This window comes from Pituophis catenifer, unplaced genomic scaffold (assembly GCF_029215685.1).
Source record: "Pituophis catenifer annectens isolate HBS135680 unplaced genomic scaffold, rPitCat1.0.hap2 SCAF_9, whole genome shotgun sequence".
Taxonomy (NCBI): Eukaryota; Metazoa; Chordata; class Lepidosauria; order Squamata; family Colubridae; genus Pituophis; species Pituophis catenifer.
The window spans coordinates 12,194,444-12,266,532 of NW_027256889.1; the positions used below are offsets into that span (position 1 = coordinate 12,194,444).

Consider the following 72,089-nt stretch of genomic DNA (forward strand, 5'->3'; position numbering starts at 1 on the left):
ACAGCGGGCAGAATTAGCCCCGCAATACTGCATTCTAACCACTGTGCCACCACGGATCACATTAGGAAAATGAGAACTCCATTAGTGAACCAGGCAAGCCGAGATTTGCTTCTGTATTTACAATAGACACTCATTATGCAAAAGGGTCATGTCTTATCAAACAAGTTAGAGGTCACAACTTAGTGGCCTTTTAGGTATTTAGGATTACAAGCCTTAACAGACCCCCCTGCTACTGGCCATGCAAGCTAGAGCTCATGGGAGCTGAAGCCCAAAAGCAACTGGACGACGTATAAACTATGCCATGCTAAGATCAAAGTGAGGCTGCTGGTAGAAATATCCGGGATCTAGGCAAACTAGGTTCTCAATCAGGAAATGAAAAGAAGGAATTCAAGTAGAGCCTGCTAAATTCGAGAACAGGTATCACAAAGTTACAATGCATTGCATAGTGTGTTGGGTCTTCTGCTATTCCGTCTATGCTAGGAGCATTGTGGGCCCAATAAGAGATCTCAGGATCCGCCTCCCCAAACTAAAACGCCCTCACAAGCAACATACCAATATATACAGTGGTTAACAACCAAGCCTCCTATCAGTGGATAAAAAATTCACTTCCATCTGCAGAGCGCTGAAGGAAGAGAGAACAGCATCAGAAGGAAAAATAACCACACCCTAATGATTAATGTTACCTCCGGGGATCTAGATTCCACCACAAATCATAGAATCCGTTGGCAAGGTAAAAAGAAATGCCCCTTCCGTTGTGTCTAAACGAAAAGGGAGGTGGAAACAGGGTGGGAAAAAAAGCTAAGAAAACAGAAAAACCCTGAGCGTTGTGGTGCATTTGATCTAGCCCACACACACCCCCAAACGAAACCAGGCACAGTTAAAGCAATGAATGGATCAAAGACGTGAGCATGTCCAATAATGGCTCGTGTACACTTAACAATACTGAAAACCATTTGGTCCATAAAGAGCTGCATGGAAAGCCAACTGGGGAAGGAGGAAGGAAAAGGAAGGACGCAGGAATTCAAAGCCTCGGTGGAGATGAAATACTGTTGTCCAGCAATTGCCACAAGAGATGATGATTGCTTCTTCAGTGCTGGACGGGATTAGCGGGGGGATCTTCTGAAGTCAATACAAGCTAGTGACACTTCCTGTTGGTTTGATCTATTCTAGTTAATCCAGTAGTTAGATGTTTGTACCCCGTGATCTGTCCCGGGAGAAAACCGAACGAGATACCCCCTGACCTCCTTCAAAGTCTTGCTATAGATGCTGGATTCCAGTGCAAAACACAACAGCACCATCAATGCTGGACTTCAGCCCCAAAAGAGGTATCGGAAGCAGAAGTAAACAAAAGGGGGAGAAAAAGGTTGAAGACTTCCCGTGGAGTTTTTCAGTGAACTCTGCAATTCCAGGGGTTGGTTTGGTCTCTTTCATATCCACAACGTCAATGTTACCTTGACTTTGACGCACACAAAACCAGCCAAAGAAACAAACAAACAAAAAAGGCCTTAAAACATCCCGTTTTCATAAATTCCTTAATACAATACAGAAAACGATATACCTCAGATTATTTAACCCATCCTGTGTTTGTCAGCTATGCAAAACCCAATAGAGTCCATGGCTTTATCAAGCCAGCTTAATCAAAGGAATTCATTCGGGATTTATTTATTTTTTTCCTTCTTCTTCTTTTCCTGTTTGGGGGGAAATGAGAGAAGCATGCACAGAGTAAATTCAGAACATCTCAGAGAGTTCTGAACTGGTCCACTGGATAAACATTTGTGGATCTGTTGCAAGGCTGGTGGATAGGGAGGAAGTAGGGGCTGGCTTCACTTTGAAAAGCATTTCTACAGACTCCATACAGACTCTTCAAATAAACGCTGAGCACAGGCTCTTATCGGAGTAAACACTTCTTTTTAACAGTTGCACTTTTAAAATTGGTACGAACAAGGCAGAATTGCATGACACTGGCATGATTTGTACGTGGCACCAGCTGGTTAGGCGGTTGGGCGGGCACTTCTTAAAACTGCTCTTTAAAAAAAAACTGGCTAAATATTCACCACTGCAAATCACGTAGATGTGAAATTTGGCCCTCCTACCTCACCAGGGGTTTGCATTGATTCAAAAAGTTGGGAAGATAAACTATGCAAAAAAAAAACAAAAACCCCAAATTCAAAGAACTTAAAATTTCCTGCTTTCTTCGTTTAGTCCGAATATTTTTCCTACTTTATAAGGACTTCAAGGAATGTCGTTTTCAGTTTTTATGGTCTTTCATCTTGCAGAACCCCTGCTGGTTTTGAGATTACAGCTAGTCCTCGACTTACAAACGGTTCATTTAGTGACCATTTGAAGTTAACAAACAGCAGCACTGAAAAAAGTGAGTTATGACCGTTTTTCACTCTCGTGAATGCTGCAGCATTCCCCCCCCCCAGTCACCTGATCAAAAGTGAGATGCTTGGCAACTGGCTCTCATTTATGACAGTTGCGGTGTCCCAAGTCAACGGAGAAACATGGAAACACCCATGTTAATAACTGCAGTGATTCACTTAACAAATGTGACAAGAAAGGTCATAAAATGGGGGGTGGGTGGGTGGGAGCCTCACTTAACAAATGTCTCACTGAGCCACAGAAATATTGGGCTCCATCATGGTCGTAAGTCGAGGACTATCTGTATCCAACCTCTTTGGAGAGCATCAAGTTAAGCAACACCGCCTTTCAGAAAGAGACTATCTAATTGGGACGAACCTAACATGAAATCAGAAACAGAACTATAGCAGGTGCAGATGTAAGCACTTAACCTGGGCTGCTGGGAAGATCCTTGCCAGTGGCTTGCACCATTGCTAACGTCCTGGTTCAATACCAGTAGTGAGTTTCAAATCCCGTTGCTACCGGTTTGCTTGCGGGCGCGCTTGTGCGACGCTTCTGCACATGCGCAGAGACGTCCGGGCGGGTGGGCAGATCCTCGCGCCACCAGTTTGCCCGATCTGGGGCGAACTGGTAGCAACCCACCAACACGCATCATGGGTCTCTTAGAGCTTGCTCGCCCACATGTGCACGGTGCAGAAGAGGCTCCAATGGAATCTAAATTGGAAATTAAAGATTTCTTTGTTCTCTGCACTAGTTTTCAGAAAACGGAAATTGGTCCGATCCGGATTTTATTAATTATTATTTTTTTGGTATAAGAAACTTGGGGCAATATATATATTTTTTTTTAAAAAAAGGAGAGACCTATTTCCAAATCTGAGGTTATGAGAGCCCATTTTCGAACCCCGAGATCCCAAGAGCAGAAGGAGAAAACAAAACAAAATGAAGATTCTTCGTCTAAGTTTACCAGCCAACATTTTGTTTAACCAGTCAACTTTTGTGGCGGGTTTAAAAAGCACCCTTTTTTTAAGGATTGTGTGCACATGGAATTTAAAAGCAGCAGCAGCGACATGGAATGTCAGCATTAAAGCAAGAATGGCTGCCAGAAAGAACAGATCCACACCATTCTCAGAATGTTTTTTTTTTTTTACATTCAATATATTTCTATTTCCTTCCAATTTATTTTATTTTAATTTTATTTTTTTCTCTTAAAAGGGGCTAACCCTTCATATGTCTATGTGTCCCTTTTTTAAAAAAAGTGCTTTTGTGGGTTGAATTTAGGGAGGCACCTGCTGAGATCGCCACTCTCTCTCCCTCCCCCTCCCCTCCCCTCCCCACCCTCCACCCCACTTTTTAGGGCAGGCAGAATTATTGTCACTGCCATGAATACCTCCCCAAAGTAAGTGCTAATTTCATCAACAATTCAAGGGTAAACACTTCTCCCCCCTCCCTACCCCCGAATCAGAACAGTCACAGCTGTCCTTAAAGCACATTTACAGGCAATCAGAATAATGCAAATAATAATAATAAAAATAAAAAAAACCATTATAAAATAACAAGCACTTCACCACATATTAAATAAAGCATGTAATAAATAGGGGTGGAGGGATTATAACTTCTGTACAGGGGGAGCGGATTTTTTTTTCTTCTTCCTTTTCTTTTTTCCTAATCAGTATGTATCTCTGAAAAGGCGTCGATTTTCCTAGAAGTTTTTCAGTGCATCCTTCGGGGAAAAAAAAGATTCTTGACTCTTTCCTGTCTGCATTTATCGGAGCCTGTTGGAACAGATGTGGTTATAATGGCAAATGAAGGGGGCATGGGTGATGGACTCCTTTTCAAGAGTAGTAAAACACTTGTAGCTTCAGTTTTGTATGTGTGTGTGTGCGTGTCAGGCAACCACAACAAAAAAGGGGGCATTGATAAAGGCACAAGTAAATGTGAAAGTAAAATGGAGGGCGGGAGGATGATTTCTCTACACCAGAGAGATTTTTTTTTTCCTTTAACGACCGATTATTCTAAAACCAACACAACAGCACTGGCCAAGGGTCTGTTGTTTCAACATCTGAAAAGTGGTTGACAGGACCCAGCCAAGGGCTTAAGTATCTCCTGTACGGTTCTCCACTCGGCTTTGAGCTAAGCCGAAGCCTGCAGCGTGTTCTAAGGATGGACTTCTTCTCCTATAGGCCCCTGCTTGTGGGGCCGGTTCTCCCGACAGGTTCCTTCTCCTGGTGGAGAGCCGGTGAGAGGACTGGCTGGATGAATGTTCCAACAAGCAGCCCATGCTGTTGCTTCGGTCCAGTGACTGCGTGGGGATGCTTGAAATAAAAGCGCAGGTGGATTTGAAAGTAGTGCACGAGCTGCCGCCGTATTTCTTCCCCTTCTCGGTGAAGGGTCCTTCTTCCCCATGAGCCAAAGGCTTTGGAGGACACTCCCCCTTTGAGCAGGAACTCATCATCGGGGAGGCCGTACAGCTCTCCTGCTCTCCTGAACTACACTTTTTTACCCTGTAACCCTTCTTGGAACGTGTTTGCTGAAGCTCGCTAGTCCTTGTTTTCTCTTCCATGCAGATGCCGCTCCGAAGCGGCGAGGCGGCTGATGAAGGAGGAGCTTCGTGTCTGTTTGGAGTTTCTTTGCCCCTGGCTTTCGTTGGGCTGAATTCAGAAGTGCTACCGCCGAGTTCAAAGTAGCTGGCCTGCAGGGACATCACTGATCCATGCCCCAAGCTGGGATGGGTGCTGGGTCTCGCCTGGACCATCTGGATGCCCCCAATGGGGATCATCGGGCAAGGGCTCCTGGGTAACTGCTGGGAGTGCAAAGGGAGGTGACTGAAAATATGGTCTTCCACTCGATCCGGAGCATGAATGGGTACTTGGTGGAGCGACTGCAAAGGTCGGAAATAGAGATGTTGAATGATGCCTGGTGACACTGTTGGGTTCCTGGACTCTGTCTTCTGCAATGACAAGAGGCATACAGAAAGTCAACTCTTTAAGTTTGGAACATACAGCTGTGGACACAAAACACTGCCTTACTTTAATAAGTTGTTCTTAATTTTTATGTTTTTTTTTTTTTTTAAAAAAAAGATGACTCAAAGGAGTCAAATTAAAAGAACATATTCCATTGCAACTGGTCCATTGCAGTGATGGAATTCACGTTTTTTTATTACCGGCGTGGCTTGGTGGGCGTGGCATGGTGTGGTGTGGCTTGGTGAGTGTGCCAGGGGAAGGAGACTGCAAAGTTTCCATTCCCATCCCACTCCAGGGGAAGAATACTGCAAAATCCCCATTCCCAACCCACTCTAGGGCCAGCCAGAGGTGGCATTTGCCGATTCTCAGAACTACTCAAAAGTTTTGCTACCAGTTCTCCAGAACCCATCAGAACCTGCTGAATAGTACCCCTGGTCCATTCCATCCTTCTCTCTTTCTTTGCTCTCTATTAAAACACAGCAAAACAAATATTTACACCTCAAAAGAACACATAATAATAATAATAATAATAATAATAATTTTATTTCTATACCGCCCTTCTCCCGAAGGACTCAGGGCGGTGTACAGCCTATTTAAAAACACAAACAAAACAATGATATAAAATTTAAAATAATTAAATAAATGGCTCAAATTTAAAACCCCAATAAATTTAAATACCCCAATTTAAAACTATTGTATTGATAGTCCGGCCTGGCGGAACAACAGGGTCTTCAATGCGCAGCGAAACACCCGGAGGTCAGATATCTTACGAATTTCCGGGGGCAGTTCATTCCACAGGGCTGGGGCTCCCACAGAGAAGGCCCTCCCCCTGGGCGTCGCCAGCCGACATAACTTGGCTGACGGCACCCTGAGGAGGCCCTCTCTGTGGGAACGAACTGGTCGGTGGGAGGCTATTGGTGGCAGAAGACGGTCTCGGAGGTACCCGGGTCCTATGCCATGGAGCGCTTTAAAGGTGGTAACCAACACCTTGAATCGCACCCGGAAGACCACCGGGAGCCAGTGCAGCTCGCGCAGGAGGGGTGTCACATGGGCATAACGGGTTGCGCCCATAACCACCCGCGCGGCCGCATTCTGGACCAGTTGGAGCTTCCGAGTGCTCTTCAAGGGGAGCCCCATGTAGAGAGCATTACAATAGTCCAACCGGGAAGTAACAAGGGCATGAGTGACCGTGCGCAGGGCGTCCCGATCCAGAAAGGGCTGCAACTGGCGAATCAGGCGAACCTGATAAAAGGCCCCCCTGGCCACGGCCGTCATATGCTCTTCTAAAGACAGCCGCGCATCCAGGAGGACACCCAGATTGCGAGCCCTCTCCGTGGGGGGCAAAGATTCACCCCCAATAGTCAGCGATGGCACCTGCTGACTATATCGGGGCGCCGGAAGCCACAGCCACTCGGTCTTGGAGGGGTTGAGTCTGAGCCTGTTCCTCCCCATCCAGGCCCGCACGGCCTCCAGGCAGCGGGACATCACATCAAGGGCATCGTTGGGGTGGTCTGGGGTGGAGATGTACAGCTGGGTATCGTCAGCGTACAGATGACACTTCACTCCAAAACCACGGATGATCTCACCCAGCGGCTTCACATAAATGTTGAACAGGAGGGGCGAGAGGACCGACCCCTGCGGCACTCCCCATGCGAGACGCCTCGAGGTCGACCTCTGCCCCCCTGCCAACACGAACTGCGAGCGGTCGGAGAGGAAGGAGGAGAACCACCGCAAAACGGTGCCCCCTATTCCTAACCCCCTCAACCGCTGCAGCATGATACCATGGTCGATGGTATCAAAAGCCGCTGAGAGATCTAATAGGACTAGGACAGAGGAACAACCCCTGTCCCGAGCCCTCCAGAGATCATCCACCAACGCGACCAATGCCGTTTCTGTGCTGTACCCCTGCCTGAAGCCCGACTGGTACGGGTCTAGATAGATAGCTTCATCCAGGTGCCGGGGAAGTTGTCGTGCCACCACGCTCTCAACAACCTTCGCCACAAAACGAAGGTTGGAGACTGGACGATAGTTGGCTAATTCAGCCGGGTCCAGGGAAGGCTTCTTGAGGAGGGGCCTCACTACCGCCTCTTTCAAGGCAGCAGGAAAGGCACCCTCACCCAAAGAAGCACCTATAATCCCCTGGAGCCAGCCTCGTGTAACCTCCCGGGAGGCCAGTACCAACCAGGAGGGACACGGGTCCAATAAACACGTGGCGGCACTAATCTTACCCAGAACCCTGTCCACATCCTCGGGAGTCACAGGATCAAACTCCTCCCAGATAACATTCTCAAGGCCTCCTCCCGTGGACTCATCCAATCGGAGTCCAAGCCATCCCGAATCCGAGCGACTTTATCGTGCAGGAATTGCACAAAATCCTCAGCACGACCCTGCAAGGGATCTTCCCGCACTCCCCCCCCGAAGAAGGGAGTGGGTCACCCTAAACAGGGCGGCTGGGCGGTTCTCTGCAGATGCGATAAGAGCGGAAAAATGGTTAGATTTTGCCGCTTTTATCGCCACTAGGTAGGTCTTGATATAGGACCTCACCTGTGTCCGGTCGGAATCGGATTGACTAGTCCTCCAAATGCTCTCTAGGCGTCTTTTCCGATGCTTCATCTCTCTCAGCTCCTCAGAGAACCAAGGAGCTAATTGAGATCGGCATCGGGTCAGAGGCCGCAAAGGCACGACGCGATCCAAAGCTCCGGCGGCCGCCCTTTCCCAGGCGGCCACCAGCTCTTCAGTCGAGTCATGTGTTAGAGTCTCAGGAAACGGCCCAAGCTCCGTCAGGAACCTTTCGGGATCCATCAGGCGCCTGGGACGGAACCATCTGGTCGGTTCCGTCTCCCTGCGGTGGGGGCAAGCGGTAGGAAAGTCTAGTTGAAGGAGTGAATGATCTGTCCATGACAAGGGTTTAATATCTAGGTCCCCTCTACCAAGATCATTCAACCACTGACCAGAGATAAAAATCAGGTCCAGAGTGTGTCCCCCTATGTGAGTGGGGCCTTGAACTAACTGGGTCAGGTCCAAGGCCGTCATGGAAGCCATGAACTCCCGAGCCACCTCTGACGCCTCACCTGCGGATGGGAGGTTGAAATCCCCCATGACAATAAGTCTGGGGGTATCAACCGCCACCCCGGCAATGACGTCGAGTAGCTCGGGCAGGGTCGCTGCCACATGGCAGGGAGCCAGGTACATAGTCAGCAAACCCATCTGCACCGCACGGCCCCACTTCACACAAAGGGACTCACATCCGGCTATCTGAGGAACAGTGGTCTCCCTCGGACAAAGACTCTCCCTAATGATCACCGCCACTCCCCCACCCCTCCCCTGGGCCCTTGGCTGATGAAATGCATGGAAACCTGGCGGGCACATCTCTATGAGGGGGACCCCCCCCTCTTGGCCCAACCAGGTCTCCGTAATACCTGCCAGGTCTGCACCCCCCTCCGAAATAAGATCACAGATGAGGGGGGCCTTATTAACCACCGACCTGGCATTACATAACATCAGCCGCGGACCCTGGGCCTGAGGCTCTACACAACCCAGGACACGAGTCACGCATTGGGGGCCGGAGTGCGCAATCGCTCGGAGACAGCGTGTGCGCACCCCCGACACTTGATATGACCCCCTGCACCCGTCGTACCTGCCCCTCCCACTCATGATTTCAATTACACAGCCCTTTCTATCGTCCCCCTGCCCCCCAGTTAAATTTCCTGTCACGACCCCTCTGCTGCAGCTAACCAACCCCTCATCCCGCACAGTCGCTATCTGGACCCCCCCAGGTCCACTTTTACAACTCCCACCCGTCCTCCCGGGTCCCCTTAAAATTTTCCTTAAAAATTTAGCTAAAAAACCCCTCAGCCCCCTCTTTGCTGCATGCCATCTCTCGGGGTCCCAAAGCCCGTCATCAAGATAGGCCCTCGATAACGTGGAGGGCCAGGCCTGTGAGAGGGGGGAGTCTCGCAGCGCAAGAAGGTCGGTTTTTTGGAGCATCAACCGAGCCAAAGATGGGAAAAGAAAAGCCAGTCCGGGAATCTATCATAGTCCAAGGGATAACTGAGCATAAAGGTCACAAAATATCCATTTATAGGGCTGGACTCCACTGTCCTCTCACGACAGGGAGAGGGTCCAATGTTCTTTTTCTCCAACAGAGGTTAATGGCCAACCATCCTCTCACGATGGCCGGTCCCGTTACAAAGTTGACGGGAGCAGTGTTCTATCCTCTCCGTTGGGATGTGGAAAATCCCTCAGCTCTCTCAAATGGTGCACAGTCTCTCCAACCAGCGAGGGTATGAGTGGAGCATAATAAAGGTCCAAAGTGTCCAAAGTGTAGATGTTAATAACGATGGTAATAATAAAAATATTAATAAGATGATAATAGACCCACGGGCACAAGATCTTCCTTGAGGTGAGAGTAGGAGTAGCGAGACAGGAAAGCCCAATCCAGGGGTGGTTGGCCATTAAGGTCAACACCCACCCTTACCTGGGGGGAAAGGGGGGGGGAGGAGAGACCACCCGAGGCGACCAAGCAACCAAACCATGGTCAGCCTCCTGTCTCTCCAGCCCAATTTCCACAACCCCCCAGTCACAGCTTTGTTCTAAAAACACCCCATCACAGTAATCACAGTCATCACAGATGGTAGTCTTAGGGGTGAGGCTGTCAGCTTCTCCTCCATCAACCTGCTGCCAGGCTGTTTCTCTGGCCGGCTGGTCCATGTCAGCCACTGCCACCGCCGCCGTCGCCGCCGTCGTCGCCAGCTCGCAACCAGGCACCCCAAGCTCCCAAGGCGCACCGGGGCCCCCGAAAACGCCGGAAAAGGGCGCCCCAGGGATCCAGAGGGCTATAGGGAGCGAGGGGGGGCCACTTCCAAGCCGCCGCCGCACAAACGCCGCCCGCCGCCGGATGCCTTGGCCTCCGCTTCCCTCCGACACCGGAAACAGCTGCCGCGGCCAGGCCCATCGCCCCATCTCCCGCGGTGCCGTCCAGCCCTGCCCTGACGTTCCGGAGGGCAAAAAAGCCCTCAACAGGCAGGGCGGATGCTCCCCTCACTGGGACTGGAGCCAGAGATGGACAGGAAGGCATGAGAATGCTAAGTTCTGGCAACCCAAGCAATACCCATTTCCAAGTTCTTGAACCCACCATTGGTAAAGCAAAGGTGTAAAAAAACAGGGATGGGCAATATAGGGATCTTCCGTATGGCCAATGATGTGAGACAACAGATGTTGCAGGGGAGAAACATCTAGAGCACCAAATTTCTACCCATCTCTGAGCACAGCTTACCAGTTTAGGGTCTTCGTGCAGCTCCGTATCTTTGTCAAAGGACCTGTGAGGTAGAGGCACTGAAGATGATATTCCATGCGGAGTTTTACGTAAGTTTTGTACTTTTTCATCTACTGCCACTTGGCTATGAGAAGGCCTATCCTCTCTTCCTGGGGATGGATACCGTGAAGGTGGCTCTGAATAGCTCTGGGACAGCATTTTCTTCAGAGATAAGTATCTAGATGATGACATTTCCCTGTTTGGAGAGATGGATCTCACCGGAGAAACCCCCCTTGCTGGCGGAAGGTATAAGGGGGACGAGAGCTCTCTCTTTGAAGAAAAGTATCTGCTAGGTGAGATCTCAAGTCTTGGTGATGAATTACAGAGGACAAATGACTCTCTCAGAGCTTGGTGACCGGAGGGCATTTCTCCCGTGTAGGACAAACTTTTTGGTGAAGTTTCATTTTTGGTTAACAGATGCTTTCGAGCCAAGGACCGGTTGTTTCCACCGCTGCTAAGCCCAGAGTCCTTGCTTGGGGAACATTTCCTTCTAGGCATGAGATCTTTGGAGATAGACAAATCCATTGCTAAGAGCATCTGCGGTCTTCTCACAGATTCCTTCTCAGCTGACGTTGAGAGCGCACTGGAGGACAGAGCTGGTCGGTGAAGTCTTAACAAGCTGTGGCACACAGCAACTTCACAGCTGTCAGCTGACCATTTCATTTCAGGCTCTAAGGAGGCAGTCTGGGAACACCGAACGGTACTTTCATTGCCAGAGGAAACATCTTCCACTGTGGACAAGATTGTCTTGGTGCCTTTCTCCTCAGAAGAGAAAGAACTTCTTGAAGAGTTCCCTGGAAGAGAAGTGTTCTTTGTTTCAGAAGGCTTTCCGAGTGATTCCTCTTGGTTTTCGTCTTCCTCCTCTTCCTCTTCCTCCTCCTCATCCTCTTCTTCCTCATTGTCATCATCATCATCAGACTCTTCCAAGTCTGAAAACTGGTGTTCGGGTAACTCAGATCCCTCCTGTCCTTCTGAATCTTGGAAGAGATCTTCAGTGGTTCCTAAAAGATGGAAGCAGAGCAAAACAATTTATCAGAAAAGGATACATAATACATGTACATATTCATATGCACACACTAGCTGGAGGCCCATGCTTCGCTACAAAACTATGTGCTCGGTCTTGATAAATTGACACTTAAAGCCTGAAACTTAATATAGAACATGTCTGCGTTAATGAGGAAGCACACTTCCAAGGAAATTAGAAATGTAAATTTCATTAAAAGTGCCGGTCCATCTCAGACTGTTTTCAGCACAATCTAAGGACTAAGATACTGCTTCTACCACTAATACAGATTTTACGTATAAAGGACACTTATTATTATGGGTTTTTCCCCATCTTCCCTTTCCCATTCATGTTAGGTGGAAGCAGAGAAAATAAACAGGTCTGGAGATAGTTCAAGGAGGATCAAATGAGGCTTTAATATACACAATTCAAAGCTTCCTACCTCCTGAAATATAATGGAAAATTGAGATAGAATTTTGTCAATTCTCAATCAATATGTAGCTTATAACAATGAAGTGTCTTGGCAGTTCACAACAAAAGGCCATTGAAGGCAATTAAAATGGTCATGATGAGAGGCTAATGAAGTAAAATATTTATATATTACAACGAACATTCAATTGGTTGTATAAATTCCAGGGTGGATAAAAATCAATGATTTTTTTAAAAGAATCAAAAAAATCAGATTTTTTTTATTTAAATTGGATTTTTTTGATTTAAATCGGATTTTTTTTATTTTTATTGAATTTATTTTAATAAAAAAATTTTGGGGTAAAAATCTGTCGTAAGATAGTTTTCTATTTAAGATACATAAATAATTTAGTTTATTTAGCATGAAATGGAGCTTAGTTATGTAGCATGAGGCTGTATATTCTGCAACACTGGGACTATCGGTGAGTCAACAGTGGGTCAAAGGAGTAGCAGAGATGACAGCTGCTCTTTAAAAATTATGATTTAAATCGAGTTGATTTAAATCAAGCCTTTTTACTAGTGATTTAAATCATGATTTAAATTGTGATTTAAATCAACTCGATTTAAATCAAATCCACCCTGATAAATTCCCATAAGCTATCTGAAACCGTTCCATTTTCAATAGTCTCTGGAAAACTAGTATTTTGGGGCCAAATATGTTCTCCAATGAAAGAGTTAGTGGTAAAAGGAAAGCATTAAAGGCCATCAAAGAATAGGGTGGATTAGGATTGAATCAGTATCCACCAAGAATTTTCAGATATTTTCTCTACTAGGAGTGTTATTCACTTCTTTTCATTCTTGGGTCATTTCACTTATTTATCTACATAACAGATGGATGATTTATGCAGGGGTGATACAGAAATATAATTTTCCGTTATTTTATTCTATTTTATGTATTAAATTATTGTATTTTTATCCCATAATTATTGTATTTTAACCTGTTCTTATTTTAAATAGTTTTTACAGGACTTTATTGGTAATACGTTGTGAGTTGTCATAGACCTTCCTGCTCCAGCCTTCCCTGTCCTGTAGTTCTCTACAGCACCAGCCAGAGTCACAATTTCCAGCAAACCCTCGAGTGAACAGATCTGTTCTTCATTCCCTTTCTCTCCTCCTTTGAAAACTTAGAATTTATATATATATATATCTGATGTCATGGTTTGGCCGGGGCCACCCAATGTCTCAAAATGCCCCTGAAAGCAACCCAAAGGTAATCCATCTAAAAGGCAAAGAACCATTCTGGGAAAGCTCCCTTGAAGCTCATCGGTTATTCTGAGTAAGTTAACAGACTCGAAAACTCCTCCGGCAATTTGATGCCAGAGCAGATGTCCATGGCTGACACATATGAGTGCACCTCCCTTGTGACTGACACAATACTGTTCCCTCGCCCTCCCTTGCCTGCATGTGCTTTCATCCCCAGGGGTGAAACTCTGGCAAGGCACCAATGCTTCCAAACACAGCTTTTGCCTGTTGCAAAGCAAAAAGAGGGAAAGACACACATCCACAGAGGTGGGGGGGAGAGGGAGAGAAGGGAGAGTGGGGGAGAGAGAGAGGGAGACAGAGAGAGGCAGAGAGTACATATATATTGTGTGTGTATATACACACAATCTCTCTCTCTCTCTCTCTCTCTCTCTCTCTCTCTCTCTCTCTCTCTCTCTCTCTCTCTCTCTCTTTCTACTCATGTTTCCCCGAAAATAAAACCCTGTCTTATATTTTTTGAACCCTGAAATAAGCGTTTGGCCTTATTTTCGGGGAGGTCTTATTATTTTGGGGGACGTGGAGGAAACCAGAGGAAATGGCAGGAACCGGCTGCACATGTGTTTAAATCTTTTCAGGGAGGGCTTATTTTCAGGGGGGGGCTTATTTTAGCGCATGCGCTCAAAAGCCCGATTGGGCTTATTATCTGGGGATGTCTTATTTTTGGGGAAACAGGGTATCTCTCTCTCTCCCTCCCTCCCTCCCTCCCTCCTTCGTTCTTCTCCCAAGCAGACAGAACTTGGGGAAATGATGGCCCAAATTGATCTCCTACAGATAACTGTTGAAATCTAGTTAAGAGCCCTATGCAGCTCAAAAGCCACATTTGCCCCCCATTCTGTCTCAAATCGGGGTCGACAACTCTAAAAATATAAAAACAAAACCAGTGCTGTGGAGACGGAAGCTCTCCTAACGATGGCGGTGGAGGTTGTGTTCCGCCAAGAGGCCATTTATCGAAGAAGAAGCCATGCAAGCAGAAGTTCCCACCTACTTGTTAGAACAAGGAGTCCAATGTCCCCCCGCAGATCTGTATCTCTACTTAGCATCAAGAATGGTGTCTGGCGGGGAGGAGCAACCAAGACCCTTGAGATGATTCCCATCACAACTGTCATAATCTCACAGCCGTGGTCGTGCTTGGTGACTCTGGGCATGCGTGGGCACTCAATCCCAGCCATGTGGAGAACATCGAGGTTCCATTCCCCCAAAAGTACAGTCCAGTGGTTGAATTCCAATTTTTTTTACTACCGGTTCTGTGGGCGTGGCTTCGTGGGTGTGGCTTGGTGGGCATGGCAGGGGAAGGATACTGTAAAATTTCCATTCCCACCCCCCACTCCAGGGGAAGGTTACTGCAAAATCCCCATTTCCTTCCAATTGGCTGGGACTTGGGAGGCAGAGAATAGATGGGGGCGGGGCCAGTCAGAATTTTTACTACCGGTTCTCCGAACTACTCAAAATTTCCACTACCGGTTCTCCAGAACTGGTTAGAACCTGCTGAAAATCACCTCTGATTCCCTCCCCACTCCAGGTGAAGGATACTGCAAAATCCCCATTCCCACTCTACTCCTGGGGGAAGGATACTGCAAAATCTCCATTCCCTCCTCACTCTGGGGCCAGCCAGAGGTGGTATTTGCCGATTCTCTGAACTACTCAAAATTTCCGCTACCAGTTCGCTGAACTGCTCAAAATTTCTGCTACCAGTTCTCCAGAACTGGTTAGAACCTGCTGAAACCCACCTCTGATTCCCTCCCCACTCCAGGGGAAGGATACTGCAAAATCCCCATTCCCACCCTACTCCTGGGGGAAGGATACTGCAAAATCTCCATTCCCTCCTCACTCTGGGGCCAGCCAGAGGTGGTATTTGCCGATTCTCTGAACTACTCAAAATTTCCACTACCGGTTCGCTGAACTGCTCAAAATTTCTGCTACCGGTTCTTCTGTCAGAACCTGCTGAATTTCACCCCTGGTCCAGTCCCAAATCTTTACCTTCCTCTGGTTCCAGCTCCCCCGGTGAAGACGCCAACACACCCATCTCCTGACATTTTTTGCTGTGGGCTTTTGACTTCATATGTTTAGTCAGATTCCCTGCAAATGAAAACAGAACAGGCACAAATGGTCAGCTGTTGTTTGCTAGCTACACTCAGCAACCGGTTAACGTTTATCGGCAAGCAATGCTTTACATTCCAAGGCCAGAAACAGAAGGCTGCTATACTCTTGACATCAAGCAGCTGCCCTGAGTGGCTAATTCATTCTCTGCTTCTCCCAGTTACTACAGAATTGCTTTTCACAACTGCTAGCTCTCATGCAAGGCAGGAAAAGCCAGCAGGCGCATGCTTTGCAAAAACAGGGAAAGCCCTACTCAAAACTCTTCCCTGCGACATGCAAAAGAGGCGGTAGGTACTGGATACTCATTGCCAGAGTGCATAAAGCAGAGATGGCCACATCATGCCTAGGGGGTGCCAGGTGGTGGCAATTCTTAAGGTGACGATGATGGAATTCCCCAAATCAAATATATCCAAAAGCTCACAGATTTATTTATTTAAAAAAAAAACAGAATTATTACCTTTGGTTGCCTTTTTTGTCTGAAAAAAAACTACTGACCTAGGACATTAACACAATCGTAAATTCTGCTCCAGAAATTAGCAAAGAGAGAGATGTCAAAGGAGATCTGGGAGTGGAGTAAAATGAAGAAGAAACCAAAGCTCTCCTAGGGTATGACTAAATTCTCATTTTTTAATTTAGGATAAGCTTTACGACGGCTCTTTCACCTCTTGCTTTATCCTTACAATTTTTTAAAAAATTTTTAAATGCACAGAGTTTGCATTCTGAAGTCTGTTTTTCCAAGATCTCTGCTACCACGCCAGTAAAACCTCAGCCAATTTTTATATTCTCCCAACTTCTGGAAATCACTACTCAGGTCATTTAACTCAACATCTTATTTATTTAGTTTTAAACAAGGAGTACTGTTGTCTTTTTTCAATTGCCAAGTCATGTCCAACTCTTCACGACTCCATAGTCCATAGCACGCAATCCTCCCCACCCTCCACTGTCTCCTGGAGTTTGCCCAAATTCATGTTTGTTGCATCAATAACCAGGGGTGGGCTGCTGGGGGTTCGCACTAAGATTCTGTGCAGTTCAGAGAACCCCCAAATCCCACTCCTGGCTGGCGCCACCCACCTTGACCCTCCCAGGAGTCCCCACGTGGCCTGTTGTGGATGCAGGTGCGTGCAGGGCGTGCAGGGAGGCTCTGGGAGGGCAAAAATGGGCCTACGAGAAGTTCGGGAAGGCCAGAAACGGGTCTGTTTCTAGTCTCCAGAACCTGGGGAGGCCATTTTCGCCCTCCCAGAAGCTCGAGGAAAGCCTCCGGAGCCTGGAGAGGGCAAAAATGCCCCCCCCTCCACCATGATGCAGGAGGCCAACTAGGCCACACCCACCATGGCCACGCTCCCCGGCAACTGGGCAGAGAACCCCTTGCTAAAATTTTTGAAGCCCACCCCTGTCAATGACTATCTAACATCTCATCCTCTGTTGTCCCCTTCTCCTTTTGCTTTCCATCTTTCCCAACATCATAGTCTTTTCCAATGAGTCCTCTCTTCTCCTTTGGTGGCCAAAATATTTGAGCTTCAGCTTCAGTCTTTCCAAAGAACAATCAAGAGTTGATTTCCTTTAGGGTCGACTAATTTGATCTCCTTACAGTTCAAGGGACTCTCAAGAGTCTTCTTCCAGCACAAAAAAAAAAAAAAAATGCCTGCATGTAAAGTTTGCTCATTTAACATTAAACCATGATCTGAACCCAACGGCAAGCAAATATGAAACAGAAAGAGGTTTTTATCTAGATAGAATTACCCTAGATGTCTTGCATTTGAAAGCAAAATAGATTTGCTACAGACACACGGACTGCTTCCAAATATAGGCTATGCTTTTGGAATAATGTCTACGTGTCCAATAATAAATCAAAACAGGTCACTGCTCAGCTTCCAGGTGATCAGGTAAATGTGACTTTTGGGGCCCAGACTGGGGAATGTTGCAATAAAGCAGCAGAAGAACATGATGAGGGGCTGACCTAATGAATCATTGGAAAACTTGATAAGAGCCACATGGCTCTACGCATTAAGGATCATTAAAAAAAACAACCAACCCCTTCAGTTTAAGTCTTTAAATTGCAGTTGTTGCTTAACCCAACCATGGAAGTTAGTTACAAGTCTCAGAGGATGAAAATTCAAAGGGATTGCATGATGTGCTTTTTGGAGATTGCAACAATGAGCGTTTACAATCCTACTAGTCTTCGGTGAATATTTTTGCACTTCAGAATGTTAAGGAAGGGAGAAATTCTGAAACATCCAAGCCGGAGAAACAGTTGGGAATCTAACAGTAGCTTTATTATGAATCCTAGGAACCTGTATCCAACAGCAGATTGAGGAAACCAACTTTAATCAAATCCTGAGTAACCAATTTCTCCACTGAAATCACCAGAAGTAAATGCCTATTCTCTCTTAAACAGCAAAATAGAAAAGGTACAACAGCGGGGAAGACAGGGCTATGAAAGAGATGTAATTGGACTGGCACTGAAATCAAGCAAAATCATGTTTAATTTTTTGTTTAATCTGATTCCACCCATTTTTTTTTGTCCTGATTCAATCCACATTAGGCAAGTACAGTGCACATAATCTTACTCAAAGGATTAGGGCAGCCTTTATCTTGAAAAATATTACGTATTCTTGAACTATAAGATTACAGAGACAAATAGCTATGAGGTCAATTGTTTCTTCTATGAGCTACCTTACCTAGAGAAAAAAACATGTTTTTGAGCAGTGAATTTGTAAAAAAACCATTGTTCCAATTATTTAATGTAAAAAGGCTTGAACTTTCTGAATTAGAATAACCACTGGATTATCTATTTCCAAAAATAGGATTTCTTCAAATCAAAGGGTTTGAACGAGTCCTAGATACAACCTCAAAAGTTCTTTTTCTCACCAACAGCAAGCACTCTAGCATATATCAGACTCCCAAATTCCCTTTTAGGATTAGATTTATATTCATCAGGCTGCTTAGTCTTGACATACTTTTCAAACTCTAGATTATTGAGGAATTCTGGAGAATTTGAAAGTTTGCACCTTATTTCATGACTCCAAATTAATATAAACCGTGTTTCCCTGAAAATAAGACCCTGTCTTATGGGGGGTTTTTTTGAACCCTGAAATGCTTGGCCTTATTTCCGGGGAGGTCTTCTTATTTTGGGGTACATGGAGCAAGACGGGGCTCCTCTTGCTGTCTTACCTGATTTCTAGCTCTGTCTCCCTAACCCTAACCAGAGGAAATGGCGGGGACCAGCTGAGCATGTGTTTAAATATTTTCAGGGGGGGCTTATTTTCAGGGGGCGGCTTATTTTGGCGCATGTGCTCAAAAGTGTGATTGGGCTTATTATCAGGGGATGTCTTATTTGCAGGGAAACAGGGTGTTACCCTAATATAGAGGTTAGAATTTATCCAGATTAGTCCAGACTGTTCAGAACATGGACATGTGATAGTAAAAAGTTCAGAGTTCCAAATTGGTTAATTAGTTTGGACAGTGATTCTAGCTTTTGCTTATGGATCAATGTAATGGCATCAGACAAAACTCCTTTTTATATTCCTCTCCTTGTTCCTAATATGAAAGTGGTAATGAATAGAAGTTATTTTTGCTATAGTTACAATTATCTAATCAAGAAGAACCATAAAATAGTTGGCATATTACACCATCTAAAGAAGAATGAATTCTTAATAATTAAAAAAAGCAACATGATACATTGAGGTTTATTCATTGTGGAGGTATGTTTTCAATGAATTGTTACACTTCAGTCCCCAGAGGAGATACCTTCACATATATCATAATGTCTAATTATATCAAAGTGGGAACAATGGAAGAGTTATTAAATAATCGATTATATTATTCCCAATGTGAGTTAAATATTGGTACAAGTTTTCTTGTTAGTGCCCAAGTTTGATTTTGTCTAGTCTCCATTTCTTTCTTTCTTTCTTTCTTTCTTTCTTTCTTTCTTTCTTTCTTTCTTTCTTTCTTTCTTTCTTTCTTTCTTTCTCTTTCTTTCTTTCTTTTTCTTTCTTTCTTTCCTTCCTTCCTTCTCTTTCTTTCTTCCTTTCCTTTCCTTCCTTCCTTCCTTCCTTTCTATCACAATCCTCTTTATAATATTTGCAACTAAGTCATAGGGTATTAATGCTATAAATAAAGGATTTTGTTATCCAGGGAGAAAAAATTAAGGACAGAAATGAGAAGGTGAAACCATACCAACTGATCACAGCCCCACATCTGCTCATACGTGACTAGAGATAGGAAGAAATGTCAGGTTTTCCATCTCTTCCAGTTACTCACTAAATGATAAATCAGTCCAGAAAGGGCTTTTCAGTTCTAAGGGATTTTTTTCCCCACCTTTATTACTTTATAAGTAACTCAAGGTGGTGAACACTCCTTCCTCTTCCTATTTTCCCTACAATAACTCTGTTAGGTGGGTTGGGCTGAGAGAGAGCGAGTGGCCTGAAGCCCCTTAACCAGCATTCATGCCTGAGACAGGACTAGAATTCACTGTCTCCTGGTTTCTAAGCCAGCACCTTCACTACTACCCCAATCAGTTTGACAACATTTATTCTTTTTGGGTAGCCACAGAATTTGGCCATCCAAATTGAGCATAGCGAAATTTATGCCAAGATCATTAAATGCAGCAGATCAAACAAAATAACATTGCGATGGCCTTCTTTACTACATATTTATGTATCTCTGTGTTTGCGTATCTGCATAATAGGCACTTTTAGGATCAAGCTCAGGTTTAATAATAAATTCTGTTTGCAACAAGCTACCAAAGCAGAAAGAAAAGGGAAAGGAAAAAAATGGGGAAAAGGCCCATTCACTATTTGTGAATAACACAACCCAAACAAAACGGACTTTCCATTCTCATTTCCTTCAGTTGGAGAATGAAGTGTTGTTTTTCCTCAGCCCTGTAATTGGATTCTAAGTGGCTTAGATGTGCTCAAATAATTCGATGGCAGAGGAAAGCCTTTTACTGGATCTTAAAACACACACGAATCGTATAGCTAATCTTTCCCCCACCTTTTAAGGTGAATATTTGAAATTGCTTAAATTCACTTCAAAGGCTACATCCCACTTATCCATTATAACAAGTGCACTGAAAAGTACCTCAGATTTGTTTGTGCAATAGAACTTGGTTTCTTTCTAGAAAACAAGCACACAAGCAAGAAAACTCTGGGAAGGAGGGTATAATTCAGAGAGGGAAAAGCTTTTCCCAACGAACTGACTGAAGATCAGACCTCTCCAGAAGCTGGGTTTCCTTTGCAGAAGGAATAAATGCTATTCTATCTTGTGATACAATGACTAATATTGTTTACACTATTGTGTAAACAATAAACAATATTGCTTACACTATTTGACCAGTTTCTGAGATTTCTGAAGGACACAAATCTGACTGCAAATTATTTCCCAACTATCTCATTTTCCAAAAGCATCATAGCATCAAGTTGAACATGTCAAGTCCCATAATGCTCTTATTTAGATATCTTATCTTATTTTAGCTTAGCTTAGCTTAGTTTAGCTTAGCTTATCATCTTATCTTATCTTATCTTGTCTTGTCTTGTCTTGTCTTAGAATAGAATAGAATAGAATAGAATAGAATAGAATAGAATAGAATAGAATAGAATAGAATAGAATAGAATAGAATAACAGAGTTGGGAGGGACCTTGGAGGTCTTCTAGTCCAACCCCCTGCCCAGGCAGGAAACCCTACACCACTTCAGACAAATGGTTATCCAATATCTTCTTAAAAATTTCCAGTGTTGGAGCATTCACAACTTCTGGAGGCAAGTTGTTCCACTGATTAATTGTTCTAACTGTCAGGAAATTTCTCCTTAGTTCTAGGTTGTTTCTCTCCTTGATTAGTTTCCACCCATTGCTTCTTGTCCTGCTCTCAGGTGCTTTGGAGAATAGCTTGACTCCCTTTTCTTTGTGGTAACCCTTGAGATATTGGAACACTGCTATCAAGCTATCGTCACTCAAAAACTTCTGATAATACTACAGATACTAGGAACATTTTGCTAGTTCAAGCTTCAGGATAAAATCCCAGAAAAATTGTCAACAATCTTTTCTCCCAAGCTTATTACTTTCTCCAAAGTTAAATTATAATAAGGTTTACAAATCAACAAAGTTGGAACAGAATAGAAACAATGTTCTATGTCTGCTTTGATAGACTTCTGTTATGCAGTCATTTTTTTTATGTGCAGAAATGAGGACCTACATTTTTATCATACAAGCATTATGATGTTCCTTGAACGGAGACTCAACCCAGAAAAGATTCAGGGGACAGGTGAGTTGCAAATCTCCATCTGATCAAGAGAAATCAGAGCTTTCCTCTATGCCCTCCTTATATGAAAATGCAATCCTCCCTTCCACTTCAAATTCTGATTACTACAGTATAACCCTAGGGGGTTTCTATTATTTTTCAGCTACACAAGCAGCATGAAACTACAGTAATTGCCTTGAATTGTTTTAAAGATTGCTGCCATCATCCCCCAGGAATTAAATAAATGACTAGGTTCTGTCTGCATTTTTAGACACTATATTCTCGGCTAGGACAACAGTTTTTCCTTATGAAGTTGTCCAAGGTCCTGAAAATGCTGTAATTATCTTTACTGTATATGTTCTGCACACTTGTGCTCTGTGAGGTTTAGACTTCTGGGCAGAGCCACAATAGATATTCAGGGACTTATACGAGCAGCTTCCAAGAAAAGCTTGCCAAATTTTAAGAGCTGATTTTTTTTTCCTGTCTCAGATTAAAACCCTAGAGAAGTGGGGGAGGGGGGGGATGGCTGACTTTCTGTATAACCTTGTATCTCCCCACATAGGACACACAAGCACATTGATGTATGATGTACAAGAGGAAAAAGAATAAGGATGGAATCAGAAAAGATATTTTATTCCTCCTGTATGCTATCTGTATTCTTGCCAAGAGTTGTGGAAGGTATTCGAAAGGAATGGATGCTGGGGATTGAGAGGATTGAGAGCAAGACATTTGAGATCATAGGTAGGTAGGTAGGTAGCAATGGTGGGATTCAAATATTTTTACTACCGGTTCTGGGGCTTGGTGGGCGTGGCAAGGGAAGGTTACTGCAAAATCCCCATTCCTTCTGGATCAGCTGGGACTCGGGAGGTAGAGAATAAATGGGGGCGGGGCCAGTCAGAGGTGGTATTCACCAGTTCTCCGAACTACTCAAAATTTCCACTACCGGTTCTCCAGAACTGGTCAGAACCTGCCGAATACCACCTCTAGTAGGTAGGTAGGTAGGTAGGTAGGTAAAGAGGAAGTGGAGGAGGGGAGGAAGGAGGGAGAACCAAATTCTAAACATCTAATTACTTTGGAAAATAAGTTCAATTCTTTCTGATTTTCTTCAGGAAAAATACTTTTAAACTAAAGAGGCACATTCCCCCACGCCTATGTTTCATTGAACTGAACAACAAACTCTATATACAGTAGTGGGCAAAATTGTGGAAAACCTTTTGGGAAAAGTGTATTTTTGAGGTTTGATGGCTAAGAACACCACTTTTTTTGGAGGGGGGGAGGTTCAAAGATAATCCTATTCCGCTGCTTGAATGGCCTGGGAATAGCCCAGACCTTAACCCAAGAGAACATCTATGGAACCGACTAAAGAAACTTGTTAGTCAGAAGCAGTGGTGAAATCCAATTTTTTTTTTACTACCGATTCTGTGGGCGTGGCTTGGTGGGTGTGGCTGGGGAAAGATACTACAAAATCTCCATACCCACCCTACTCCAGGGGAAGGATACTGCAAAATCTCCATTCCCACCCTACTCCAGGGGAAGGATATTGCAAAAGCCTCATTCCCTCCCCACTCCTGGGAGAAAGATATTGCAAAATCTCCATTCCCACCTCACTCTGGGGCCAGCCAGAGGTGGTATTTGCTGGGTCTTCAAACTACTCAAAATTTCCGCTACCAGTTCTCCGGACTGCTCAGAATTTCTGCTACCGGTTCTCTGGACTGCTCAACATTTTCCTATTGGTTCTCCAGAACCTGCCAGAACCTGCTGGATTTCACCCCTGGTCAGAAGCAACTCAGCAATAAAACCCAGTTAATAGAAGCAATGATTCAATCTTGGTTTCACATTATAACAGCTGCAGAACTAAAAGGCTTGGTTCACTCCATGGGAAGACATTGTAAGGCCATAATTCATGCTAAAAGTTACCCAACTATTAACTGACATGGTGATCATTTTTGTATATCTCGTTTTTTCTGTGTTTCACTTTTCTTCTTTATACTGTAACTGCTATTCTAATAGCAAATCCTTCATAAAAGTTATTGCATTACATTCTTGATTAAATTATCTTTCTATTGATATATAATTTTATGGTACTATTGCAAAAAAAAAAAGTGGTGTTATTAGCTAGTTTTAGAAAATACACTTTCCCCAAAAGATTTCCAAAATTTTGGCCACTACTGTATGTACCTCTCAGAATTCAGATGATGAACTCTAGACCAGAACTTACATTGTCTCACAATCATTCCATCCCACTTTTCAATTATATCAAAGAAGAGTTCCAAATACTTTTTCCATACCCATTCACTTGATCCTTCTGGGCAAGCATTGTATGCCAACTGAATATCTCTTTTCAAAGTCTTGGGAAGAGGCGGTTACCAGTTTGCAACCTGTCACCTGTCAAACTAAGGCACTATGTGAATTCAAACACGGAGCTAATGCTTTGATGACGACCCAACTGCGACTTTTGGTTCTAGAAATCAGAAATGAGAATCACCCAAGAGAGGCATTCGGAACCCTTGAATTTACACTTCAAATGGAAGCTGATTTCTCTTAAGCAAAATATGCATATTTCTCATAGCAGTTTCTGATATCCTAGGTAGAGGTTTCTATACTTGATCAAGGTTAGTACAGGCTAATAGGCTACAGAAATCTTTGGCAAAGCTACAGATCCCATGTAACACTGATGATTTTTGTGAATATTATCACTATGACTTGCAAAAACATCCATACCAGTTTAAGTTAAGGTGCCACTTCTCCAAATCTGACCACATGTTACCTTCTGCAAATTTCTCAACAACATAATGGCTGGTAGCTAAGTTCCCGTATGCCTGTAATTGATTCAAAGTAATTGATTCATGCAGCAAACGGGAACCTCATGAGCTATTTCCACTGAAAAAAAAGGGGATATTTTGCTCTTAAGAATATTGCACAGATATACTTCCAATTTACCCATACTAAAAGGTAAAGGTTCCCCTCGTACATATGTGCTAGTTGTTCCCGACTCTAGGGGGCGGTGCTCATTTCTGTTTCAAAGCTGAAGAGCCAGCGCTGTCTGAAGACGTCTCCGTGGTCATGTGGCCGGCATGACTCAATGCCAAAGGCACACGGAACGCTGTTACCTTCCCACCAAAGGTGGTCCCTATTTTTCTACTTGCATTTTTTACCTGCTTTCGAACTGCTAGGATAACAGAAGCTGGGACAAGTAACGGGAGCTCACCCCATTACATGGCACTAGGGATTCGAACCGCTGAACTGCCGACCTTTCGATCGACAAGCTCAGCGTCTTAGCCGCTGAGCGACCGCGTCCCTCATACTACTATGTTCTTAAAAATAATTGTATATTTTACTTTAAGCCATCCCTCTTCCCATCACATTCAGCAATTTAAAAAAGCTGCAGCTTGCTCAGATTTCACATTCTCTTGGTTTATAAACCTTCCGTCTCCAATTCAGTCATGCTTTCAGCATTATCTTTATTTCAAGAATTGAAACTATCTCTTATCTATCAATAAACCAAAAATGGGAAGCAATAAAGCTAACAGATCCAAAAGCTTAAAGAGATGCAGGGCAGGGGATAAGCGTTTTCAAGAACTGACAAACCCACAGATTTGTATGGAAGTACGATCCTTTGGGAGAATACAGGTAAGTTCTTGACTTACGACCAATAATTGAGCCCAAAATTTCTGTGGCTAAGTGAGACAGTTGTTAAGTGAGTTTTGCTCTATTTGTAACCTTTTTTTTTTTTTTTGCCACAGTTGTTAAGTAAATCACCAGAACTGTTAGTAACACAGTTGTTAAGTGAATCTGGCTTCCCCATTGACTTTGCTTATCAGACGGTCGCAAAAGGGGATCACATGACAGTGCCAGGACACAGCAAAGGTCATAAGTATGAACCAGTTGCCAAGCATCTGAATTTTGACCACATGACCATGGGGATACCATAACAGTCATAAGTGTGAAAAATGTCCGTAAGTCACTGTTTTCAGTGCCATTGTAACTTCGAACGGTCACTAAATGAAAGGTTGTAAGTTAAGGACTCCCGGTATGTTTCTTTGATGTAAAATTGCCAATAAGAGTAGGTCAAGGATAAAAATGGATAGCATATGTTAGGTTTGAGAATGCAAGCACATAATGCTTAACGGACCTATAGAAATATGGCTCTGGATGGCTTTTGCTCTGTAACAAGATACTATTTGATTGCCTGTTCAATTAATGAATACATGACATAGATGCTCATTATTCACACATGCTTTCAGTGAAGGAACAAGGGTGATTTACAGTCGTGGCCAAAATTGTGGAAACCTTTTGGGAAAAGTGTATTTTTGGGGTTTGATGGCTAATAACACCACTTTTTGGGGGGAGTTTCAAGATAATCCTATTCCACTGCTGGAATGGCCTGGGAATAGCCCAGACCTTGACCCAATTGAAAATCTATGGAGCCGACTAAAGAAACTTGTTAAGTCAGAAGCGACCCAGCAATAAAACCCAGTTAATAGAAGCCATCATTCAATCTTGGCTTCACATTATAACAGCTGCAGAACTAAAAGACTTGGTTCACTCCATGGGAAGACCTTGTAAGGCCATAATTCATGCTAAAGGCTACCTAACTAAAGATTAATTGACATGGTGATAGTTTTTGTATATCTTGGTTTTTTCTACGTTTCACTTTTCTTCTTTATACTGTAACTGCTATTCTGATAGCAAGTCCTTCACAAAAGTTATTGCATTACATACTTGATTAAATTATTTTTCCATTGATATATAATTTTATGGTACAACTCCAAAAAAAAAAGTGGTGTTATTAGCTAGTTTTAGAAAATACACTTTCCCCAAAAGGTTTCCACAATTTTGGCCACTACTGTATGTCAAAATAGCTTCCTCTAGCTTGGCAGCCATTGGTTCTGATCTCCCTGGCCTCAAACGTTATACAGGTAGTTCTCAGCTTACAACAGTTCATTTAGTGGCCATTTTTCAGCACTGAAAAATGTGATTCATGACCGTTTTTCACAGTTCCGACCTTTGCAACATCCCCATGATCGTGTGGTCAAAATCCAGGAGCTTCGTCCCTGGTTCCTATTTATGACTGTTGCCGTATCCCAAGGTCCCTTTGGCGATCTTCCCACAAGCAAAGTCGATGGGGAAGAAGCCAGATTATTAGTAACAACCGGGTTTATTAATTTATTGACTGCAGTGATTCACCGAGCCGCGGTGGCACAGTGGTTAGAGTGCAGTACTGCAGGCTACTTCTGCTGATCACCGGCTGCCAGCAGTTTGGCAGATCGAATCTCACCAAGGCTCAAGGTTGACTCAGCCTTCCATCCTTCCGAGGTCAGTAAAATGAGGACCCAGATTGTTGGGGGCAATAGGCTGACTCTGTAAACTGCTTAGAGAGAGCTGTAAAGCACTGTGAAGCGGTATATAAGTCTAAGTCTATATAAATCTAACTCCTATTGCTATTTTCCTTCCTTCCTTCCTTCCTTCCTTCCTTCCTTCCTTCCTTCCTTCCTTCCTTCCTTCCTTCCTTCCCTCCCTCCCTCCCTCCTTCCTTCCTTCCTTCCTTCCTTCCTTCCCTCCCTCCCTCCTTCCTTCCCTCCTTCCTTCCTTCCTTCCCTCCCTCCCTCCCTCCCTCCCTCCCTCCCTCCCTCCCTCCCTCTAAGTGGTTAGAATGCTGTATTCCAGGCTAACTCTGCCAGCTGCCAGCAGTTCGATCCTGACCGGCTCAAAGTTGACTCAGCCTTCCATCCTTCCGAGGTGGGTAAAATGAGGACTCAGAGACCCAGATTGTTGGGGGCAACATGCTGACTCTGTAAACCACTTAGAGAGGGCTGTAAAGCACTATGAAGCAGTATATAAGTGCTAGTGCTAGTGATTCCCTTAACAACTGTGGCAAGAAAGGTCATAAAATGGGGCAAAAACCTAACAAATGTCTCATTTAACAAGAGAAATTTTGGGCTCAGTTATGGTCATAAGTCGAGGACTACATGTGCTAAAGGCATACTCCTGTGACCTGTTTACCCAGCGGATGACAGCTTTGCTTTTGGCGTCATGCTTCAGCCAACTTCAGCCACTTTGAGGTTCTAGAGGTCTTCTCCAAAGGAGCCTTAAGCCCCTGTCTGCTGCTGCCCCCGAAGGAATGTCAACCAGCAAGCCAATGCACTAGGAAGATGAGCTCAGAGCTGACTGGTGCTTACCTTTGGTTTTAAAAGCAAAGTTACAGTACTTGCAGACATAGGGCCTGACGTCTGTGTGCGTGCGAATGTGTTTCTTCAGCATGCTGGGTTTCTTGCAGCGAATTCCACACTCCTCACATACATACTTCCCTCGTCCACGGCCTCGCACATACACATACTCTTCGTTTGATTTGTACCTATGAGCAACAGGGTGTCATGGTAACAGAAGCAAAAGATTCCCACCTTAACATAGCAAAGTCTCCTTGAAAAGAAAAAATAGATAAGCATAGAACCAACACACAATCCCACTGCATTATTCATGGCTGCAGATTTAAAAAAAATGCACCGAGGGAGCATCGGAGAACCATGGGTGTGCGGGTGGAGTCCTCCAGAACCCAAAAGATGTAGCTATTTCATTTATAGCCACAGCACTTCTACATCCTTTAATGGAGAATTATCAATCTTGGCGAAGAGTTTCCTTCTTTTTCCAATTCAAGGAAGCCAATGTTAGACAAGGAAGGCAGAGGGTCCCCCGCATAGCCCATGCAGTTCATGTTAGGAAGATTACATTTATTTATTTATTAGTTCAATTTATATGCCGCCTTTCTCCGGAGACTCAGGGCGGCTACATTAGCAAGAAGAGAACCATGGGTGGTATCCTAACTCCTCAAAGGAACCAAATGATTAAACACATTTAATAAAACAAGGGACTTCACTTTCCTGACAGTTTACAGAGATGAGGGATCCTTGATGCTCTCTGAGCTGGCTTGTTTTCTTGCAGATGTTTCGTTATCCCAAACTAGGTAATCTCACCACCACTAGCATTGATGATATTACCTAATTTGGGTCATGAAACGTCTACAAGAAAACAAGCCAGCTCAGAGAGCATCAAGGACCCCTGATTTCAACCCTGAGCTGCAAATATTCCCCTTTAGTGTACAGAGAGTTCCATGCAAGGAAGGGATTTCCATGTCCGTCATACTAAGCTCAGATCTTCAGCCTTGTTTAATTAACAAGCACCCTTTTCCCAAACAAACAAACCCCTGAAATTTCTAATCATCTTCAGCCATGTGTCTCATGAATGTCTTTTACCGAAATCTAAACATTACAGAAAAAAGTTTGTGAACTGAAACCCTTTGGCCAGAAATTCATGTGGAACATGTCAGGGAAAGATATCCCCACTTTTAAACATTGTTAGCTTTTTGGCTTAGCCTAGTAATAGGAGCTTCTCTTTCTCACTAGAGCAGTGGTCCCCAAACTTGGCAGCTTTAAGACTTGTGGACGTCAACTCCCAGAATTCTCCAGCCAGCATAGCATAGCTGGCTGGAGAATTCTAGGAGATGACATCCACAAGTCTTAAAGCTGCCAAGTTTGAAGACCTCTGCACTAGAGTAACAAGCAAGTCATCATTCCTGTAGCTGGAAAGGAAAAAAAAAACTGGTGATATTCATAATTCACACCTATTATTTTGGGGGTGGGAAGGGAAGGAAGTAGACAAGCAATTGGTTCCTCTCGTTTTTCCTACATTCAAAGCATAGAAATATGTCTCTCTACCTAAGAGACATTCAGATGGCTAATGTATGTTATTTTGGGGGGAAGAGAGGGGGACTGTCTTGAATTTGGAAGGAATAATAGCTTGGGAATCTGGGTCTAAAACATTCAAAGGTTTAAAAAAATAACTCGGAAAGGGTCTAAAAGAGGAAAGTGAGAAAACTGAACAGAAGCTGAACAATTCTATGGGCTAGTAATCTCAAGCATGCTCTACAGAGAAAGAAAGTAAAGAGAAATATCAGTTTTTAGTTTAATCGTAGTTCATTTACAACAAAGATAATAAGTCAGCAGGAAAGGCCGAGGATATCAAATATGTTGGAAAAATATTAGTAAAAGCCAGTTAACACTAATACATTTCAAGGAAGTCCAAGAACTGATGTGCCTACATACAGTACATCTACTAAATAATTCCCTGAACAAGAACTTTTATATAATATACACCTGTACAACAGGGGTGGGTTCTACTTACCTTTACTACCGGTTCGCAACAGGAGTGCGTGCGCACTTCTCGCTTTGTTCTGCACTTCTGCACATGCACAGATTGTCCATGATGATGTCTGGGCGGGTGTGCAGAGCCTCCCGCCACTTTTACTACCGGTTCGCAAGAACCGGACCGAACCGGGAACAACCCACCACTGCTGTACAAGAGGGAGGGAGGGAGAGCCAGAAACATCAAGAACCCTAGAATCAGGGGTGAAATTCAGCCGGTTCTATCCGGCTCTGGCAAACTGGTAGCGGCGGCTGCAGGAGGCTCCGCCCACCTGCCCAGATGACATGACATCCCTTTTTTTTCTGACTATTTCAGCCTCTGCGCATGCGCAGAAGGATACACACATTTGGGAACCGGCAGGGAAGGTAAGTGAATTTCACCCCTGCCTAGAATCCTATCTCTTAATTGTTCATTGCAACGCTGGAAAATGTTAATCTCTTTGAAGCAAAGCAAAAAAGAAGAAATGAAAGAGTCCTAACACCCCTCACTCTCTACCCAAGAATAAAATTGCAATAGGTATTTTTTTTTTTTTTTTTTGGTCATCAGAAAGAGATGTGGTTCGAAGCCACATCTTGCTTCTGTGGGCCAGCCACAGAAGGCATTCCAATAATGCAGAAAGCCATAGAGCAAGCACATGCCGCTTGTTCATTTTGACAAAACAAAGCAAGCAAGCTTTTGTTTTTTTCTAATTATCTTCTTAGTTTCTTCCCCTTCTCCCCCCCCCCCTTTTTTTTTCTTTATGTCATTTTACTGCTTTCCGTTTTTCTTCTGTATATAGTTTGGATAATTTAGACTGAAGCTTGTAAGCGCTCCATGGTTACAATGGCTACTGTTCACATAAAAGTCAGTAAAACTATCATTAAAAACAAAACAAAACCACGGATCCTGGGAAATCAAGGAAGCCCAAAGGTTGACACCCTCACTTGCACCCAGTGGTGAAATGTAAAATTTGTTACTACCGGTTCTGTGGGCGTGGCTTGGTGGTGGTGGTGGGTAATATGACTGAGTGGCATGGCCAACTTTTTATTTTTTTTTTACTTTTAAAACCATTTTTTCTACAACCTCTTCGGCTGAAGAGGTGGTAAAAAAATGCTTTTAAAAGCCTCTGACGATCCCAGCTGACTTGTCTGATTGGCAGAGGCTTTTCTTCTTTTTTTTAAGCCTCTGACGATCCCAGCTGACTTGCCTGATCTGCAGAGGCTTTGTTTTTACTTTTAAAAGCATTTTTTCAGCCGAAGAGGTTGTAGGAAAAATGCTTTTAAAAATAAAATAAAAAGCCTCTGATAATTGTGTGGCTCAGCTGGGCATGGGGGTGGGGAGGGATTTTTGCTACCTGTTCTCCCAACCACCCGCCACCATCGCTGCCGGATTGGGCAATCCGGTCCGAACCGGGAGCACCCCCATTCCATTGCATAGCTATCCTGTTGCACAGCTATATGTCAGACAGAGTGAACTGGACCTGATTATTTTTGCTAATGCAGACAATTTTTCTGGAGTAGCTATTAGCTCCAAAAAAAAAAAAAAGGGGGAAGAAAGGAAATGGACTGTTGGGCAGGTTGGCTAACTCCAATGAAAAAGGCGTATTATTACTCTTTGCTGTCAGGGTCAGGTTAAAAATCCAAAGGAAAAGAATGTCACAATAGCCCCAATATTGACAACACTGACCGATCGAATGGATTCCTGCAAAGCCACTCACTCATTCAAGCAGCTGATTTGAGAAATGAGGTCTACAAATATTGTACCTTTGCTTTTCCCCTATTTATAAAACAAGGTGGGCCTAGAGAAACCCCCACACCCAACTTTTCACCAGGTTTTCCTTAGATCCAGCCATTCTCAAGCTATCGTTCTCCAAGGCAATTGCAAAGAAGTCATACACATGAAGACTGGGAACCCAGTCAGGGTCAGGGAATTTTGCCAAACTGTCTGTTCCCAGATGCTGCATTACACCCACATGCAAGATTGGAGCCACAAACAGCTGGGAAACTTGACAAAACAGGAAAGGAATCCCTTCCAGACCTTAAATACACACCAAAAGGACAGGGTTGCTGAATGAGCATTGAGAAAAGAATGATTCCCAGGTTAGTTATGGGGGGTGGGGAGAGGGGGAGGACATCTTTGGGGGGTCTGGCCAGCTCTCTATCCAAATCTTACTGGGGCTATGAAATTGTCTTTTGGAAGCTTGCCTACTGAGCAATGGAAAACGGGAGCCGAGAGCAAAGCAATGAAAAGAAATGGTTTCTCACAAAGAAGCAACAGATTTCCAAGAATTTGGCCCAAGAAAACCTGCCTGTTGGAGATATATCTCCTCCTCCTTCTCCTCCTCCTCCATCATCATCTCTTCCTCCACCACCATCATCATCATCTCCTCCATCATCATCATCTCCTCCTCCTCCTCCAAAATCAACATCATCTCATCCTCCATCATCATCTTCTCCTCCTACCCCAAAATCATCATCATCTCCTCCTCCTCCAAAATTATCATCATCTCCTCCTCCTCCATCATCACCATCATCTCCTCCTCCTCCATCATCATCTCCTCCTACTACTCCAAAATCATCTCCTCCTACTCCAAAATCATCATCTCCTCCTCCTATTCCAAAATCATCATCTCCTCCTCCTCCAAAATTATCATTTCCTCCTTCTCCTCCATTATCATCATCTCCTCCTCCTCCATCATCATCTCCTCCTCCTCCATCATCATCTCCTCCTCCTCCATCATCTCCTCCTCCATCATCTCCTCCTCCTACTCCAAAATCATCATCTCCTCCTCCTACTCCAAAATCGTCATCATCTCCTCCTCCTCCATCATCATCATCTCCTCCTCCTTCATCTCCTCCTCCTTCACCATCATCATCTCCTCCTCTTCCTCCAAAATCAACATCATCTCCTCCTCCATCATCATCTCCTCCTCCATCATCACCTCCTCCTCCTCCATTATCATCATCTCCTCCTCCTATTCCTACTCCAAAATCATCATCTCCTCCTCCTCCATCATCACCTCCTCCTCCTCCTCATCTCCTCCTCCTCCTCCTCCAAAACTGACATGAAAGTGTTCCTTGTCCCAACTTGATATATTCACAACAATCTTGCAAAATAAATTAGGTCAAAAACGCATAGATGTCGTCCTTATGGCATTTTATGCATCAAGTGATAACCTCTGATTTGCCCAGAGCTTTAAATGCAGTAAACAAAATCTGATCCTTTTATTGTTGTTTGTCCAATGCTGGGAAATTTGAACTGCTAGGATTTCCCCCTATCAAACAAGACTGTCTGCATTATTCTTCTGCTTAAACTATTTTTAACCTAAGAATGCTTTGTACTGCTTAATGTCAGTATACGTAATAGCAACAGGGAACTTATTAAGAATAAAATGAATAATAAAAGATGAAGGAAGAGATGTTTTATAGTTAAGTTTAATTTCTGGAGATTATGAAGGTAGGTTGCGATTTCTTTCAGCTGGATGAGTTTTCTGACTTTTCAGTCTAGCTCACCATGCCATCAGAATTCTCTGGGCATGTATTATCCATGTACTAACCCAGCGTGACCCTGAATATGGAGATTCTCAGTCATCCCGATCATGGTTGTCCCAAAGGTGCTTTTTCAAAAGGCAATTGGGTTTTGTTTTTCTTTGAAGATGTTTCGCTTCTCATCCAAGAAGCTTCTTCAGTTCTTCAGTCAGAACCAAAGAAGCTTCTTGGATGAGAAGCGAAGCGTCTTCAAGGAAAAACAAAATCCAGTTGCCTTTTGGAAAAAAAAAAAACACCTTTGGGACAGGCCTGGCCCTGTTTAACTCTTGAGCTCAAGTTATGTTGGTCAGATGCTGCCACCTGTCGAGCCATAAACAGATGCCAATTCAAGAAGAAAAAGAAAACTCATCCGAAATGCATCTATAAAGAACATTTCCTTTCTGAATAGGTCGATGAAGGTTCTCAGCCATCCAGGTAGAGTTGTCTGAAAATGGGAGTCATGGCAACTGGAACTTATTTTTGTTAATTTGAGATGTTTGGCAACTCATCCAAGCAGCTTCCCTCACTCTGAGCAAGTTGGTTAAGCAGACTCGTCGCAATGGACCAACTCCTCATGAACCAAGCTCAGGGTTTCTTCTCCCAAAATGTACGGCAATTTTCAGATTTCATTCTGAACTGAACTTAGGAGAAGTTGGTCGGTGTCTCTGCTGCTTCCAGATGCCCTCAAATGTAGGCAGTGGTGCAGCAGTGGGTTTCACATTTTGTTACCACCGGTTAGCCCCAAAGCCCTCACTTTGTGTGCATGCGCACCTTCTATGCATGTGCCTTCTGCACAGAAGTGGGTTTCAGCAGGTTCTGACCAGTTCTGGAGAACCGGTAGCGGAAATTCTGAGTAGTTCGGAGAACCAGTAAATACCACCTCTGACTGGCCCTGCCCCCATCTATTCTCTGCCTCCCGAGTCCCAGCTGATTGGGAGGAAATGGGGATTTTGCAGTATCCTTCCCCTGGAGTGGGGTGGGAATGGAGATTTTGCAGCATCCTTCCCCTGGAGTGGGGTGGGAATGGAGATTTTGCAGTATACTTCCCCTGGAGTGGGGTGGGAATGGAGATTTTACAGTATCCTTCCTCTGCCACGCCCACCAAGCCACACCGAAAGAACTGGTAGTAAAAAAAAATTGAAATCCATCACTGACCTGGCCTCAAAAACGTACCTAAATAGGACGGCATAGAGCCGGGATTGGTGGGAGTCACCCGTGATTTCTGCTACGGGTTCGGGTGAATCGGTCTGAACCGGCTGAATAGCACCTCTGGCAGTGGGGATGATAAAGCAAATCCAAGGTGAGCATGGTAGTAAAATAGAAAGCCAGGTTGTTTTCAGAATCTCAGAGAAAAATGCATAACAGATGAAGTGTCTTATGAAAACGCATACACCAGTACAAAAGACCACTAGCTTTCTTCCAAATCTTTTTTTTTAATTATTTTTTACATCCTATAATGAAAAGCTGTTGTCAGAAGGGATTTGCCTTGACAGAACCATCTGCATTTTAGACAGAAACCATACAATATGAACCTCTTGGATTGCACTCCAGATTTATCATCCGGATGTGACCCTTTGTGTTAACTGTTTTTCAGCAGCTCCGATGACCCAGGCCCAAAGAAGCGTGGTTGCACAGAGCTGACTAATTGCATAATCCTAACATTTTTGATCTGGCAGAGATAGACAAGTAGCTGTCACCCACAAGAACAGGAATGCTTGGGAATTAGCCGATATTTTACCATTGTTGCTAAGACACAAGATGTTACATAACGTCACCCAGGGGGGAAAAAAACCCAAACTCCAGCAGTTGCCACATCTCTCTTCTTCCCACTGAGACAACATTTGAGCATTTTGCATCAAATAACAAGCGAGTGGCTCAGAAACTCATCTCTGAGTATTTCTAACAAACAAACTGCCTCTCAACTCAACAGTATTAGAAGCCACGCTCAACCAGGGCATAGCAATAGCACTTCAGATTTACATACCGCTTCACAGTACTTTATACCCCTCTCTAAGCGGTTTACAGAGTCAGCATATTGCCCCTAACAACCTGGGTCCTCATTTTAATGACCTTAGAAGGATGGAAGGCTGAGTCAATCTTGAGCTGATGAGGATCGAACTCCTGGCAGTGGGCAAAATTAGCCTGCAGTACTGCATTCTAACCACTGCGCTACCACGCTCATTGAGCAAGCATAGAAGGTCAATGGCTACCAATCTGCCTTCCATTGAGGACCTGTATACTGCATGAGTCAAAAAGAGGGCTGTGAAAGTATTTACAGATCCCTCGCATCCTGGACATAAATTGTTTCAACTCCTACCCTCAAAACGACGCTATAGAGCACTGCACACCAGAACAACTAGACACAAGGACAGTTTTTCCCCCAACGCCATCACTCTGCTGAACAAATAATTCCCTCAACACTGTCAAACTATTCACTACTATTACTATTAATCTTCTCATCGTTCTTATTACCCATCTCCTCCCACTTATGACGGTATGACTATGACTGATTGTTGCTTGTGCCCTTACCATTTATATTGATATTGTTTCCTGATTGCTTATTTGTACCCTATGACTATCATTAAGGGTTGTACCTTATGATTCTTGACGAATGTATCTTGCCTTTTTATGTACACTGAGAGCGTATGCACCAAGACAAATTCTTTGTGTGTCCAATCAAACTTGGCCAATAAAAAAATCTATTCTATTCTATTCTAATTACAGCAGGAATTTGGTTAATTTGTAATTATTACCCATTAAATACGGTTGCTATGTAAGCCAGGTGTGTGGAAAGCAATTAGGGGTTAACAATGTTAATGTTTTGTTAAACTATATCACCCAAATTTGGAGCATTTTAGTCTAAGAAAAACCAGATACATCACGAATGGACAGCTGCAAAAAAATGGTGATTATGTACTCCTGGAAAAATGCTTGTCTCCCAGACTCTTAAAAATTCATTTAACATCTGTCAGCTCTCAGCCGTAGAATTAGCTTTGTACCAAAGAAAAGACTAGGCTAGACAATACAATTCCATGTGGTTTAGGTTTGATTCATTCTTTAAAATGGAATCATAATGATGAAATATAAGAAAATTGTATTATTTTAATAGCCTGAGAAGGAATGGATAGGTGAAATATGTATTCAGTCTTAATGGCCTTTTAAATATTTAGGATTAGAAATAAAGTAGTTTTATGGGTTTTTAGTTTAGGAGTTTTTAGTTTAGTTCAGGTTTTTTTAAGATTTTCTTTTGGTTGTGGAGTTTTTAAACATTTGTTTCCTATCCCTCACCTTTTGTGTATTTCAGATAGGATTTTTTTTTTACTTTGCATTTTTTAAATATAATAGATTTCTTTTTTTAAGTGTACCATCTTTCCAAATATTTAAACGGGACAGAGTCATATCCTCAGTAATTCAAATTCCCATTTGACATCTATGATTGTGCAGTTTTTCAGACTCAAGATTTTTGACTTTGGAATACCTTCAATTTCTTAGCCAAGACGAACGTGTATGTCAAGTTTCCGAAAGCTGCCCTAATTAATTCATGAGCCATGATCCAAACTTCAAAGGAAATATATTCATTTATTAGGAGCAACATTCCGGCAATACTCGGATGTAGTTAGGACTGATCCTACGTAGATTTACGTTCCCCTATGACCCTGTCTCTCCTCTCCTCTCTGGCCATGTCATAAATCACATTCTCCAATTACCCACTTTGGCTGGCTGTGAAACCTAACACCCTCCTTCTGATTGCGGTCAGAAAGAATGTATGGAATGCACTTCAGTTCTCGCTCCCTCCTGCTCATGGCAACTTGAAAGCTTTGCAAGTTGACAGTGTATTTGTCTAGAAACAAAAATAAGTATATTTAGCATAAAACACAGAAAATAAAAGAATCAAGACAAGAAGACCAGCCTGTCTTAAGCAGATCATCTATCCTAATTATACCCTAGGATTGTGATGGCGAACCTATGGCACGCATGCCACAGGTGACACACAGAGCCATATCAGTGGGCACGCAAGCTCAGCACCTGGCCAGCTGATTTTTGGGCCTTCTGGGCCCACTGGAAGTAGGGAAACAGGCCATTTCCGGCTTCCAGAGGGCCTCCGGGGGTGGGTGGGAAAGGCCGTTTTCCCTAGAAAGGCTCTGGAGCCTGGGGAGAGAGAAAAACGGGCCTACTGTGCCCACCATACCATCACGTGCCAGGAGCAGGGGGGTCACGCACGCATGCGCAGGGTGCATAGAATTATGTGTGGGCACGTGTGCTCATGACTCCCCCTTCCCCCCCCCCCGCTCCTGGCACACGATGGCAAAAAGGTTAGCCATCACTGCCCTAGGAGGTTGGGGGTTATTATTTTATTATTTTCATTTTTTATTCTTTTTATTTCTTTTATATTGTGTATTCCACCTTGAGTTCCCACGTGCAAGTAGGTGACAATATAAATTGCCTGAATATATTAATTTCTAAATTTTCTAAATGAAAAAAATAAATAAAATAAATTTCCTCATATCCTTTTCCCCCCCACTATCTAGTACAGTAAACCGAACGGCCCTTCTCATGCCCTTTTCCCAAAAGGTAAAATACATAGAAGAAGCCAATTACAAGCTGGCAACATTTTAACAGATTAACAAAGTTGGAAGGGACCCTGGAGGTCTTCTAGTCCAACCCTCTGTTCAAGCAGGAAATCCAATACCATTTCCCTAACCCTAATCCTTCCCCCAAAATCCAGCCCTTGCTTATCAATGGAGACCAAGTGGAGCAAGTGGCCAGTTTTAAGTTTCTGGGTGTTAGCATAAAAGAGGACCTGACTTGGGGCGCTCACATTGCAGCACTGGTCAAAAGGGCCCAGCAGAAATTATACTACCTGAGACTTCTCAGGAAACAACAACTGAATGAAAAACTGCACTGCACCATAGAGAGTATCTTAACTTACTGCACCTGTGTATGGTTTGCCAGTTGCACAGTGGCAGATAGGACAGCGCTCCAGAGGGTCAATGTCATTGCCCAGAGGATCATTGGTTGCCCTCCCCCCTCTTCGGAAGAGCTTTATAGCTCCCGCTGCCTTAAGGAAGTTCAAAACTAAGAATGCACCTGTACCGTCTGAGATGAGAGCCATTTAGAAGAGCACTTGACAGCCGTGACCGGGAGGATTTTTCATAAGGTTCACCTGATCCGCCAGTTGCGTCCCTTTCTAGAACGGGACTCTCTACACACAGTCACTCACGCCCTCGTCACCTCTCGTCTGGACTATTGTAACGCTCTCTACATGGGGCTCCCCTTGAGGTGCACTCAGAGGCTCCAACTGGCGCAGAGTGCGGCTGCGCAGGTAGTTATGGGAGCAACGTGGATGTAACACCTCTCCTGCGCGAGCTGCACTGGCTCCCGGTGGTCTTCTGAGTGCGCTTCAAGGTTCTGGTTATCACCTTTAAAGCGCTCCATGGCTTAGGACCTGGTTATCTACAGGACCACCTGCTACCACCAATAGCCTCCCACCAGCCAGTACGCTCCCATAGAGAGGGGCTCCTCCGGGTGCTGTCGGCCAAACAATGTCGACTGGTGGCCCCTAGGGGGACAGCCTTCTCTGTGGGGGCACCTACGATCTGGAACGAGCTCCCCCCGGAGATACGGAGGATCCCGGATCTGCGCACCTTCCGCCGCACGCTTAAGACTTTCCTATTCCATCAAACTGGCCTGGCCTAAATCTTCTCCCCTTTTTAAATGTAAATTTTTTAAATTTTTTAAATGTAAATTTTAATTTGTTTTAAATTATGGGGTATTTTAAATTCAGCCAAATTATTTAATTCGTTTTTAATTCATTTTAAATTTTTTGTATTTATGTGTTTTATCTCGTGGCTGTTCACCGCCCTGAGTCCTTCGGGAGAAGGGAGGTATAGAAATTTAATAAAATAAATAAATAAATAAATAAATAAATAAATAAATAAATAAATAAATAAATAAATAAATAAATCTCATCCTGGGCACCCTTTTTTTGAACGATTACCTTCTGGCAGACTGTACAGGATAATAAAAACAAGGACAAATAGGCTGAAAAACAGCTTCTATCCCAGGGCAGTCACTATATTGAATTCTACGGTATAATGCAATATCGGGTTTTCAATTTCAATTATATAGAATGTAAAGAATGTATGTTTGTGTTTTCATTTTTATAGTTATAATGTACACTGAAGACGGCATTTAATTTCATTGTACCATGTGCAATGACAATAAAGTAAACTAAACTAAACTAAATTAAAAGGTAAAATGTATTCTCTGCCAAGGAAGGAAACAACACCGTTTCCCAGTTAGCAATTCTTTTCTTCTTGTCCCATACGGTGTGTGGAATTGCACATCATACTAAGTCTTGCTTGTTTGTTAGATCAGCCAAAATAAGCAGGTTCACATACCTGCCGAGCGATAAATCATGATTTACAAAGGCTTGTCCAAAAGAAATCTAACAAACCACATTATTGCCTACGGTAGAGAAGTTAAACCCAGCAGTCATGATTTTCCACCAGCTGTGAAAGGAAGAAGTGGGAAGTCAAAGAAGCAGAACAATTAGAGCAGTGCTTCCTGAGTTCAATAAACTGCAGATGTGTGGACTTCAACTCCTAAATGTCTCCAGCCCGGAATGGGACTTTTCATCTCCTACCCTTGGCTGTGCCTTCTTCTCCCCCAGTGTTTCTCCTCGGGCAATTCTCCTCTGACTTTTCTTCTCAGCTGACACGTCCCCACTCAGTCGTCCTGGGCAATGGGCCATTCACCGAAGGAGTGTTCATCCTGGGTTTTTCGCTGCCTGGGACAGTTAGCCACCAACCAATCGGCTAGCTGCCAATAAATGGCTTTAGGAAAGCCAAACACTTGTTAGGAGAAGGAACAGGAGGGGGTGGAAACTCCCCTGTACCTGATCGTGCCTCCCTGATAAAGAACAAACTAACACTATCAGTACTGTACTAAGAAAATATCTATAAGATGTTTTATAGATGGCATCTCCCACCGACACGGATCTCCAAAATGTTCCCCAATACATCTTCACTCTGCTGGAAATGCAAAGCACAAAAAGGGACATACTACCACATGTGGTGGTCGTGTCCCAAAGCCAAACAATTCTGGAATAATATCAAAACCCAATTAGAACAAATAACAGCTCAAAAAGTACCACTAAGACCGGAAACATATTTATTAGGCATCTTTAACGGTAATTATGATAGAGGAATAATATATTTGATCACACATATTTTGACTGCCTCAAGGATCACTTATGCACAAAATTGGAAGTTGGAAGAAGTCCCAACACAAGATAGAATAATATCTAAAGTCATGGAATGTGCTGAGATGGACAGACTCACCAAGGAAATTCAAGGAAAGGAAGAATCTGACTACTACCTGGTTTGGCAAAGGTGGTATCAATGGTTAGAGGGAAAAAACAAAACCAAAAGAGGATCCTAAAAGAGTAAAATAAAATTCTGTACCAAATAAGATATAACAACGCATAATTAAATATTAAAAAATAATATCGTTATATAAGGCGAGAGGAAGGAATACATATCGAGGAATTTAGGTTATTGATGTCGGAGGAAATCAGACATTACGTTTAGATGTTATTTATGTTATTAATGTCGTATTTGTCGCATTTGTATGTGTATGTGTATTTTGTGTGTTTATATATGTAATAATAATAATAAAAAGAACGAACGGGAAGGGAAGAGCGAGGGGAGGAGCGGTCAGTATGCCAGCTTCATCCAAAGGGAAGGGGTGAGAGAGAGAGAAGGGAGACAAGAAGGGGGAAAAAAGGAAAGGAAGGAAGGAAGGAAGGAAGGAAGGAAGGAAGGAAGAGGGTGGGAAGGGAGAAAGAAAGAAAGAGAAAGACAAAAAGAGGGAAGGAAGGGAGAAAGAGGGAATGGAAGGGAAAGTGAACAAGATAGGGAGGGAGGGAGAGAAAAAGGAGAGGAAGGAAGGACCACATACCCTGGCACTAGATGCAGCTTCAGAGGATGCTTTAAAACAGCCTGTCTGTCCACTGTTGAGCTTTCTGGAGTTGGGTTTTATTTATTTGGAACTACCAAGGTTAGGCAACACTGACCTTGTTTTCTTGTTATTTGCTAAGAGCTGGTTCTTCTTCAAGGTTTTTTTTTAAAGCCTTATCCCTACTCCCAGACTTCTGAGATTCAAGCAGACTGTGGGTTCAGAATTCAATTCACTCTTTTAATATTATTATTACTGTAGTTGGTCACACTGCCAGCAGATATTTAGACTGGATTTGGCATTTTTATCCACCTACCCAGTAATTTCTTATCAACAATTGTTAAAATCTGGAATGTTCTGTGGCAGATGCTTCTCTGTTTGAATTCTAAAGGCCAGAATATTTTGGCTTAGTTTTCTATTATATAGTTTATTTTGTGGTCCCACCAATTTTTGCTTGGAGATGACCGGTATGTCTTGCAGATATTCCAATGCACCACTTCTGCTACTTTGTCAAGCCGTTATTTGTAATCAGTATTTTAGCTGAATTCACTGTCACATGTGGAAAGTTTACAATAAATTTGCTTCTTTCCAGCTCTAGACAAACTATAATATTCTGTTAGACATGTGAATAATGGTTTGCAAAGTTATGATTTGTTTCCCAGCTAAGACAGGGAATTTTACCTACCTGTTAAAACAGATATGCTCAGAAATGTCCCCTACCCAAATAAGCAAACAAACAATATAATTGAATTCATGACTTTTAGTGCAGAACAATTCAGGTATGTTCTGGGAATTAAAATATAATTTAAGTAGGTAGCTAGTTACAATAAGAAGCCAGATCATACAAGAAGCCAGTTACAAGCTGACAACATTTTAACAGAATAACAAAGTTGGAAGGGACCTTGGAGGTCTTCTAGTCCAACCCTCTGTTCAAGCAGGAAACCCTACACCACTTCAGACAAATGGTTATCCAATATCTTCTTTAAAACTTCCAGTGTTGGAGCATTTAAAAATTCTGGAGGCAAGTCGTTCCACTGATTAATTGTTCTAACTGTCAGGAAATTTCTCCTTAGTTCTAGGTTGTTTTCCACCCATTGCTTCGTGTCCTGCCCTCAGGTGCTTTGGAGAATAGCTTGACTCCCTCTTCTTTGTGGCAGCCCCTGAGATATTGGAACACTGCTATCATGTCCTTCTTTTCATTAAACTAGACATACTCAATTCAATATTTTAAAGTATTATTCACAAACTTCCTGCTTCCAACTGCTCCTAATTGTGGCTACATGGAGGTGTTCACAATCCCTCTTTTTTTAAATGTGAAGCCCTTCTTTGTGGCCTCCATACATTCCTCTAATTACTACTATAGAAAACTAACGACATGAAGGTGGGAATATTTCTCAGTGGAGATTCCACCATTTGTAATGCAACTGATGTTGATTATACATGATCATCTCATTGTGTGACTTTGATGATCAGGGGTGGAATCAGTAGTGGGTTGCTCCCAGTTTGGGCCGGTTTGGGCGAGCCGGTAGTAGTGATGATGTGACATCAGTGAACCAGTTCTCTATGACTGTGAGCTGGGCCCTCCTGCCCGCCTCCGCGTTATACCTACCTTTATTTGTCGTTTTTTAGCTTAGCTGATAGGCATGGCAGAGTGGATTGCTGTGCCTCAGCTGGGCAGAAATCTAATGTGCTTTGTGACGATCGTGCGCAAAGCACATGCGTGAAGAGAACCGGTGGTAACACCGGTTGGAACCCACCGCTGGGTGGAATGCTTCAATGATGCCATCATATGAGAGGCTGATGTTCATATATTATGGAATGGTACATGCTCAGATGATTTGAAAAGGGGAAGTATGTATGGAATGAACAGATAAACACTACCCCTCACCATCACTAAAATCACTGTTCTTCTAACGTTATTTAGGTCTGTGAGATTACCTAGATCCAGTATTTGTCACTACAGTTCTTTACACTATACATATTCTTCTCATAACTAAGAATCTTGGCTCAACTTGATCAAAGAAGAATGATGCAATAAGCTGCCTGATTGCTTCCATTTAATTCTTCTGCCAGAATCAGTTTAAGAAAAATATCCCCTCTATGCTTCGCTTGCCACGACAAGTCAGGATCGCTGCTTTATCTCTCAAACAAAATACAAAATTGGACAAAGATACCATTCTCAGTTGGTTTTTGTAGCAGAGGTTCTGATTCTAGTTCTTAAATCAGGATAAACTAAAAGAAATTTGACAGCTTGTTTAGATGTGAAAGTCCACACAAGCACGAGTTTGGAATATGGGAGCAACTGGAAGAATCCATATTCATCGTAAGCTACAACTGTTGGATATCCTGACTTATTATGACATACAGACTCTTTTCCATGTCATTTAAATGAGTGAAGCAGTATCTCACACCATCTTATGCAGAAAATACAACCTTAAAAACAAAGCAATTGCACAGAATTTGAAACATCACTTTAAAAAAAAAAGTCATCTACAGGATCAATTTGGGTAAAAGCTCATAAATCATTGCTCATTTCTGTTTGTGTTGTGCCCTGCAGATTTGTATTGTCTGCTTATTTATGCCCAAGGCAACCTGCTCACTTTTCACCAATAGCAATGGGGGGGGGGGGGAAGGTAATAAAGCTATAAACTGAGCTTCTAATTTTATATCTGTAGCTCCACATTTGGCTATTTTTATTAGGAACAGAAAGTTCTACCTAATCAAGTTGAAAAAGAAAAAAAGAGAAGAGTGTTTAATTATACATATACCAATCTATTACTTTCTTAGCTGAGCCTATATTTACATACTTTTAAAAAAGCCCATCATATCAATGTGTCCTTCTAGATAAAGAAACAGAAATAAATCTTGGGCAACATACAGACATCACATTTTATGTTTGGTCTTAAATAACCACAAAACTCCATCCACTGGCAATATTAAGACTTAACTCTGCAGTTTAGACTGTAAATTCATGGACAAAGGTGAACTCCTTTAAAAACTGCATAAGCAGATGCTAAGAAAAGGTCAACGCTGGCTAGTGAATAATATAAAGTAGAATAACATATTGAGCTACAATAGCATTTTTGTTAACCACCGTTATTAGATCAGCTTCAATAGCTGCTAAAGCCATCACCTTGACTACGAACACAATAACTAGATCTACATTGTCATAGTAAACCAAAAACCCACAACTGGTTTAGCAAGATATGAGAATCCTGCCACTGACAGGGAATAGTTTTCTATAAAGAAGAGCAGAAGGTGTAAAACAGTATCACTCAATATTAACTCAAAAGTGAGGAAACTGTGTCTCTTTAATCAACATTTCTCAGCCCTGCAGACATCAACTCTCAGAATTCTGGCTGAGTGGAGAATTCTGAGAGTTGAAGTCTGTACAGCTTAGAGTTGCTGAGGTTGAGAAACACTGCTCTAGACACTGTGAAACTCTCTCATTCCCATGATTCCTCACTATTGGGCAACCTTGCTGTGACTCTTGGGAGTTGTAGTTCAGTAAGATCCGGAAAGCTCCAGTTCTTTTACCACTGGGAATACCTTGCAGCTTTCATCCCTAAGTCAACAAGACTGGTTTTGCACTATTTCCTGAAGTTATTGTGGCTGTTGCTAATTCAGTATCTGAGATCTGAATGTCAGTATCCACTAGAGCAGTGATGGCAAACCTTTTTGGTGCTGAGTGCCCAAAACGCACATGCGTGCACGTGAATGTGCATGCGTGCATGTGTGCATCCCCAAAATGCAATGCGAGCACCCTCGTGTATGCACCCTGCCTACCCATGCCCATTTTTGGCTTCCAGGTTGGTGCAGGAGGCCTTCCAGGCCCAAAACGGGGTGCAGGGCATGCACACACGCATCCGCCCTGTCCCCCATGCATGTGTGGCAGAGACCGAAGGCCAGATGGCCGGTGGGAGGCATGCACACATGCACGGTGGAGCTGGGCTGGGGCGATGGCTAGCATGCCCGCAGAGAAGGCTCTATGTGCCACTTGTGGCACGCGTGATGGTTCGCCATCACGGCACTGGAGGTTAAACTAGTTGGGGTTCTGATAGGAACCATCAGACAGTGGAGAACGAAAAGGAGAAAAATCCCTTCCATTTGATCTAATCTTTGACAAGGACTAAAACTTCTCTCTTCCGAGAATCCCAAACTTCAAACCAATGTTTTCAGTTTGAAAGATTTCAAATTAAAAAATGCTTCATATCTCCCTCGCTTTCTGCCTGATCAGAAACCCAAAGTGGAAATATGAGCAATTTCGGTGGCAAATTGCTACTGATACATTATGGCATCATTATAAGTTTGGGCTCATAATCTTGTATTGATGTCTGGAGCTTCGGCAGCTATATTAAATTTTTCAGGAGCAGTTCAGAGATATCTCTTTGTATGCAAGTTAAACATCATGCAGCCACTGGAATAATCTTTTCTGAATGGTAAACTATCCACATCTGGGTAAGAAATCAGAAATAAAGCTTTCTGGATTTTATGGGAGAGGACAAGATCAAACTGTCAGAGGAAACAGCAAATGCAAACATATATACACCCTTACCCATAGAGAGAGAAAAATTCAGAACTAAACAAAAATAAACCCAATCAATTAAAAAAAAATCTTATGTGCTAATGTATTTTTTTCTTCCCTCATCTGCTATCAACCTTACAGCTATAATTAAAGGATAACCCCTTCTGGAAATCATAATCTCATGCAGGTCTGTATCCTAACCCTGCAGAAAACTCTAATTTATTAAGCATTATTGGTGGTCAAAGGTTTACAATAAAAGAACAATAAATTCCTCCTATGAGAGAGAAAAAGAGAGTAGGAAATACCTGTTACACGTTGATATTAATGGTCTACACTTTTCAAAATACTTAGTGAAATCTGAAAATCTAGGCAAACAGGCATGCACACTCATACAAGATATATATATATGCACATACACCCAAATACAAAATATATTTGCACGCAATGTCTATGGAGATTCTCAGTCATCCAGGTCCCAAAGGCACTTTTCAAAAGGCAGCTGGACTTTCTTTCTTTGTTTTTTCTTGAAGACGTTTTGCTTCTCATCCAAGATGCATCTTCGGTTCAGAACTAAAGAAGCTTCTTAGATGAGAAGCAAAATGACTTCAAGAAAAGCCCAGTTGCTTTTTGTCTGCACTCAGTTGGATCAAGTCACCTACCGCAGCTCTCATTCCAGACCTACACAGATAGTCTCTCCACAGGCTGAACAATCACCCAACTCTTCTAAGCATTTTGGGGAAGTAGGGGGGAGGGTTCTGGGTTTGAAAAATAATAGGGTTTGGCTGAACTGGCAAGAAGGTTTATAGACTTCCTAAAGGGCCCTGTTATTTTCTTTTTCCCATCATTTGAGCACCAACAGGTGCTCTCCATAGCTCCAATTATATGGCTGCAACAGATAAAATAATTAACATTAAAATTAAAGTAGGTTCCATTTCAACATTAAGCACCCCAATCTAGAGCATCAGATCTAAGCACAGGGGGAAAAAAAGCCTATATCTATGGAAAGAAGGCCACGGCTAGAAATTGGACTACAGGTAGTCTTCGACTTACAACAGTTCATTTAGTGCAGGGGTAGGTTCTAAATTTTTTTACTACCGGTTCTGTGGGCGTGGCTTATTTTGTGGGTGTGGCTTGGAGGTCATATGACTAGGTGGGCATGGTTAGCTGGTCAGAGTCATTTCTGGAAGGTCCTCACACTTACGACCAGTCCTCGCACTTACGACCCGGCTCATTTGTTTGCTTTTAACACTGATCAGCTGTAGGACGGCCCTTTGAAGTCCCGCGGCAAGAGTTTAAACAGTTTTTTTCCCTCTAGTCATCAGCTGGGACTCAGGAGGCAGCAATAGATTGGGGGTGGGACCAAATAAAAGGTAAGAATAACGTGGGTGGGAGGGGTGGGAGGGGGGGGAGAACAGGTTCGGTGACATCATATTGTCACCGCTACCGGCTCGGCCGGACCGGACCGGACCGGGGGGAATCCACCACTGATTTAGTGACCATCCAAAGCTTACATCGGCACTGAAAGTGACGTATGACCGTTTTTCACACTTAAAGAGTGCTGCGGCATCTTCACAGCTCACAGGATCAACATTCAGATGATTTGGCAACTGACTCATATTTATGACGGTTGTAGTGTCCCGGAGTCACGTGATCCTCTTTTGTGGCCCTCTGGCTAGCAAAGTCAATGGGGAAGCCAGATTCACTTAACAACAGTGTTACTGACTTAACAACTGCAGCAATTGACTTAACCGCCGGGGCAAGAAAGGCCATAAAATCGGGCAAAACTCTGTTTAACAAATGTCTCGCTTAGCGCAACATAGATTTTGGGCTCCACTGTGGTCGTAAGTCAAGGACTATCTGTACTAGATGTACAATATTATACACAGATGAGCAACAGACACATTTGCACAAGGTTGTATGTACATTATTTTGGACAGTCAGCCATAGGTGAAACTGAGGTGAGCCCTCGTGATCTATCTTTCTAAGCATCAAACTCTTATCCAACCTATTGGGATGCTTGAAACAACTCAACCCAACTCAAATCTTCCGGGGAAAAAAAAAGTCAAATAATCCAGCTCCAATCAAGTCTTTTATTACTGTACAGGTAAAATTTCAGAAAATGAGAAACATGTCTACTATCTATCTCTCTTGAAACATGAAGCTACTCACCTGGTTTATGAGTTGCTAGAGCCCAGGACCATAACGGTGATGACAGAAAGAGAGACGAAAGAGTAAAAACGACAACAACAACTAAGCCTAACTGGAGCTAATAAGGGACACCATGGCATTTCCCCCTACCAGTTGTTTTTAGAATCAAAGCTTCCCATCCATCAAACACTATGGAATATGAGAACAACATAAATACTCACCCTCCTTCAAAGATCTTGATCCTGGTTGGTTCTCCTCGCTTGGTTACAGGAATGTCATCTTCGGTTTTTCCTCTTTTATCCCTTTCCTTAATGGTTTGCATTGCATCTTTCTGGCCTTCGTTAGGAAGGAGTGAGGAGGGCAGATGGACCTATCTCCCCAAAAAATCAAAGTAGTTTATTATTCTTTTCAAATAAAAAATAAAAAGGGGAGGAGGAGGGGGGGATGGTTACTGATCACAAACACATTGTTTCAATCTCTTCCTGGGAAGTAAAGAGTAGACAGCTATTTCTGGCATGGGCTGCACCAGTGGTGAAATCCAATTTTTTTTTACTACTGGTTCTGTGGGGGTGGCTTGGTGGGCGTGATTTGGCTTGGTGGGTGTGGCAAGGGAAGGATACTGCAAAATCCCCATTCCCTCCCCACTCCAGGGGAAGGATAGTGCAAAATCCCCATTCCCTCCCCACTCCTGGGGCAAGGATATTGCAAAATCTCCATTCCCACCCCACTCTAGGGCCAGCCAGAGGTGGTTCTCCGAACTACTCATAATTTCTGCTACAGGTTCTCCAGAACCTGACAGAACCTGCTGGATTTCACCGCTGGGCTGCACTGAAATCAAATTTGGTACCTTCTCTTTTTAAGGTGACTTTAAGTGTCTTAGTGTCTTTCAGTGAAACTGAAGTGCAATGAGTAGAGAATGAGTTGTGCCATAACTGCACTGTTGAGCTGCACTCCAGGGTTCCAACCTTTGGTTACATTGTGGGCTGCTGTCAGTTGTGTTTCATCAATTTCTAAAGCAGGGGTTGGGAACCATGACGCTTTTATGACTTGCGGACTTCAATTCCCAGAATTCCTGAGCTCAGGAATTCTGGGAATTGAAGTCCACAAGTCCTAAAAGGGCCATGGTTCCCCACTCCTGTTCTAAAGGGACACAGGATGTCCATCTCTGCTAAAGGTTTTGGATGATCCATTCTGGAGCATAGAAATACCAATCATAAAATAAAATAAATAATAAAAAGGAAAAATCTAGTATTACTAGATGAGACAGGACAATTATTTACATTTTGCCAAGAAGCAATGGTTGGAAACTAATCAAGGAGAGAAGCAACCTAGAACTAAGGAGAAATTTCCTGGCAGTTAGAACAATTAATCAGTGGAACAACTTGCCTCCAGAACTTGTAAATGTTCCAACACTGGAAATTTTTAAGAAGATGTTGGATCACCATTTGTCTGAAGTGGTGTAGGGTTTCCTGCCTAAGCAGGGGGTTGGAATAGAACAGGGCTCTCCAACCTTGGCAACTTTAAGACTTGTGGACTTCAACTCCCAGAATTCCTCAGCCAACAAAGCTGGCTGAGGAATTCTGGAAGTTGAAGTCCACAAGTCTTAAAGTTGCCAAGGTTGGAGACCCCTGGACAAGAAGACCTCCAAGGTCCCTTCCAACTCTGTTTTCTATTCTATTCTGCTCTGCTCTGCTCTGCTCTGCTCTGCTCTGCTCTGCTCTGCTCTGCTCTGCTCTATTCTATTCTATTCTATTCTATTCTATTCTATTCTATTCTATTCTATTCTATTCTATTCTATTCTATTCTATTCTATTCTATTCTATTTCTCAACCACATATAAAAGTAATTTGAAATCTCATGAACAACATTCCTGGAATTAATTACCCCTCATCTATGGATTTGGAACTAAATCCTCAGCAGCAGCGTATTCCAACTCCTAAGAATGGACAGAACCCAGTTATATGTTTTTTTAAATTGGATATGATTTCTCTATGGGAATAAAGGAGCAAGCTTGTCTCTTTTTTCAGAGCTTTCTTCCACGGGCCCTTAAAATCTACTTCAGAGGAACCCTCAGTCGCCAGAATGGATTTTGGAATTCTGCTAGGAATGAGAAGTGTTTTAGGTGAGGAAGGCACATGGGAGTGCAAAGTCCCATTGTGCTACCAAAAAGTCTGGTGGTGATGCTCCATTCCATCCATTATCATATAATCAGCCAATGAGAAGGCAAAAAAAAGAAGAACAAACATGCAAACTGTGCCAAGGAATCTCAGTTCGATAATTGTTTTAACAGGATGGAGGAGGAAGGAGGTTATATGTGACTGGAACTACTTTCCAAAAACACGAATCTGGTTTTCATCTAATTTTTTTTTTAAAGTCTGCTTTCAAGTTAAGCAGTCTGACTTGACAATCATCCCAGCATTATGCCAAAAGGCACCGTCTTTGACCCTGCAGGTGTTTCTGAGTATGCAGCCTCCTTTTCATCTCAGGGCTGACTGCTTCGTGTTGTCTTCAGCCCAAAACACTAAAGCTTTTCTCCACGGTAAACATGAGACGCTATGATTTTCATACAACTCTGTTAAGATGTTACGCTTACTCCTCTGCTAAACAACATGCAGTCTTCAAGCCAGACTCCACCATCCTACCTCAAAGCATTTTTAAGACCCTAAAAATCCCACCAAGCTCCTGTGATGAGATGTGCAATGAAAATATAATAATATTAAAACGATCTGCTCTTTCCTAAGGATGACTAAGAGTTGTATAGGTAAAGGTAAAAGTAAAGGTTCCCCTTGCACATATGTGCTGGTCGTTCCCAACTCTAGGGGGCGGTGCTCATCTCCGTTGCGAAGCCGAAGAGCCAGCACTGTCCGAAGACATCTCCATGGTCATGTGGCCGGCATGACTAAATGCCAAAGGTGTATGGAAAGCTGTTACCTTCCCACCAAAGGTGGTCCCTATTGTTCTACTTGCATTTTTTTTACATGCTTTTGAACTGCTAGGTTGGCAGAAGCTGGGACAAGTAACGGGAGCTCACCCCGTTACGCGGCACTAGGGATTCGAACCGCTGAACTGCCGACCTTTCCATCGACAAGCTCAGCCATCTTAGCCATTGAGCCACCGCGTCCCTTAAGAGTTGTATACAGTACAAAAAATAATGTAAAGCACCATACTTTTTACTTCTACTTCTTTTGACAGAAACCACTGCAACATTTTAATTTAGCAGCCTTCCAAGACTCATCACCAAAGATTGCCACATTCCAGACAAATGTAGTGAATCCCACTACCTGAAGAACAAAACTATAATAATTTCCAAGTTTGATCAGACATGACTAATTTCAGGGCCAAACTCCCCCAATAACGGGGTTGTGTGGGGGTTTTTTTTTGTTTGTTTTTTTTGTTCATCGTTCTTTGCATGATTTCACTTTTTAGTGGAGCCCTCAACCACTTCAAGGTAGTTTCAATCAATGATCTGTCTGGCTTTGAATCGATTTAACTGCTAAAACATGTAATTGATTTTACATACTACACAAGAACAGTAAAGCTTTATGAAAAGTGTCCATGCTCATTTTGTATAAATTGCCATGTATTTGGCGCGCCAGTTTTAGGGAGCCTTCTATGACTTCTATTACCAACTATTCACAAGACCACTGTGTGATAGCTTGCCTCCCAATAAACGGAACAGGACAATTCCCTGTGGCCAACTCACCATTGCCAACTTGCTGTAGGACAATTGAACAATTCAATTTAATTATTTAAAGTAAATAAAAATTATTTTAATGTTTGTCACTTGCATTTCATTTTGTCCCTCCTTTTGCACCGTTTCATGATTCCATCCCACCATTTATCTTATATTAGTGTTAACTCTTGTCCTGCAGCAAGTTGGCCATGGTGAATTGTCATAGACGTCCCAATAAATGCATTGAACTGACTTCAGGAGCAGCTGCATATATTTTTCTCTGAGCTGGGAGTGACATTAACTTGTCCAATTTCGTTGTGCGGAATAGTAAAACTCACTAGCTGAAACCTAGCAACTTACACAGGGGATGCTTCCACACACTGGTCACTCACAGTGTTGGGAATAGACAGCGTACAAATGTCTCAGCACTGTGATGCTTATTAGGAAGCAAGGCGTTTAATGCAATTTCCATGGCAAGGATCGATTCTACAACTTGATCTGCACAGCAAAGCCAACGAGGAGCTGCATCAGCAGCCCATCCCTTGGGCTGACCGCACATGATAAGGCTATAAAATGGATCAGGCTGGCCTTCCCCCCCAAAGCAGAACCATTCAAAACTGTTGACTTTACCCCTGTGATGTTTCCTAATCATTGGCAAGTCTGAAAGTTGCAGCTCCAACATATTCAAAGGCACCAGACTGGGAAATGACAGTAGAAAGCAACCCTGTTGGAGAATCCAATACAGACAAGCGTGTCGTCTTTAACTATTTTGACACCAAGTTTATTTTAAGCCACGGAGTTGGGGTTTGAGAGCAATTTTCTCCAGCCTGGGGTCTTTCCAAATACATTGGGCTGAGAGCCTCCAAAACCTCTAGCCAGCCTTGCTTTTGGGAGCCAGTTCTAGCAGCCATGACCCAACTCAGCTGGATAACATGCTGAGCCAGTTCTTTGAAGCCTGGCAGCCATGCTGTCCAATCCTTAAGCAAACAGATGAGGGCCAAAGGAAAAAGTGATTTTCCTTACCTCTGACATTTTGGGGTTCCTGGAACTTGAGGGTACAAGCCTCCCTGTCTCTGGACGTGGAGCAGTAGCCATGGTGTAGGTTTCTTTGCTCACCTTTTGCTTGGAGCGTAGGAGTGACAGGGCAGCTTTAGTAGATATACCGGGGAGGTTGGGATTATACAGACTAATGCACCAGCTGGCATACACCGAGGAACTGTGGTCAACTTGCTGGCTGTGATTTGGTTTTGTGTAATTTAAATAGCACCAACTGACATTAGTAGTTGTGTGGAGACTGGGGAACAGAAGTACCTTCTTAACGTCTGCACTGTCCTGAGACTTCTTGGAGCTTTGAGCAACCTCTGAGGAACATGCTGAGCTCGGAGGACTTGCCACCAAGGCTTCGGCTGGTTCTTTCAAATCCTCCTCCTTCACTTTCTCGGGAGCATGCTTGCTGCTCCCAGGCTTCTTTCCAGCTGGCTGCTTACATTCCTTTCGGACTTCAAAGCTGGAGGCCTCAGACTGTGGCAAGACCAGGTTTAAGGCAGCCTGGCCTTTTGGGGATTCCGACTGTTCAGACAGTATATCAGGGAGTGTTTCTGCCTTGGCTGCAGTTTGATCACGTTTCTTCCCTTCCTCTATTGTACTGGATGCCATCGCTATTTCCAGCTTCTCTTCTGTCTCGGAGAACTCTTCTTCTTCTTCTTCTTCTTCCTTCACCCGTTTCTGCTGCTGTGTTTCCATGGTGAGCTCCAAACTCCCAGCTGGAGAAAGCATCCTCTTGCTTCCTCCAACGTTTGATGGGATCCCTTCGAGATCCAAGACGCTTTCAGACATGGGGCCCAGGGGAAAGTAGCCTTTCCTCTCCGACAGAGAAAATGGCAGCTGCAGGTACGGACTGTGGATCAAGGTCTTCTGCTCCTCTGTGATCATTTGTGCCAAATCAAGACCGACGCTGTGAACATTAGCAGTGCACACCAGAGTACCCTTGGTCTGATAGTCCTCAAATTTTGGCAGCAGGATTGAAGAGGCGCTACAGTGGGACTGAGTGACTAAGATTTGGGAAAGAGTGGTATACATTGCGCTTCCGTAGGACGGCATGTTCGCCTGAATGCGAACGGGGACAACCAGAGATACCACAGGCTCCGAACAGGCAGGGACCACCAACTGAGAAATGGAGATAGAAGCAGAGGGGCTACTTGGCCGCGTTAAAATATGCAACCGGCTCTCAGTGCCATAATCTATAGACGGGGAGAAGGTACGGCTTCCGATTTCAGGAGAGAGGCTGGATTTGAGATGGGGCAAGTGGGCACCAATGTCGCTTGGCAGCTGGAGAGCCAGCTGTGACTGAAGAGGCAGAAACAATGCAGACGGGAGTGGTGAGGATCCTGGGTAATGCAATGGTAAGATTGATGGGCTCTGCCTGATGACGATATCGGCTGGGTGCGACAGCAGTGGAGGAGCAATGTGTAACTGGCCTGGATGAAGCAAAGCTTCTTGGAGAGGAAGTGCCGCGCTCTGAAATAAGGAATGAGGGACGTGAGGGATGGCATATTGAGTGGAGAAGATGTCTGCCATGGTCTGAGTGGAGAAAAGCTCAACTGAATGCTCCAGAGGTGGCAAAAGATGCTGGAATGGTAAAAGAGAGATTTGTGGGCCCATATACTGTTTTTCATGGAGGGTTAAATGGGGGACAGGCGGATGGACCACTTGCAGAGCTTCAGTGTAGGGATATGTACATGAGGACTCGGGACAGTCTTTTGGCTGATCTTTGTCAGCTGGGTACCCTCTGTGAGAAGAGTAAAAAGAGGAGGAAGAGGAGGAGGGAGGCAGCTGTTGAGGGGGCAAGCTTGCAGCAGGAGACTGAGTTGAAGGTTGCACGGATTCCTCTGTCTCAGCTGCTCCTTTGGAGGCAGAATCTGGCTCATGCTCTGGATGCCTGGCGAGAGATGCCTGCCGGACCAAAAAACATTTTCTCCTCTCTGGTGGAGCAGTTGTTGTTGTGGTTGGAGTTTGGGACGTAGAAGGAGATGAAGACAAGCTGCCATAGTCAAAGGATTTGCTGCGAGTCTCTGACATTGGAGAGGAATGTGAGACATTGGGCGTCTGTTCAGAAGCAGACCTCCTCATTTCTCGGGAATGATGGTGATGGTGGTGGAGATGGGAACTCGGTACTGTCAACATGTGGGGGCCAGGGCCAAGGACAAGGCCAAGAGGTTTACCATGGGATTCAGAGGACTGAGAAACAGTTTCCTCTCGCTCAAAGGAAGCTGAGTGACTAGAAGAGTGGGAGATACTGCTTTCCTGACTTGGGCTTCTGATGGACTCAAAGCTGGATTCTCCAGAAGACTGGGCCATTTCTGCTAGCCGTAGCCTCTTCTTTTTGGGTGGCAATTTCTCCGCAGGAAGTTGGGAGAGAGACTGGCTTCTCTGCGGCCATTGAAATGTCTCCATCTTTTCTGGCTCTTTTGGTGGAGGTTCTGGTTCCATTTCTGGCCGATCGGGTTCTTCAGTGACCAGAATCTCAGGGACTTGAATATTAGGTTGACGCACAAGCTTTGGCTGAAGGGAGTGAGTTGGTCGGCCAAGTTGGATTTCTGATTGGGAGGCATAAGGCAAGAGTAGCTTTTCTTCTCCTTCTAAGCTACTCTGCTGTTCTAAGGAATCGGACTTCTCAAAGGAACTCGTATGTTGGATGACCGAGATCTCCTTTGAGGTTGTTCTCCTCTCTTTACCTTCTGGAGTAAATGGGGGGTTTGCAGTCCTAGGATGAAAACTTGTACTAACATCGGAAAGAGGCACAGATTGAGTGGGATCCACTGCTGGCTTCACAGACTTGGAAGTGAGGTTCAAGGCCATGTCACTGGATTTCAACCCAGTAAACTGAGTGGCTGGTCCACTTCTAGAAAAGGATGGTTCAGTCAACTCAAAAGCTGGTGGATCTTCATCATCACCAAGACTCTTTTCTTTCCTCCTCTTCCTCAGTGGAGTCAGTTCTAAACTAGTTCCCAGCTTGTAATGCATCACTTGTGGCCCTGGATCAGATTCCATCAACCCTTTCTCCATTTCGGACAAAGTATATGAACTGGAAGAATGAGGTTTGGAGATCTGAAGTTCTGAACAATAGTACTTCTTGTGGGCTTCATAATTATCTCTTTTCTTGTACCGAGCACCACAGATGTTGCACTCGTACATAAATCCTTTTGTTTTGGTACCCTTCCTTGACTTTTTGGTCAACTCACTCTCCTTGGTCTCTTGTTCTTCTGGAGGTCTGGAAAAGCTTTCTTTGCCTGCTACGCCAACCTCTTCTGAGCTGTACTCCATTCCCAATGGTAGCTCAATAGCTGGCTGCCGTTTTAGCATCCGGGGGTGGGAAGACATCGGACTGCGGCTTAAGACCTCCGATTCAGCAATGTGATCATCGAAAGAATAGCTACCTCTAAAGGAGTGAGAAGAACTCATAGTGCATACAGCTGAAGGCATAGAGTGGCTTCTTAGAAGAGGCACTGTCTCCGTGGCACTGTGGGATTGTTGGAACGATAACAAGGATGGTTCAGGCTTCATTTTTTCAACGTGGGATGTCAATGACTTTGATGGATCTGGTTGGCTACTGGAACCAGGTTTGATGTCCAGCTGAAATGATTCTCTGTAAGAGCCAGGCTTTGGAGATTCGATACTGCTCCGTCTAGACAAAGAACTCCTTCTCGGTTTAACACTATCAATTTCACTAGTATCAACAACCGCTTCGTTGATAGTGATCAGCTTGGTGATATGTTCAATAACCTGTGTCCGAGGCACAGACAAAGGAACGGCACTCAACTTCTCTTCAGACGATACTGGGGGAAATTCTTGGGCGGTAGTTGTGGCCAACATAGCAGTCCGCTGGCCTATCCTCCCACATTTGCCAAAAATGATTTCTGCGTATGATTTCGCGTTAGTATTTGGTGGACTGATCTGTTGCTCTGCGCTCTCTGATCTTGAGAAGTAGCCTGATTCGGTGCTTCCTTTACTGCCAGGACTAAGGAAAGCCTGTTCCTCAATAACTTTCTTCCTCTCACTTAGACGGAGGGCAAGCTTTTGTTTGATCGTGTGTGTTTCTTCTGATTTATGACTTTGGGCAAGGTCTGGTGATGGCTCTACAAAAGCACTGCTGTCGTCAAGGGATTGAGACAAGCTAGAATGGGGGAAAGAAGAGCTTTCTTGGCTTGAACCTTGACTTCCTGCCCCATACAACATGGTTTGCTTTCGCCTGGTTGATAGTTCCAACAAATGGCCTGGGGTGCTTCTGGTCTCCTCTTCAGAATCTGTGCTTTCTCCTTCTGTAGGCTCTTCAAATTCCTCCCCACCCATCTTCTCCACCTCCAAGCTGGAAGGGTACAATTCTGTAGCAGCCCCTGAAGATAACCCTGCTTTGATGCGATGGGCGTGAGATTTTCGGTGCTTGTACAAGTTGCTTTTGGTTTTGAAGGAAAAGCCACAGGGAACACATGGGTAGGGTCTCTCACCCGTGTGGGATCGGATGTGTTTCTGGAGAACACTTGGTTTGGCACAAGGCCGGCTACAGTACTGGCAAATGTATTTGCCTGGCTTCTGTGGCTTCTTTTCCTTCTTGTGTCCTTCTTCAGATGGTTTCAGAGAAACCTGCAAACTACGAGGGATGTAGACCTTTTGAACGGGGGGCTTGTCTTCTTCAGTAGAAACCGAAGAGCAGGATGGCAAGATCTGACCATGACTGGAAGGGAGGGCAGAAGAAGGAAATGAGCTAGAAGGAACTGATCTTGCTGGATCAACAAGCTGCCAAGTAGGGCCTTCAAGAATGTGCTCTTGCTTTCGGGGAGTCCTGTATGCTGATGACAATGAGTGCTGTTGAAGTTGGGCCACGTGGGATGGATGCTCGAAAGAGGAATGCTTGGGTTGAGCTTGTCCCGCCTTCTCTTGAGCCGCCTCCTCCCTTGAAAAACGTTGCTGGGGTGCAACATCATGATGGGGAGATCCTGGCAGCAGAGCAGAGCTGCTTGGATAGGGAGTCATGGAGGAGACACTGCTTTGAAAAGCTTCTCCTTTCACGAGCCTCTTCCTTGGAGCCTCGTCCCCCTTTTTTGTGCTCCTCTTGCTTTGTTCAGGATCCATGGCCTTTGAAAGGGGGAGCAAGGGGGGAGGGGTTGGAAATGCTATTTCAGGAAACTGTCACCAGGCTTCATTTACAGCAAAGGGAGGTCTTCCTTATAGCTTTCTGCTTGGCTTGCATCGGAGATGAAAGTAGAGCTGCCCAAGGGCCGCTGTAGATTCAAGATTTCAAAGTGTCACAAGTTGCTATTTGATTCAAGGAGGGGAAGGGGGGGAATCCTGAAGTAATAGGGGGAAAAGGAGGATGGGGATGGGGATGTGGGTCAGCAGAGTTCACACTGGTAAAGCATGACAAACTACTTCAAAGCAGGAAAAACTGTCCAAAAGTTGCAGTCCAAATATTTTCCTTGCGAATTGTGCTGAAGCTTTAAACCGAGCCATTGCAGTGCCGTTTGACCGTGGCAAGTCTTCAAAGACAAGAAGCAGACCAGGAAGTGCCTCCTGTTCTTTTCTCATGCAAACCTTTGTAACCTCGAGGCTCCTGGGTTCATCTTGCAACCATCCCTCTCTGTGTCTTTCCTTGGCTTGGGGAGGGGGGGGGGGAAACATGCACGGCAGGCCACAGCTTTCTCTTTGTGAGCATGTGCAGTGCGATTCTCTCTTTTGTCTTCCTGCTCTTCCACTTTGATGTTCAGAGGCCCTGGAAGATGTTATCGCTCACCTTTCTGAAACGACAACAAAGAGAGGGACACATTCAATGACTGTCATTCCCAAGTCTCCTATTTTAAAGCTGTCAAAAAGGCAGAGATTTGAGTCCTTTTCAGGTAGCCAGCTGGACATGTGACAGACCAGACTTGGACAGGGGTGGGCTTCAAAAATTTTAGCAAGGGGTTTTCTGCCCGGTTGTTGGGTGGGCATGGCCATGGTGGGCATGGCCTAGTCGACCTCCTGCACCACAGCGGGGGGGCATTTTTGCCCTCCCTGGGCTCCTGAGGCTTTCTTTGAGCCACCAGGAGGGCGAAAATGGCCTCCCCAGGCTCCAGAGGCCCTCTGGAGGCTGGAAACGGACCCATTTCCAGCGTTCCCAAACTTCTGGTAGGCCCGGTTTTCGTCCTCCCTGAGCCTCCGCATACGCCCTGCACTTACCTGCATCCAAAACGGGCCACGTGGGGACTCCTGGGAGGGGCGGGCAGGGCCAGCCAGGAGTGGGATTTGGGGGTTCTCCGAACTGCACAGAATCTTAGCTAGAAGTTCTCCCAAACCCCTGCAAACCCCCAGCAGCCCACCCCTGGACTTGGGGGAGGGAAAAAGCTGCACAGAGAAGCCCACTCCTTTCTCTTCCTGACTTTCATGCATTCTGCTGGAGGCCTCCCTCCTGGAGGAAATACAGCATATTCACGTTTGCTTGGACTCAAGGACATCTCTCTGCCTGCATCCAGGACCTTGAAAAACCACACTCCCAGTCTGCGCAGAAGACTCTTCTCACATTCATGCAAGCTCTATCACAATGATGTGGAGGTCAATAGAAATTAAAGAGTGGGGTTGAACACAAGACCTTGTTCTCTACTCTTGCTGTGGGAGATAGGTTGGCAGCTAGTTCCCAGGGCAGAATGCCAAAAACATCAACAATGAACAGCTAGCTACCTTGCACAAATCTGCAAAGAAAGGCTCAGTAAATGGGTGAAAAGGACAGAAGCTCTGGGTTTAAACTGCATGTGTTATTTGAAGGAATTGCACCTTCATTTTGTTAGAGAGCCATCAACTGTCTATATTTTAAAGATAATCCGCCAACGATTGGTCATTTTTAACCACCATCCATGATGGAGTTTTTTGCCAGTTTCGGCCATAAAACGCCCATTCAGATAAATGGGTTTGTTTAATGACTATGGCATTCATATCATGACTGCTGTGAAAAAAAAAAGCCAGAAATTTACTTCTGGTCGTGTGGATGTCCCGACTTGTGACCGCAATGACTTACAACTGTAATTATGGTCATAAGTCGAGGACTACCAGTATTTAGCTGTGTAAGTATCTAAAAATAATTCAGTCAAAATTTCAGCCAAATGTAAGCCAAGGGAGTCTGACATTTAACTGAAGCTTGATTTTTTTTTTTTAATTTGATTTATATGCCGCCCTTCTCCGGAGACTCAGGGCGGCTTACAATGCGTTAAGCATTGATTCCTACAAAACTAACTTTTGAGGCATAGGACAGTGTGGGAATCCAATTCATGTAATTTCTTGCACTGGGGACAAAAATGAATAGGTGCATCTTCAAACAGGAAGGCATGATCCAAATTAGACAAAACAAAGCAGACTCGAAATCAGATTTTCTAACAATTTTTCTAAGGCAGCCATCCCCCAACCTTTCCAGATGAGCGCATGCATGCAGCTCCACCTGCGTGAGTGATGGGCACACCCACCCACTACTCGCACAAACGGAGTTTTGCGCACACTTGCCCGCTACTTGTGCAAATAGAGCTGTGCATATGTGCTCACCCGCTTCTTTTGCGGCCAGGTTCTGAACATGCCGCAGCCTGATATAGTAGAACACGTGTTCTAAGGTGTTCAAAAGCCAGGGTGAGGGCTTGGGGTGACTGAAACTAGTAGCAAGAGGGGTAGGGATTTTCTTCTCTGGAAGAAGGGTAGCAAGCAACCATTAATTTCTCCTTGAACGTCAGCAATATAACCAGGGGCGGGCTTTAAAAATTTTAGCGAGGGGTTCTCTGCCACGTTGCTGGGTAGGTGTGGCCATGGTGGGCGTGACCTAGTCAGCTTCCTGCACCACGATGGGAGGGAATGTTTTTGCCCTCCCCAAGCTCCAGAGGCTTTTTTTGAGCCTCCGGGAGGGCGAAAACGGCCTCCCCAGGCTCTGGAGGCCCTCTGGAGGTCAGAAACAGGCTGGTTTTCGGCCTTCCTGAACTTCTGGTAGGCCATTTTTCGCCCTCCCCGAGCCTCCATACGCGCCCTGCATTTATCTGCATCCAAAATGGGCCGCGTGGGGACTCCTGGGAGGGGAGGGGTGGGAGGGGCCAGCCAGGAGTGGGATTTGGGGGTTCTCCAAACTTCACAGAATCTTAGCTAGAGATTCTCCTTGAGAACTCACCCGCAGCCCACCCCTGAATATAACTACTGCTCAGATCTCCCCCAGCTGTTCGCATTTTTAAAAGTTGTGCATGCTAGTTGCATTCATACAATTAGAACTCTATACCAAAGTCAGGAATTATCCCACTGAAACCAGTAAGTGACGTTCCTGGATATGCATGTTAAGTATCCAGTTCCTTGGCTGCAGTTTAAGTAGACATCCCGGAGTTCCATTGTTACTGATACATGTTGATGTTATTATTTAAAATAAAAGCACCCTAAACCAATAAACACAGCAGCTGATGTACTCCAGAAAGCATGTGTAGCCAAGATGACCCCAATTTGTACATGGTCACCATAACAACATATTGCATTTGATTTAACAAAATTAAACTCAATTTTTTTCCTCCTTGCAGCAGCTGCAAGCTGAGTGACTTAATAAGGTTTGGTACTTGCATTTATCAGGGAAAGAAAATGTGTTTGTCTGCTTAACATTAGAAATCTCGGCCAACAGAGGAAGAAGCTGATGTTCTTTGGGACTTGCATAAAGGAACACAAGGAGGGGAGGTGGGGGACTGAAAACTGCATGGAAGATCTCCAAAAACAGTAAGACGCAGAAAATGTCTCATCAAGTCTTACGATGCCAACCTTCTAGAGCCACTGCAGGCATAATCAGAAAGTCCTGCTTTTCGGGAACAAAGAAAGATGACTTCTCTTAAATCAAATTCTTGACGCACCAGCAGCCATTTCAGGTTTCGGTCTGCAGCATTTTCAAAACTTTCTGCTGATCCTGGCATTTAAAACCTGCCACTTCTGCAGCAAAAGTACTGTGCCGAGGTGTTTTTTTCAGGAGGCAACTGGATTTTCTTGTTTGATTTTTTTCTTTTGAAGGTGTTTCGCTTCTCATCCAAGAAGCTTCTTCAGCTCGGACTGGATGGTAGTGGGGAATGGAAGGATTTATATTCCGTGTAGGCAGCTGGTCATTTGCAATCCTTTTAGAGGGTTGTTGAAGCACTTGGAGGTTTATCTGTGGGTCATTTGAATAGTACAGAATAACAGTGTTGGAAGGGACTTTGGAGGTCTTCTAGTCCAACTCCCTGCTTAGGCAGGAAACCTACACCACTTCAAACAAATGGTTACCCAATATCTTCTTAAAAACTTCTGCTGTTGGAGCATTCACAACTTCTGGAGGTTCCATCAGTGGAACAATACAAGTTGTTCCACTGATTAATTGTTCTAACTGTCAGGAAATTTCTCTTTAGTTCTAGGTAGCTTCTTTCCTTGATTAGTTTCCACCCATTGCTTCTTGTCCTGCCCTCGGGTGCTTTGGAGAATAGATTGACTTCCTCTTCTTTGTGGCAGCCCCTGAGATACTAGACATACCCAGTTCCTGCAACCATTCTTCATATGTCCAGTCCCCTAATCATCTTGGTTGCTCTTCTCTGCATTCTTTCTACCGAACCAGTAGATGCAAGAACTAGCTGGCCCCGCCCACCTCTCCCACCTCGCGTCGCCCCTCCCAGGAGTCTCCACTTGGCCCTTTTTGGATGCCAGGTAAGTTCAGTGCCCGCATAGAGGTTCTGGGAGGGCAAAAAATGGGCCTCCCAAAAGTCTGGAAACGGGCCTATTTCTTGCCTCCACAGGGCCTCCAGAGCCCAGGGGAGGCCATTTTCACCCACTTGGAGGCTTGAGGAAAGCCTCCAGAGCCTGGGGAGGGTGAAAAACGGGCCTCCCGGAAGTTCCAGAAGTCTGGAAATAGGCCAGTTTCCAGCCTCCAAGGGGCCTCCAGAGCCTGGGGTTTTCAGCCTCCTGGAGGCTCAAGGAAAGCCTCCAGAGCTTGGGGAAGGCAAAAACGTTCCCCCTCCCCCCGCTGTGGTGCAGGAGTCTGAATAGGCCACACCCACCATGGCCACACCCACCCAGCACCGGGCAGAAAACCAGTTGCTAAAGTTTGTGAATCCCACCCCTGAGCACATCTCCCCCTTTTAACAGCAATGAAATAGGGGCACCTTCTGATAGCAGAAGAGAGCTTGCTTTTAGTTCAATGGCAAATCCAGCGGGGGGGGGGAGAAGCACCCCAAAAGGCAGAGGGAAGACACCAAAACTTCTATCTCTGTCTCATCTGTGCAGACATCCCAGCCACATCACCTCTGGCCCTCAGCAACAGAAAGACTAATAATTGTATGCAGTACTCACTGTAAGGATTTGAATGCAAATGTCAGAGGTATAATTCAGGACAAGCAATGAATGATGTGAAAGACATGATACGCCCTCAGGCTGAGAAAGAGAGTGGGCAGGCACAATGGTAGAACAGATTGGCAAATCATCTAACCTTGATTTAAAGGCAAACTTCCTTTGTTCTGAAAATGATGGCTTCTAATCATTTCTCTGAGCAACTGCCAGTCGGTATGCTAGGATGTGTCACTGATAGAAGCTCCATGGATAAATCTGTAAATCCATTCTCTCTACAGGAAAAAAAAAAAACGACGACAACAACAAAAAGATTAGTGTACAGAAAAAGAGGGAAAAAAATGACCCAAGTATCGAATAAATTTAACATTAAACATGTAGAATCCATCCCCACCCACCCCTGCTGGATGCTGCAAAAAAAAAAAAAAAAAAGATAAATTCTTCTACCCTTTACATACAAATACCCTTTTACCCCGAAAATAAGACCCAACCGGAAAATAAATCCTAGCATGATTTTTCAGGATGCTCGTAATATAAGCCCTACCCCCAAAATAAGCCCCAGTTAAGATTGTCAGCCAGATGGATGCATTTAGTACTGTATTTCCCCCAAAATAAGACCTAACCAGAAAATAAGCCCTAATGCATCTTTGGGAGCAAAAATTAATATAAGACCCGCTCTTATTTTCGGGAAAACACGGTAGCGATTTGTTGTCGGTAGTGCTGGGTGTATGCTTTTTCATTCGTTTGTTTTTCTGTTTTTGTATTTTACTTTTTATGATGAAGCAAAATAAATATATTTTTTTGAAAAAAAATGGCAAAAGCCTGTGACAGGTTGCTTGCTTTTAACCAACAGCAGGCAGCTTGCCAAAGGCCAGCTTATGGGGCCTTTTGTCCCTTACGGCAGGGATCCCCAACCCCCAGGCCGTGGCCTGTTCAAAACTGGGCCGCAGAAGGGGTGTCCGAGCGCACGCAGGTCCATTTGTGCAAGCGGCAGATGCCATGCCCGCCACTCACGTAAATGAAGCCACACGCTCGCGTGGAACCATCCTCCCACCCCCTCATCCTGATCCACAAAGCCAGAAAGGTTAGAGGCCGTTACAAGACCCCACATTTCCCTCACGTTGCTTGAATTATAAGTCCATCACACTTGAAAGGCCTCAGGCTGTGGATGACAAAAGCAGATTTTCTTTTGATCAGAACTGGTGGAATAGCACCCTGCTCCTAAAAGCCATCATCTCAGCTTGTCATTTTTTTTCCCAGTGGAAAGGTACGCTCTTCTTGACAAAGCACCAGTGCTATCACCAACCGTTTATAAAATGTGGTGCCAAATTTTCAAAGGACAGGTCTGAGGAACGCTGGCAACCGCAGGCATGAAGTTATACAGGTGTGACTTGCCTACAACATGCATGTTCTGTTCTTTGAATCCCACACATATTTCGGATAGAATGGCGAACGTTCCCTTTGGCCTACCCTTCTTCTTTTGTTACTACAACTGTACCGTAAGCGTCTCCTTGCTATTCAGGTAGTTCTTAACTTACAATAGTTTGTTTAGTAACCGTTCGAAGTTAAAACAGCACTGAGCACATGACCATTTTTCACCCTTATAACTATTGCAGCATCCCCATGGTCATGTGATCAAAATTCAGGTGCTTGACAACTGACTAAATATGACAGTTGTGGTCAGCAGTGGGTTTCACATATTCGTACCACCGGTTCGCCATGCGCGGGCATGCTCACTTTGCATGTGGATGCCTTCCGCGCATGTGCTTTGTTCGTGCGCCTTCCGCGCATGCACCCGGCCTCAAAAACAAATAGGATGGCATTACACCGGGGCAGGTGGGGAGGCCCACCCGCAGTTGCCGCTACCAGTTCTCCCAAATCGGTATGAACCGGCTGAATACCATCTCTGATTGTGGTGTCCCAAGGTCATGGGAACATATTTTGTAACCTTCAGACAAGCAAAGTCAATGGGGAAGCCAGATTTGCTTAACAACCATGTTACTAACTTAATAACTGCAGTGATTCACTTAACACCTGGGGCAAAAAGGTCATAAAATGGGGCAAAATTCATTTAACAGCCATCTTGCTTAGCAACAGAAATATTGGGCTCAATTGTGGTCGTATATCGAGGACTACCTGTATAGAGATCTGCCAATTTTTTTCAGCAGCCTTTGTTGCCTTTCTTGTTTGAGAAGAGCAAAGGGGTAAATACTATTGCTACCTCCTTACGATAAAAATAAACCCAGGTAGGAGGAATTGTGTGTCTGTGTGAGTGAAAGGCACAAACTTTTCAGTTTTTCCTTTGTTTTGGTTTCCCACTTATTAAGGAAATGCTATGTTTCTTCTTCAATTGATGAGAGAATTGAGCAAAAATAGACTTCATGTTTTTTACAAATAAGGGAATATGCATTGTAGTGTTGTTGTTTTTTTAATCCCAGTTAGATTGAGTGGGGACAATATGAAATACAAAGTGAAAATAATCCACCATCAACAGAGGAGTGGATTTTTTATGGATCACTTCTGGTCTTCCAAACGTGTTTTTCTAGACCACAATGTCCAAGACAGTGTTGTCAATATTAGTCAGAAAAAATCACCTTTTTAGTGCCCTAACAAGTTTTTTGATAAAAGATCTAAAATTAGCTACTTTCGCTTCTGTAGGTTCTAACAGACTTATTCTGCATTAAAATAACCCTTCCCAAAATTTCTATCATCTATCTATCTATCTATCTATCTATCTATCTATCTATCTATCTATCATCTATCTATCTATCTATCTATCTATCTATCTATCTATCTATCTATCTATCTATCTATCAATTTATATTTTGCTGATAAAGAAATAAAGGGAGACTAGTATAGATCTATTTCAAGCTTTTTCGCTTTCATCAGCTAGCCATACCCTTACTTGGATTCAAAAAGGGAGCAGAATATCCCCTCCTGCATGTTGGGGTAGACCAGGTGTCTGGGTAAACACTTAATCTTTCCCTTGGCTCAAGCTGATGAAGGGAGGAGAACTTGTGACTCAGAAGGTTAATTCAACTGCCTAACATGCAGGAAACCCAAGTTCGTAATCCAAGTAAGGGTATGAAAGCAAAAAAGCTTGAAATAGATCTATAATAGTCTCCCTTTATTTCTTTATCAGCAAAATATAAATTTGGTATAAAATGCTTTATCGTGAATGCGGCTGCTTGAGGGCTCCTGGATTGGAGCTGAAAGGCAAAAGGGAGCAGAATGCCCCCTCCCACATTTTGGGGTAGACCAGGTGTCTCAGTAAACATTTTTTCTATCTATCTATCTATCTATCTATCTATCTATCTATCTATCTATCTATCTATCTATCTATTTGTTTTAAACTTTGGGCCTGTGAGAATGTTACCACTTCATCAGCAGTTCTACGTGTATTGAAAGTAAAGAGAAAGGATGTTGGTGAAATACATTGAACAGATTAAGCATGTTTCAACGAACATCTCTACAGAACAAGAATCCTGATTTCCAACTTTAAGAGAAGTAGGATATGTGTGTGTATGTATGTGTGTTATACACACAGAGACAAATCCCAACACACACACCTGCTCCATCTAATGGCAAGGGAATGGGGAATACTTACAGCAAAATTGATCTTCAGTGGCTCTAATGGTGTTTGTGCTTCTTTTTTTAAAATGGTTTTTGCCCAGGGCTTAATTCAACCTGTAAAACAACAAAAAACAACATGCTCATCAGAGAAATGCATTTCAAATAAAAATAGCACTTAACAAGGTGAACAAGATCTGGAGCTCAAATTAAACACCTTACCCAGAAAGAAACACAAGACACAGCTTTGACGCTAAGAGTTGGCTTATTCCACATTATACTTTTTGGAATTCATAAAGACTCACTTTACCGTGCGGTCAGGATGACGGCTGCAAATTGGGTATGATGAAATTCATCCCGTAAAATTTATGACTGAGACTCAATTTTGGCAGGAAGATTTGGATTTCCCACGTATTTCTCTACATAGGTTGCCCGTGATAGGAGCAAACAGAGTGTTTTAACTGAGACATGTTCAGACCAAGAAAAATGTCTGACAAATTTTTCCTCCTTGCAGCAGCACTATACCACTGTACTATCAAGAGACCCTATACCAGTGGTGGAGAACCTTTTACTCACCAAGTACCAAATAGGTACACACTTTGCGCGCTTTGTGCATACACATGCCATCCGCACTAACACGCGGCTCCTCCCTGCGCCATCTGTGCATGTGGATGGCTTTTGCACGCTCCCATGCGCTGCATTCGCAACCACACCATCTGTGCATGCACACGGTTTTCGTGCGTGCAATGCACATGCGCAAATGCCATCTGTGCATGCGCATGCTGCATGCAAGTACTCTCATGTGCAAACGCAAGCATGCATGGGAGAGCTCCAAAGACCAGCTGGGTCCCCTGAATTGCACGCATGTGCACCGGAGGCCCGAACACCAGCTGGAGTGCGCACGCTTGTGCAGCTGCAGGTGGAGTTGGGCGACAGCTCGCGTGCCCGGAAAGATGGCTCTGTGTGCTACCTCGGGCACGCGTGCCATAGGTTCACCATCACAGCCCTATACCATTTCAGGTGTGTGTGTGTGTGTGCATCCCAAACAAGAACTAGACATCATCTCCCTCTGAATTGGATCTTGAAACATCTTAATTCAGAGAATAAATAAATAAATAAATAAATGTAAGTAGCTCATTTAAGAAACTTTGGCACTGGCAGCTGCAGAGGTCTCAGGAAGACACAAAAGGTGATTTGGGGTGCTGATGGCTCACGAGTGAGTATCTATCATTGCTTTTAAAGAATTGGAGTTCAGCTCCTGGAGATTAGCTATATACTATAGGTCCACACACTTTTCTTGTCAAGATACATAAGTGTTTTGCCACAGGCTTTTTTTTTTTTTTCAAAGTTGTCCAGGTGATAAGAGTGCTGCTAAGCCACACAAGATACAACCGAAAAAAGAGTACTATAAAATTCTGATTGCTTTGTAAAACGGATTAAAAAGAAAGCAATTTTGAAACAGCAAGTCAATTTGAAGCAGAAGGCAAGGAATAAAATCCAAAAAAAGTTTTTTGTTTTTTTTTTTAAAGTCTAAAACCACAAAAAGTCTTTAGGCACAAGGCAACTCTAGCTTTGCTCACTGTCTGGAAATCTTGGATGCCTGGAAATTTTATGTCCATTTAGCTGCCAGGAAAAAAAAAGGCATAAATTAAGAGGATCGTATATAAATTCCAGCTGAAGTGTCTTCTGTGCAGGCATCAAAGACTAGCTGAGCATGCAACTTATTGATCCCTTGAGAGGGCTGTTCAGAAGGAGAACTTCTTCCAATGCTTCTCACAGCACTATAATATGATCAAAATGCAGTCCTAAACATACTGAAGTTAGAACATAGAATAACAGAGTTGGAAAGGGCCTTGGAGGTCTTCTTTAAAAAAAAAAGTTTTATTGTTTTATTACTACACATTATGACAAACACATAACATACAACATATAAATATATCCTCTTTTTAACAAGTGCTTCTTCGTGGTCTGCTTTCCACTGTAACTTCCCCCCCTCCATGTCTCTCATATTATTTCATTTTCTTCATCGTCCCCTTTTTAATTGATTACAATGTATTTTCTAATCCTAATAGCCTTAATTTTATACATTTCTATATGTTTGTTTCAGATGCCTGAAGTATTAATGAAAAACCCATTAATACTTAACTTTTTTTCTCCTTAAAACAATTAGCTAATATATATATATATTAGTGGATTGGGATTTCACTGAACTAGGGCTGCATAAAAATCTTGGTTTACGTAGGAAGAACCTGGCTAAAGAGAAATACACATAAAGGCCTACGAAAAGAAAAGAAAACATAAACATATAAATATATATTCGTTACATACATATTTTACATTTCATCTTCTCCCCTATTTGTGTTATTCTTTATTTTTGCCTCAAGCCATTCGCACCATTTGTTCCAAATTGTATAGTAATCTGTCTCTTCTTTTTCTTTAATTTCTTTTGTTAACTTGTCCATCTCCGCACATTCTAAAACTTTTTTTTATCACTTCTTCCGGGCGCTTGGAGGTCTTCTAATCCAATCTCCTGCTTAACTAGGAGAGCCAGTACCATTTCAGTCAAATGGATGTCCAGGCTCTTCTTAAAAGTCTCCCGGTATAGAGCACCCACAACTTCTGAATTCATTGGAACCCATAGGGCTGTGATGGCAAACCTATGGCACATGTACCAGAGGTGGCACATAGAGCCCTCTCTGTGGGCATGCGCGCCATCGCCAGCCGGTCTACGGGTTTCCACTGTTTTGGCGTGCACGCTTGTACACACACATTCCAGTTTGGGCACTCGGTGCTGAAAAGGTTCGTCATCACTGCCGTAGGACAATTCTGAGCTGCCCTGCATGGAATGACTCCATGGTGCAAACTATAACATAATAAATTATCATTGCCTCGATATGAATTATTTGTTGAGTTGAGATACTTGATTAGTTAAGTAGTCAAGCTCTTCTCCAAAGCACCTGAGGGCAGGACAAGAAGCAATGGGTGGAAACTGATCAAGGAGGGAAGCAACCTAGAACTAAGGAGAAATTTCCTGACAGTGAGAACAAGTAATGAGTGGAACAACTTGCCTCCAGAAGTTGTAAATGCTCCAACACGGTGTTCTTTTAAGAAGAGGCTGGATAACCATTTGTCTGAAGTGGTATAGGGTTTCCTACCTGAGCAGGGGGCTAGATTAGATCTAGAAGACCTCCAAGGACTTTTTCAACTCTGTTACTCTATTCTATTCTAATTTGAGTTAAAGACACTTGGCCTGAATGATTATAGACTAATTTAAGCAATTGTGATCATTTGCATTAATTATTTTTAAGTCTACACTCACTGTAGCCTTCTGAAACAAGACCGGGCAGTCTATAAACTGATCAAACTGAGCTGTCTCAAGGAAAGGGATCACATGGGAGACAAAGGAAGCAATGCAAAGATATGTTGAAAGCCTCCTTCAAGTCCCTGGATATTGACACCAGCTCCTGGGAAACCCTGGCACAAGATCGATCGACATGGCACACGTTGATCCACCCAGGCCGCCAGGCATTTGAGGACAGGAGAACAACCATAGCATAAGAGAAGCGAACACTCCACAAAGCCAGAATTGCAAATGCTGCAACAATGGTGTCCACACATGTCTACCTGACATGTGGCAGAACATTTCGTGCCCATATAGGCCAGCCACCTGCGGACACACCGTGGACAGTCCACAACCTGTTAAGATGTCAAGGTCCTCTTTGAACATGATGGACGAACTTCATCATCATCATCATCATCATCATCATCATCATCATCATCATGTTTGAGTTAAAGACACTTGGCCTGGATGCTTAGACTAATTCAAGTGATTGTGAACATTTGCATTAATTATTTTTAAGTCCACACTCATTGTAGCCTTCTGAAACAAGACCAGGCAGTCTATAAGCTGATCAAACTGACCATTTTTGAGTTGAAAATCATTCACATTCGAAACAGTTTAGCTATTGCTAGATGCAATCCATGTCTTTGCTTGAAAATGTGACCCCTTTTCCAAGAAAAAAAATCCATCCCATTAAACTAGGATGGTAAAGACTGTTTTGGGAATCCCATATGGGTTGGCATATTCATACAAAAGAAAATTATGATGTACCAATGAATCTGAAAACAATTTCTTGGTCCCCGCTCACAATATACAACTGGGGTGAAATTCAGCAGGTTCTGGAGAACCGGTAGCAGAAATTTTGAGTAGTTTGGAGAACCGGAAAATACCACTTCTGGCTGGCCCCAGAGTGGGGTGGGAATGGAGATTTTGCAATATCCTTCCCCTGGAGTGGGGTGGGAATGGAGATTTTGCAGTATCCTTCCCCTGCCACGGCCACCAAGCCACGCCCACAGAACCGGTAGTAAAAAAAAATTGAATTTCACCACTGTATACAATCATTTAAGTTTGGTTGGCAAATCAGTTCTGTTCAGCAGGAAGCTCCTTCTGATATTCAGTTTTTGAGACATAACCTTTTAGGTGAGACAGAAGTATTGTGCAAACCAGACTGAATATATCAAAACATAACGCTTTTGTGACCTCCAAGGAAAATAGAGTTTGCAGAAGAAAGCTATGCCAAAAGTGAGGATAAAAGCAATACACCCAATGCATTTAAAATTCATTTTCAGTCACCGAAACCTCTCACGTATGGTTGCATTAAGGGAAAGTGGGCAATCAATTAAAAGCCAGGGAAAATAAAACAGAAGAAGCACAATTCTTTTAAAGCGTTATGAAAATGGGACAAATCACCTCTCAAGGTGATATCCATTTAATGCCAATTTATCTAAAATAAATTTATAAGGAGGTATTAGTTCCTTTGCTTAATTTTTTTTAAAAAAAATAAAATGGAGCAAAAGTAGGCTGGAGTTTTGAAAATGTGAGATGCTACTGAACACAGAATACATTCAATAGTACCTAAAATAAGAAGCAAATCTTCTTATTTTACAAAGTTGTTTGGAGGGTTTTAAATTGCTTAGATGACATCCAATTCAACCCAATCCCTAGTGACTGAATAGAGAACATCTAACTCAACTAATATTAAGCCAAACAGAACATGGCTTGGCTTTGCCCTGTAAGTTTCATGACTGATTGAGGGATCTGAGCCATCTTGTTCCTTCACATTTTTCACCTAATAGAATATCATATGGAGTCCTCTGATCCTCACAATGGGCCTTAAAGCCAGGCAATCAACAGCTTGCAGTTTATAGCAATAGCAATAGCACTTAGACTTATATACCGCTTCACAGTGCTTTCCAGCCCTCCCTAAGCGGTTTATAGAGTCAGCCTATTGCCCCCAACTATCTGGGTCCTCATTTTACCCACCTCGGAAGGATGGAAGGCTGAGTCAACCTTATAGTTTTTGGGGTTGCTTTCTCTGGCTGAGGAAGAATGCAAATAAATAGATAGATAATAAAAACGGAATTAATAAATAATTTAAAACAAATCAATAACTAAATAACACCAGTAATATAATT

At 43.7% G+C, this 72,089-nt stretch overlaps 1 protein-coding gene across 1 annotated transcript; it reads right to left on the reverse strand.

Moving 5' to 3' along the window:
- Window positions 1-3,931: 3,931 nt before the first annotated feature.
- On the reverse strand, window positions 3,932-57,836 carry HIVEP3 (HIVEP zinc finger 3). The gene is made up of 6 exons (XM_070949566.1): window positions 52,731-57,836; window positions 48,256-48,404; window positions 27,877-28,052; window positions 15,344-15,442; window positions 10,597-11,636; window positions 3,932-5,308 (listed from the first exon to the last, which is right to left on the reverse strand). Exons 1-6 carry the CDS (start codon window positions 57,834-57,836, stop codon window positions 4,454-4,456), a joined length of 7,425 nt encoding a protein of 2,474 aa, XP_070805667.1. The 3' UTR covers window positions 3,932-4,453.
- Window positions 57,837-72,089: the final 14,253 nt, after the last annotated feature.

Bases quoted from the DNA above. Each gene is read 5' to 3' on its own strand.
- HIVEP3 (XM_070949566.1), bottom strand. From the start codon at position 57,836: ATGGATCCTGAACAAAGCAAGAGGAGCACAAAAAAGGGGGACGAGGCT. The intron at 15,443-27,876 runs GTAAGCACCAGT...TTTCATTTGCAG, and splicing joins CTTTGCTTTTAAAACCAAAG to GGAATCTGACTAAACATATG. The intron at 5,309-10,596 runs GTAAGCTGTGCT...TTGTCATTGCAG, and splicing joins TGCACGAAGACCCTAAACTG to AAGACAGAGTCCAGGAACCC.